Source organism: Bactrocera dorsalis, chromosome 6, assembly GCF_023373825.1.
Source record: "Bactrocera dorsalis isolate Fly_Bdor chromosome 6, ASM2337382v1, whole genome shotgun sequence".
In the NCBI taxonomy this organism is placed as follows: Eukaryota; Metazoa; Arthropoda; class Insecta; order Diptera; family Tephritidae; genus Bactrocera; species Bactrocera dorsalis.
The window spans coordinates 22,944,277-23,016,365 of record NC_064308.1 but is presented as its reverse complement, the minus strand read 5'-3'; the positions used below and the strand labels follow the sequence as shown (position 1 = coordinate 23,016,365).

The 72,089-nt window shown below is 38.2% G+C and overlaps 2 protein-coding genes across 3 annotated transcripts; both read right to left on the bottom strand.

The window, feature by feature from the left end:
• Positions 1-14,706: 14,706 nt before the first annotated feature.
• LOC125779269 (uncharacterized) lies at positions 14,707-66,566 on the bottom strand. Its single transcript, XM_049460348.1, has 2 exons — positions 63,328-66,566; positions 14,707-20,890 (listed from the first exon to the last, which is right to left on the bottom strand). The coding sequence occupies exons 1-2, from the start codon at positions 65,876-65,878 to the stop codon at positions 20,661-20,663; spliced, it is 2,781 nt and encodes a 926-aa protein (XP_049316305.1). The 5' UTR covers positions 65,879-66,566; the 3' UTR covers positions 14,707-20,660.
• Positions 55,472-61,311, bottom strand: LOC125779410 (putative nuclease HARBI1). Of its 2 annotated transcripts, none has more exons than XM_049460764.1 (3): positions 61,179-61,311; positions 58,624-58,976; positions 55,472-56,230 (listed from the first exon to the last, which is right to left on the bottom strand). In XM_049460764.1, the coding sequence occupies exons 1-3, from the start codon at positions 61,280-61,282 to the stop codon at positions 55,791-55,793; spliced, it is 897 nt and encodes a 298-aa protein (XP_049316721.1). In that variant the 5' UTR covers positions 61,283-61,311; the 3' UTR covers positions 55,472-55,790. The 2 variants fall into 2 exon arrangements, with proteins under 2 accessions (XP_049316721.1, XP_049316719.1); XM_049460762.1 differs by lacking the exon at positions 58,624-58,976 and adding an exon at positions 56,292-56,644.
• Positions 66,567-72,089: the final 5,523 nt, after the last annotated feature.

The following is a 72,089-nucleotide window of genomic DNA, read 5'->3' as shown; positions in this document are numbered from 1 at the left end:
AGGAACATTCTTCTTCTTCTTCTTAATTGGCGTAGACACCGCTTACGCGATTATAGCCGAGTTAACAATCGCGCGCCAGTCGTTTCTTCTTTTCGCTACGTGGCGCCAATTGGATATTCCAAGCGAAGCCAGGTCCTTCTCCACTTGGTCCTTCCAACGGAGTGGAGGTCTTCCTCTTCCTCTGCTTCCCGGGTACTGCGTCGAATACTTTCAGAGCTGGAGTGTTTTCATCCATCCGGACAACATGACCTAGCCAGCGTAGCCGCTGTCTTTTAATTCGCTGAACTATGTCAATGTCTCGTACAGCTCATCGTTCCATCGAATGCGATATTCGCCGTGGTCAACGCGCAAAGGACCATAAATCTTTCGCAGAATTTTTCTCTCGAAAACTCGCAACGTCGACTCATCCGCTGTTGACATCGTCCAAGCCTCTGCACCATATAGCAGGACGGGAATTATGAGAGACTTATAGAGTTTGGTTTTTGTCTGTCGAGAGAGGACTTTGCTTCTCAATTGCCTACTCAGTCCGAAGTAGCACCTGTTGGCAAGAGTTATCCTGCGTTGGATTTCTAGGCTGACATTGTTGGTGGTGTTTACGCTGGTTCCAAGATAGACGAAATTATCTACAACTTCAAAGTTATGACTGTCAACAGTGACGTGAGTACCAAGTCGCGAGTGCGACGACTGTTTGTTTGATGACAGGAGATATTTCGTCTTGCCCTCGTTCACTGCCAGACCCATTCGTTTTGCTTCCTTGTCCAGCCTGGAGAAAGCAGAACTAACGGCGCGGGTGGTTAGGCCGATGATATCAACATCATCGGCATACGCCAGCAGCTGTACACTCATATAAAAGATTGTACCTGCTCGATTAAGTTCTGCAGCTCGAACTATTTTCTCCAGCAGCAGATTGAAAAAGTCGCACGATAGGGAGTCACCTTGTCTGAAACCTCGTTTGGTATCGAACGGCTCGGAGAGGTTCTTCCCGATCCTGACGGAGCTTTTGGTGCCGCTCAACGTCAGTTTACACAGCCGTATCAGTTTTGCGGGGATACCAAATTCAGACATCGCGGCATAAAGGCAGCTCCTTTTCGTGCTGTCGAAAGCAGCTTTGAAATCGACGAAGAGGTGGTGTGTGTCGATTCTCCTTTTCGGAGGATGGAGTCATGTGTAGAAGTTCACGCAAGTGAGGAAAGTTCTCTGATCGCCATTCACTTGGGAGTGGCCAGAAACGATTCTTTTGCATATGACTCAAGCAGCTCACGACTTCCGGTCTTTGACCAAGTATCCTCTGGGTAGCCTAAGAACATCCGTTTGAAGGCGAGCTAACGTGAGAAGGCGAAACATCCCCTGCATAGGGTTGTGCGCTGGGTTTGGGACCCGTCACGTAAAAAAACACCCCCAATGAAAAGGAACAACAAGCCTCGGATGAGTGACCCCCCTTTTGATGACGACCATGGCAAACGCAGGAACATTAGCTAAACAAAATAACACCGATCCAGTTACGGAAATATTTAACGCAGCATACGAGTATAATACATAGATACACTCGGTGACAAAACAAAAACCAGTGGAAGTATTTTTCAATAGGAAGAATTATCCGGAAATAAAACAATTGATTGAAAAAAAAAAACAAAGAAAAAGTTTTAGAATATCATAATAAAAAAAGACCACAAAAATTTTATGAACCAAAACAAATAATTTACGCACTGTCAAAACGACGTACAAAAACGGAGCAACAATATTTGAAATACTTAGTTATAGAAAACCGTGAGGACACAGTTTTAGTAGAGAGAGGAGGAAGACAACATGTCTTACATAAAGATAACATTCGTAACACTCCTATTGAATTTAATAATAAACATAAAAGCATGCACAGTGAGCAATCTAAAAAATAAAAAATTTGTCTTCACCGAATCTGACGATACATACCTATATGAAGATACCGAATATTTGTACCATTTATTTAATTTAACGACAATAATGGAAAAATATAAACACATAGAATATAGATCATTTTGCAGGACACAACAGGATATCATAAACGAGAATAGAATCTCAAATTTATTTGAACAAACTATTTCATACTCAATACAAAAAAGATCAATAAACATTTTAGGACTATAATAAAATGTATAACTGGGACTCCAGATCATGAAGATCTTATTGAAATAAAAACACATTTAAATGAAATAATAGAAAATAATAATCAACAAAGAGTCATTAACTCACACTTTGAACAATTAGTCTCAAAGGTTGATCTTCAATCAATCTCAACAAGCCTGGTCATATCAGAAACTTTAAAGGAATTAGAAACCCTATTCGAAACTATAAATTCTGTAAAGACAGGAAATTACTTGTCTAAATCTTTAAACTTAAATGATATAAAACAAATAATAAAAAACGAAAAATTAGATATTCCAGTTTTAAATGTAATGGAATACTCTACAATAAATGTAATTAGAGTTAAGGATACATATGTAATCATTTATAAATATCCTTTAATAACGCAAAAATGTAAATTATTTAAAATAACATCGTTAAGCTATCTACATGGCAAATATTTATTTATTTATTTATAAAAAATTACATAACAATAAATTATTACATAAACTAAAGATAACGCAGCGCTAGCATCGGAGGCTTTCGGCTGACATGGCAAATATAAAGGGTGATTTTTTAAGAGCTTGATAACTTTTTAAAAAAAAAAAACGCATAAAATTTGCAAAATCTCATCGGTTCTTTATTTGAAACGTTAGATTGGTTCATGACATTTACTTTTTGAAGATAATTTCATTTAAATGTTGACCGCGGCTGCGTCTTAGGTGGTCCATTCGGAAAGTCCAATTTTGGGCAACTTTTTCGAGCATTTCGGCCGGAATAGCCCGAATTTCTTCGGAAATGTTGTCTTCCAAAGCTGGAATAGTTGCTGGCTTATTTCTGTAGACTTTAGACTTGACGTAGCCCCACAAAAAATAGTCTAAAGGCGTTAAATCGCATGATCTTGGTGGCCAACTTACGGGTCCATTTCTTGAGATGAATTGTTGTCCGAAGTTTTCCCTCAAAATGGCCATAGAATCGCGAGCTGTGTGGCATGTAGCGCCATCTTGTTGAAACCACATGTCAACCAAGTTCAGTTCTTCCATTTTTGGCAACAAAAAGTTTGTTAGCATCGAACGATAGCGATCGCCATTCACCGTAACGTTGCGTCCAACAGCATCTTTGAAAAAATACGGTCCAATGATTCCACCAGCGTACAAACCACACCAAACAGTGCATTTTTCGGGATGCATGGGCAGTTCTTGAACGGCTTCTGGTTGCTCTTCACCCCAAATGCGGCAATTTTGCTTATTTACGTAGCCATTCAACCAGAAATGAGCCTCATCGCTGAACAAAATTTGTCGATAAAAAAGCATTTCGAACCGAACACTGATTTTGGTAATAAAATTCAATGATTTGCAAGCGTTGCTCGTTAGTAAGTCTATTCATGATGAAATGTCAAAGCATACTGAGCATCTTTCTCTTTGACACCATGTCTGAAATCCCACGTGATCTGTCAAATACTAATGCATGAAAATCCTAACCTCAAAAAAATCACCCGTTATATTAGACAAATATATAGCTCAATGTAATATAAATAATTATTCAAGAGTAAAAGAACGTAAACAATCACTAAATAATTTTATATATAAAACCAACAAGGATAATGAATGTATTTCGAAATTAGTGCTAAAAGAAAAAGCAAATTGTAAAACTATTGAAAAAACAAATGCAAAAATCACAATATTAGATTATGGTAATATAATATTAAATGGAAAATATGAAATTAATAGCGAAACTATCTCAGGAGTAAACTTGATCCAGTTTAATGACACCATTAAAATAAATGGACGAAAGTACACAAACATACAGGATACAGTAAAGCAGATAATCCAACATGAAGGCACCATAACCATTGATGAAGTAATCAGCTCCAATGAAGAAACTAAGTTTACGAATATCTGGAAGTTACATAAACTACTCATTCCAATTGAGGATCACCCGATCCAAACTTTATGCTATACAATCACAACCTTTGGAATTATAATCCTGATAATTTGGACACTACTCAAATTAATCAAACTACGACAAGTTACTCAAGAAAGAAAGAAACTACACGAACTTCAACAACTCACACCCACCTTTACATTATAAAAATTAGGGCATTTTATTTTTTTTATAAGAGAGAGGAGAGTTAATACCAGTATCAACGAAACTTATACTATATGAGAAACGCTGATAAAGCCAGATCTGTTCTAATCAAATAAACAAGAGTATCAAACACAGGACTTTGAACTCATACCACACCATACCCGAATGCAAGACATGCATACACATGCATAGGCCGCACGATATGCACTTGTTTACAACAAATAATATGTACAATTAGACTTTAGACCTAAGCCACAAAACATGAATATGTTATCAACTTAACGAATAATATATAACCCATAGGATAATACGAAAATATGTTCATTTAAGTATGTGAATTTCTAGAATAAAGATCTTATTCTGCAAAAGTAAATACATATTTTTTAACCATTCATAAGTACAGTAGAAGCTCTTTATTCGCGGGGTATATGTTGCATAAATATGCCGCGAATGCAGAAACCGTGAATACGGGATGGTAATTTATATGGGATTATAGAGGATATGTTCCTAGGTGACAAAAAAAAATAGGTATATAAAAAATTATTTAATGGAAGTTTTTGAACATTTTAATTAATTATCTTAAGGCTTAGGCAATGGTTTGAAGAATTTTGTAATTTTTTCTTGCTTAACAGTTTTCAAAATCTCCTTCAATTTAGACTGATACACAGCAGTCGCATTAGCAATTTGTCTCTTAAAAATTAGACTTCGTTCCATAGACGGATCAATGTTCATAACAAAATCGCAGAGTTCAATTACCATTCTTAAACCTTCACTAAGATTTTTCAAATTGAATGTCACGTTTCTAGTGCTTATTGAAGCCTCTTTTTCAATAGGTTGTGAATTTAACATTTCCTCCAAGTCGGTTTCAGTCAAATCTTCATCTTGCGATTCAAGCAATTCCAGAATGTCACTTGATTCTATCTGTTCGAACCCATCTCGTCCTATTCCATTCGCGATTTTGGCTATGTTTGCCGTCAAAATTTGAGCTTGCACAGATTCTTCGTCATTTTCTGCAGTCAGAGCAGGCCACAGTTTGAGCTTGCACAGATTCTTCGTCATTTTCTGCAATCAGAGCAGGCCACAGTTTTTTCCACCATGACTTCAATGTGTGTGGCTTCAGTTCTTCCATTGATTCTTTTATGTTTACGATGCATTTTGCTATGTCAAATTTCTTCCAGCATTCCATAACATTCATATCAGGATTACATTCCATATTATCCAATATGATTTTGAAGGTTCGTCTAATGTAATATAGCTTAAAGGCCTGGATTATTCCTTGGTCCATAGGTTGAAGCAAAGCCGTCGTGTTGGGAGGTAAAAATATCACTTTTATATTTGGATGCATAGTTTCAAGTTCGCGAGGATGACCTGCTGCATTGTCCAAAACTAGGAGTGCATTAAAGTCTAAATTCTGTATTTTAAATAAGTTTCAACTTCAGAAACAAAACAGTTCCGGAACCAGTCACAAAAAATAGCGCTTGTAACCCACGCTTTCTTATTAGCACGCCAAAACACTGGCAGATTGTCTTTGTTTTGATTTTGTAAAGCCCGAGGATTATACGATCTGTAAAGCATCAGTGGCTTAATGACACAATCAGGTTTGTATCCTCCATCAGCTACAAGGTTTGCAAATTCTTCTGGATATTGTCCGGCTGCAGCAATGTCTGCAGATGCTGCTTCTCCAACGATTTTGACGTTATGCAAGATTGTCTCATCTTAAATTTATTGTACCAACCTTCTGATGCTTGAAATCCTCCATCTGTACATTCACCACTAAAACTACCATCAGGTTCTTTAAAATAAGCGTAAAGACGCTTTGCCTTCTCCCGAACCATGGGACCACTCAGGGGCACCCTTTTTTAGTTGCGGTCTTCGATCCATAATGACAGCGCCACTTCCATTTTTTCTATTGCTGGATCACGAACAATTTTAGCTGACAGTGAAGTTGAAGCTACAGACGACCTTATTTTATCTTCGGATTTTTTTATCTATCGTACAGTTGATTCGTTGACATTGAATGAGCGTGATATGGATGCTAATGGCTCTCCAAGGCGTTATCGATCAAGCATTTCTATTTTCACTTTAAGCGGTAACACAGTTTTTTTTCGTGTCGAAACTCGTTTCTCATTTTTTTTAGTTGACATTATGAACTAGGAAGAGTACAGTAGAGACGTGTTACTCGATCACAATTTTTGTAATTAATGTGAAAGACAAAACAATAAAACACGCAAAGCGGCTTTTACTATAAACGGAACAACAACATTTAAAAATATACCTACATACTTTATTTATTGAGGTACATATAAGGTTGCTTTCATTCAACCGATCGCGGTGAAGGCGGCTTGTGTCAAAGTCCTCGGCGATATCATTTAACAACATTACTTTAGGCAAACTTGTAATAAGATCTATTTTACTTTTTTATTAGTTCATTTGACAAGAATATTGGGTTGGATACCTATTGGAATAATTTTATTATTATGTATGTACTTATTAGATCCGCGAATAAAAAAATTTTTAGTCGCGAATATAGAAATTGCGTCTCATTTTTTTAATCCGCGAATAGTGAAAACGCAAATAAAGGAAGCGCGAATAAGGAGCTTTTACTGTATATGAATTAACTCGCCCATTTGCTTTTTCATGTTAAAGTGTGATATATGTTCGTGAATATGTGTAAGTATATTTTTCTATTTCACAGAACTTCACTATTTTAGATGGCGCTTTTTTTTGTTTTGGGGTCACTGCACTGCACTTATTACATACATATGTACATATATTTTATACTATTAATTTGCGCACCACGATTTCACCATGTTCTCTCACTTTATACTTCTTTTTTGCTGTTGCTATTTTAGGTCTCTCCACTATATGTTTGTATTTTTTGTATTTTCCGCAGTTTTGTCACCGTTGACTTCCCGGTTTTTTTTGTAAGTGCACTTTTGCCCACTTTTTTCTCATATGTACTTTTGTGTAACGCATTTATTTATATGTAATACTTTATTTTTTCTTCTGGATTAATGTGTCACCGTATTTTATTTTTGTTTTTTAACCAATGGTGAAATCCGTAACGAATCTAAGGACTATGTAAAATTTGTAAGTTTTCGCGGCACTTACCTTTTAATCGAAGAAATGAAAATGCAAAAAGAAAGTAGAAACTAAAAAGGCCCGGAAACGATTTCATGTGTGCGAGTTCGTATCGAAATCATAAAAGGTGAAGGTGCTCCGATAGCTGGTCCCTTTTGTAATTTCTTTAAATGGTGTTCTCATGTGTGTTGTATTCGTGATGTGGTGGTATTTGTGTGCGCGTGATGTGGTGTGTAATGAGATGTGGTGTATGTGATGTGTGAGGTGTGGTAGTATTGTAAGTGGGTCGGAGGCTCATTTAGCCAAGCATAAAGATATAAGTATCCTATGTCCTTCTACTAGCTCTAAGCTACCTCCCCACCAATTTTCAGTCAAATCGGCCCAGCAATTCTTAAATTATAAATGGTGTAACTAACACGACTTTCTTTTATATATTGGGTAGTCCAAAAAGTCTTTTCGTATTTCTAATCAAACTTCAACTTCTTTTTTTATATTTATAATGAACTTTAATGAATGAAATCTAATCAAACTTCAACTTCTTTTTTATATTTATAATGAACTTTAATGAATTAAATATGTACCATTTTGGTAAACCGCTTCTCCGCTAGAGACATTATTCTACCAGTGTAAAACTTTTCTGGTTTCTCGGCGAAAAACAGCAAGAAAAAATTTTCACAAGATTCTCCTGAAGCCAACTTTACTCCATTAAGGGAGTTCTGCATTGACCGCAATGTCTATTTGATGGATGCATCAAAATCTAGAATCAATCATGCGACCAGACTGGAGCACCTCATAGTGGATGATTCCTTTCCAATCCCACCAAACTCTCGTCATAAATTTTCGAGGCGTCAATCCTAGTTTTCCGACCACGCTTGGACCATAATATTTTTCGCACATTATTGTCGTATTTGATCCACTTTTCGTCTTCTGTTACCATTCGCTTCAGAAATGGTTCGATTTCATTTCATTTCAGCAAGGGATCGCAGACAATTCATGTGGTCATGTTCTTTTTCTATCCAGCCTTTTTTAATTGCTTCAAAACCGTTTGATAATGAATGTTAAGTTCTTTAGCGATGTCGTGTCTGCTTATGTGACGTCCCTGGTCAATCTTTTCTATAATTTCATCGACTTTACTTTATTTTCACTCATTTTTGAACAGCTGTAACTTCTACGAGAAAACTCGATTCTCGAGTAGAATAGGGATCGAGTTTATCATCCCTACTGGCAGCCATCGGGGCACATATAAAACCTCCGCACAATAACCACCACAAAAAAAATTATTTTTTTTCCTTGTAATTTATATGGAAAACAGAAAATTTGAAATAGGCACCTCTTAATATTAATATTAAGAGCTCATCTTTTGAGTGACTTTTTTTTACACATTTTCGAAAGTTTTGAGCCTGTTTTTCAGTTGAAAAAAAAGGTTGCCTCAGAATGGCACACTCTAGTGTGCATGTTTACATGTATTGCACATATTGTTTATGCTGCTTCCCAGTAGCAAAATAATTCATTACTGAAAAAAGTAAGCGAGTTGGTAATGGGTTGCGGGGCAAGAAACGAAAAAAATTTCGCTTTAAAATCGTTGTTGTTATCTTCAAGAAATGTGCGAATTTTATTCATATGAGTTGGTCATCCGCATAACTGATCGACCCAGCCCTCTGGGTATGTGAGCGCTTCAGTACTAAATTTCATAGGAAATGGGTTGTGTGACAAAACCGATGCTTTTTTGCTGTTGTTCTTTTCTGAAAATAATTGGTAACCGTTAGTCCTGCCCAGACGCCGACAATTGTTGTCTTTCAATTTTAATGATTGTCGTTTTTAGTAAATTTTAAGTATCGGTTGAAAGCGGTCGCGTGTGAAGTATTAAAAGTTATTTAAGTATGTACAGCAAACTTCATCAAAGAAGATTAATTAATGCCGAAATAAATGAAATTCTAAATATAAATAATTCAAATGACAATAATTATAATCTTAGTGAACGTGACAATGATAATGAAAATATGGTTGAAATTAACAATGAAAATTCTAGAACTGAAAATGTGAATGAAAGTAGTTTGGTAGTTGACTTAAAACAATGGGCAGTGAAAAATAACGTAACTCGTGTGGCTTTTGATAGTTTATTGAAACTTTTAAATGAATGGCATTTAAATGTCCCAACTTGCGCAGAGTCTCTGATTATTAGGCAGGATTCAATTATAAGAAGTGTTTCGCCTGGAACATATTTGAATTTAGGAGTCGAAAATAAGCTGCGTAGAATAAGTGACATTATAAAACAAATGGAAATTGTAGTGTTAGATATCAGTGTTGACGGTCTTCCACTATATAAGAGCTCACAGCAAACGTTATGGGCTATAATGGGAAAGCTTTTTCCACAATTAAATACTGATGTATTGTTATTTGGCGTTTATTTAGGCACAAAAAACCCATCCAGCGTGAATAGTTATTTAGAGGAATTTGCGTCTGAAATATCCAATTTACTTAAAAATGGTATAAACATAAGTGGAAAGGTATTTCAAATCAAAATCAGAGTGTTCATATGTGATTCATCCGCAAAGGCATTTTTATGTCAGACTATGGGACATAATGCATTAGAAGGTTGTACTAGATGTTGCCAGCAAGGAGACCGCATAAACAACAGAACAGTTTACAGCACATCAAAGGCAATGCCACGCACTGACGAAGGTTTTTCATTACGAACAAGTGAAAATTATCACAAAATTTCAACGGATGCAAGGTCTGGGAAGTGGGTACAAAAATGGTGACACAGTTCCCACTAGATGCACTGCACTTGATTGATTTGGGTGTGGTGAAAAAGATGTTACTTTGCTTTTTGAATGGTAAAATCAATTTTAAAAAATTGAACAATGAAAACAAAGAGAACTTGTCCAAAAAACTTGTATCTTTAAAAGACTTCGTTCCTAAAGAATTTGCTCGAAAACCAAGAGGCTTTGAAGAAATTAAACGGTGGAAAGGATTCTTCTAACTGAAAAAAAGTATGTATCAAATATCAAAGTTGTTCAAGATATTTTAGAATATTTTATTACACTTTTTCCCGTAATTTATAATACAGAGCAAGTGTCTTTCAATGTACACTCTCTTCTGCATTTGACAGAATGTGTTGAGGAAAAAGGATTTTTGGACTCGTTTACATCGTATAATTTTGAAAACTACATGCAAAAGATTAAAAAGTACGTCAAAAAGCCAACGAAAATTTTAGAGCAAATAAAAAACAAAGATCAAAACTGTGAACTTATTAGGAAAAATATATTTAGTGGTTCAAAAATTAATAGATTTGGTGACATTACATCTTTTGTGTCTAATTGTACCACTCTAAAAGCCAAACCACCTGACAATATTTGTTTTGCTAATGATAGTCCTTTCCAAACTTTTCGATTTTCGAATGAAGAAAATGAGGTTTTCATTATAGGCAGAAGGTTTACAAATTGTAAAGCATATTTCGAAAGACCTTTGAATTCGCTAACAGATTTAGGAATTAGGATTTAGGGCTCTTTGAAAAAGCAAAAAGATAAACAGATATAATAAATTAAAGTATGAAAACAATTAATTTAAGTAACATTGAAATTATTTTTAAATGTAAAATCTTAATTATAGTAATTTGTACTGAAATGAATTTCTTTATTATTTCTAATTGAATTAAAAAATATAAAACTATAAGATATTTATTTTGGATTCGTTTCGATTCATATATTTAGGTATGTGAGCCGGTAATTCGCACAACTGATCAATTCGTATACCCAGGTATGTGAGCCGGTAATGCGGACGATGTGACCAAAGATGCCTTTTATGAGTGCTTGGAGCGCACTTATGAGAGATGCCCCCGCCACGATGTCAAAATCGTGCTTGGCGACTTTAACGCCAGGGTGGACAAAGAAGGTATCTTTGGCACTACGGTCGGTAAATTCAGCCTCCACGACGAAACATCCCCAAATGGGTTGAGGCTGATCGACTTCGCCGGGGCCCGAACTATGGTTATATGTAGTACTAGATTCCAGCATAAGAAGATACATCAAGCTACCTGGCTGTCTCCGGATCGAAAAACCACCAACCAGATCGATCATGTTGTGATAGACGGAAGACACGTCTCCAGTGTTTTAGATGTGCGTGCGCTCCGAGGTCCTAACATCGACTCGGACCACTATATTGTTGCAGCCAAAATTCGCACTCGCCTCTGTGCAGCAAAAAACGCACGCCAACAAACACAAGGAAGGTTCGACGTCGAGAAGCTGCAATCACACTAGACAGCCGAACGTTTTTCTACTCGGCTTGCACTCCTGCTCTCTGAGAGCACTCATCAACAATTCGGTATAAGGGAACTGTGGGACGGCATTTCAAACTCCTTACGTACAGCTGCAACGGAAACCATTGGTTTTCGGAAAGTGCAAAAGAACAGCTGGTACGACGAGGAGTGCCGTGTCGCAGCGGAGAGAAAACAGGCTGCCTACCCCGCTACGTTAAGATCGACCACAACACGTGCGGGTTGGGATAGATACCGAGAGTTGAAGAGGGAAGCGAGACGCATTTGCAGACAGAAGAAGAAAGAGGCCGAAATGCGTGAGTACGAACAGCTCGATAAGCTGGCCGACAGGGGTAATGCTCGAAAATTCTACGAAAAGATGCGGCGGCTTACAGAAGGTTTCAAGACCGGAGCATACTCTTGTAGAACCCCCAAAGGTGATCTAGTCACCGATGCCCAGAGCATACTTAAATTATGGAGGGTACACTTCTCTAGCCTGCTGAATGGCAGTGAACGTACAACGCCAGGAGTAGGCGAACCCGATTCCCCAATCGATGACGATGGAGCAGACGTTCCATTACCCGACCATGAAGAAGTTCGAATAGCAATCACCCGCCTGAAGAACAACAAAGCGGCAGGGGCCGATGGATTGCCGGCCGAGCTATTCAAACACGGCGGCGAAAAACTGATAAGGAGCATGCATCATCTTCTTTGTAAAATATGGTCGGATGAAAGCATGCCCAACGATTGGAATTTAAGTGTGCTATGCCCAATCCATAAAAAAGGAGACCCCACAATCTGCGCCAACTACCGTGGGATAAGCCTCCTCAACATCGCGTACAAGGTTCTATCGAGCGTATTGTGTGAAAGATTAAAGCCCCCCGTCAACAAACTGATTGGACCTTATCAGTGTGGCTTCAGACCTGGTAAATCAACAACAGACCAGAAATTCAAAATGCGCCAAATCTTGGAAAAGACCCGTGAAAGGAGAATCGACACTCACCACCTATTCGTCGATTTCAAAGCTGCTTTCGACAGCACGAAAAGGAGCTGCCTTTATGCCGCGATGTCTGAATTTGGTATCCCCGCAAAACTGATACGGCTGTGTAAACTGACGTTGAGCGGCACCAAAAGCTCCGTCAGGATCGGGAAGAACCTCTCCGAGCCGTTCGATACCAAACGAGGTTTCAGACAAGGCGACTCCCTATCGTGCAACTTTTTCAATCTGCTGCTGGAGAAAATAGTTCGAGCTGCAGAACTTAATCGAGCAGGTACAATCTTCTATAAGAGTGTACAGCTGCTGGCGTATGCCGATGATATTGAAATCATCGGCCTCAACACCCGCGCCGTTAGTTCTGCTTTCTCCAGACTGAATAAGGAAGCAAAACAAATGGGTCTGGCAGTGAACGAGGGCAAGAAGAAATATCTCCTGTCATCAAACAAACAGTCGTCGCACTCGCGACTTGGCACTCACGTCACTGTTGACAGTCATAACTTTGAAGTTGTAGATAATTTCGTCTATCTTGGAACCAGCGTAAACACCACCAACAATGTCAGCCTAGAAATCCAACGCAGGATAACTCTTGCCAACAGGTGCTACTTCGGACTGAGTAGGCAATTGAGAAGCAAAGTCCTCTCTCGACAGACAAAAACCAAACTCTATAAGTCTCTCATAATTCCCGTCCTGCTATATGGTGCAGAGGCTTGGACGATGTCAACAGCGGATGAGTCGACGTTGCGAGTTTTCGAGAGAAAAATTCTGCGAAAGATTTATGGTCCTTTGCGCGTTGGCCTCGGCGAATATCGCATTCGATGGAACGATGAGCTGTACGAGACATTGACATAGTTCAGCGAATTAAAAGACAGCGGCTACGCTAGCTAGGTCATGTTGTCCGGATGGATGAAAACACTCCAGCTCTGAAAGTATTCGACGCAGTACCCGCCGGGGGAAGCAGAGGAAGAGGAAGACCTCCACTCCGTTGGAAGGACCAAGTGGAGAAGGACCTGGCTTCGCTTGGAATATCCAATTGGCGCCACGTTGCGAAAAAAAGAAACGACTGGCGCGCGGTTGTTAACTCGGCTATAATCACGTAAGCGGTGTCTACGCCAATTAAGAAGAAGAAGATGGGTTCGTATACCCAGGTATGTGAGCCGGTAATGCTTACAACTGACTAATTCATGTCTTCAGATATATAGCTTGGTAATACATACAGCTGATCGATTTGTATCCCTGGTATGTGAGTTGATCTGTTCTGAAATTCCAAGGACATCGCTGTGTTAAAATTCAGCAATGAATTCAGCAGTAAGACCCTCACTTTGGCTCTTACCAACTCATACACTACCTATTACCTTTTGCTAGTGGGTTGATAGGTGGTTGTTTTCAAATGTTCAATTCAATGCACGCATTTATGACTCCCCATGCATTTTTATTTTTAATGGATGCGCATTGCATATAAATGCATATGGCTGTTTGTGTACAAATGTATGTGTGTATGTTTGAAAATAGATACTATTTATTTTTAATAGTATTTCATGTGCATGTTCAATGATATTTTAACACTTGTTTTATCACCAAATGTCTTACATCAATTGATATTTCTTTTCGTGGAGCCATTCTAGCTATTCAAGTGTTTAAACCAATACTAAATTTAATAAATGCCAAACAGTAAACATAATAATAATAAAGGAAAAGCCTACTTTACCGTTATTATAACAAAGTACAAAGTATGAGCTTCGTACTGTGTGTAGATTTTGTCGCAATTATTGGGGTTTTCTTCCATAAATTTGTTGTTTCATGTTAAATAATGGATTTCTTAGTTCACTGTTGTTGGAATAAATATCAGAATAAAACTGTATAAATAAATTTTTTTAAAAACTTTTGTACTCTCATATCAAGAAAAATAGGTGGTGTCATTGTTATTAGAATAATAGCGGGATTCTGTAACCAGTCTCTAGTCTCTATTTGAAACATTTTGAGGCAAAGTCTCAATTTGAGACTAGTTACTATTCACTAAACAGTCTCTAGCGTTAGTCCCAAAATATTGAGACCTGGTAGGGGGCCATCCATAAATTACGTCACACCTTGAAAGGGGGGGAGGGTATCATTCAGAAGTGACATTGTGTGACAAGGGGCAGGGGGGGGTCAAAAGCTTTGAGACATCACATTTCAAAATTTGTGATGTACAAACGTGAACTTTATAGGTAAACAAAAAATATTAAACATTTATAAACACACTCTTTGTTTTTAATACTTAAGTTGTAACGAAGCTTTTTACTGCCCCTGCTTCTTACAAGTATAACTTGCTGAGGTATACTCGTCGTGTCCAGGGTTCGTTACAATAAATTTGTAAACATTGGGGCTCTTCTGCGAATCGTACTTTATTATAATTTAATCAAAGTTACAAAATTGTCTCCTGCGTTATAGTTTCAGCTTTACAACATGTTAAATATTTTCATTTAGATGCAATTTATATAGCTACAAATGCCCCACGCATGGTACCTCTCAGTCGCGAACTTACTGGTGTACTATTAAGTAATGATGATTTTGGGTCACATCTTGATTCAAGTATTCGAACTGCTGACTTAGATCTAGAAAAACGAAGCTTCGAAAATGCGGGCAATGTGTTGGCTGACCTTTGGGGCAAGTTAGTCATTGATAATTTTCCAGTCGTTGTTGAATGTGTTGCACCAACTGTTACTGGACTAGATATTGAACAGGCTATGATGTTGAAAAATAATGCTACTTGGTAAGCTAATGTACGTGAGTCACAACATTTTTTAGAAATAGTTAAATGTGAAACTATTGGCCGCTGCGGTGTAAGACGTCGTAGTCGTTGGAAATTATTAAAAGAAGCATTTTTACCACCACCTGTGTTAATTAAACAGACATCAGAAGGTTATGGAGTCACAGGGAGTGATGACAACGCTATGTTTGCTCCATTATTACTACAGATATTATTAAATCTCCAAGCATCATCCCATCTGAAACAAGTTATTGCCCTAGTGTCGAGTCATACTTATTTAAAAGATCGTGTAGCATATGTGGCCTATATTTTTCTTCATATTAAGCCACCAATCAACACAAACAATCACATAAAAAACAAGAGCTGTAATATATCGTGAAAATTCGTCCTCAAAGAATTGCGGCTAGACATGACCGAGAGATTCTCTGTTTAATGAATGATGGCGATGCTTTATGGATGGAAGAAGACGATGTTGATACGAAAAATGTTCCTGTCCTCCGAATTCAGAACGAAAATGAAGTGCCTGATTTACCAGCAATAAATGATATAAAGGAGTGGGTCAAAATTCCATGGACACAACATGATTAAGTTTTGTATTTTTAATTAGCATAATTAAGTATCTATTATTTCTTGACTAGTCATTCGTTGTGTCTGTACTTTAATAGTTAACGAAATGTTGATTTTATTAAAGATTATTCAATAAATATAAGAATAAATAGAATAACCTTTTTTTTTGATCCATAAAATTGGAAAATGTGTGACGTCACGAAAGGGGGGGAAGATCAAAATGTGACAACTTGTGACAAGGAGGGGGAAGGGGTTAAAAAGTCCTTAAATTCGTATGACATAATTTATGGATGGCCCCTAGTTAGCAGGTCACAAAACTAAAAAGAGCTCTTGTCTGCCATTTTGAATATACTGAATAGAGATCATCATAGATATTAATCGATTGTCGTTTCTTTATATTTTGTAAGCAACTCAAACACGAAAACATGAAAAATAAATCAATTTTACATAAATTTCGTAAATATTATGAAACAAAGTCAACATATATTTTTATTTTTATTGATAATTATGTTTTTTGACTATGTTATAGGAAATTTAATATTTCTTATCGACATATTTATTTTCATTCAAGTGTAAAAACATTTCTGAATAATGAAATGTAATAGATTTTGTGACTGTCACTTACAGAATAGCAATATCATCTCAAGTCTCAAAAATTGTCTCTAACTTGAAATCTCAAATTTAGAGACTTGAGACTGTCTCAAGTTACAGAATCGCACGTATCTCTGGATTGACAAATGAGACCAAAAGCCGTTTAATTCACTCCAACAAAATCTCTTTATTTTACAACTCGTCTACACTATATCTGTTTACTCTTAGCACTGGTTGATTACGTTGGCGCTGCCACGGCTTATACAGCCACGCACTCCTCGCTGATGCCGACGTGTCCTTCTAGAATTTTGCGTCTGGCAATTATAAGAACATTATGCTATACGGCGCCAGACGCAGCAATTGTTTAAGTAGGCAATTGAGAAGCAAAGTCCTCTCTCGACAGACAAAAACCAAACTCTATAAGTCTCTCATAATTCCCGTCCTGCTATATGGTGCAGAGGCTTGGACGATGTCAACAGCGGATGAGTCGACGTTGCGAGTTTTCGAGAGAAAAATTCTGCGAAAGATTTATGGTCCTTTGCGCGTTGGCCTCGGCGAATATCGCATTCGATGGAACGATGAGCTGTACGAGACATTGACATAGTTCAGCGAATTAAAAGACAGCGGCTACGCTAGCTAGGTCATGTTGTCCGGATGGATGAAAACACTCCAGCTCTGAAAGTATTCGACGCAGTACCCGCCGGGGGAAGCAGAGGAAGAGGAAGACCTCCACTCCGTTGGAAGGACCAAGTGGAGAAGGACCTGGCTTCGCTTGGAATATCCAATTGGCGCCACGTTGCGAAAAAAAGAAACGACTGGCGCGCGGTTGTTAACTCGGCTATAATCACGTAAGCGGTGTCTACGCCAATTAAGAAGAAGAAGATGGGTTCGTATACCCAGGTATGTGAGCCGGTAATGCTTACAACTGACTAATTCATGTCTTCAGATATATAGCTTGGTAATACATACAGCTGATCGATTTGTATCCCTGGTATGTGAGTTGATCTGTTCTGAAATTCCAAGGACATCGCTGTGTTAAAATTCAGCAATGAATTCAGCAGTAAGACCCTCACTTTGGCTCTTACCAACTCATACACTACCTATTACCTTTTGCTAGTGGGTTGATAGGTGGTTGTTTTCAAATGTTCAATTCAATGCACGCATTTATGACTCCCCATGCATTTTTATTTTTAATGGATGCGCATTGCATATAAATGCATATGGCTGTTTGTGTACAAATGTATGTGTGTATGTTTGAAAATAGATACTATTTATTTTTAATAGTATTTCATGTGCATGTTCAATGATATTTTAACACTTGTTTTATCACCAAATGTCTTACATCAATTGATATTTCTTTTCGTGGAGCCATTCTAGCTATTCAAGTGTTTAAACCAATACTAAATTTAATAAATGCCAAACAGTAAACATAATAATAATAAAGGAAAAGCCTACTTTACCGTTATTATAACAAAGTACAAAGTATGAGCTTCGTACTGTGTGTAGATTTTGTCGCAATTATTGGGGTTTTCTTCCATAAATTTGTTGTTTCATGTTAAATAATGGATTTCTTAGTTCACTGTTGTTGGAATAAATATCAGAATAAAACTGTATAAATAAATATTTTTAAAAACTTTTGTACTCTCATATCAAGAAAAATAGGTGGTGTCATTGTTATTAGAATAATAGCGGGATTCTGTAACCAGTCTCTAGTCTCTATTTGAAACATTTTGAGGCAAAGTCTCAATTTGAGACTAGTTACTATTCACTAAACAGTCTCTAGCGTTAGTCTCAAAATATTGAGACCTGGTAGGGGGCCATCCATAAATTACGTCACACCTTGAAAGGGGGGGAGGGTATCATTCAGAAGTGACATTGTGTGACAAGGGGCAGGGGGGGGTCAAAAGCTTTGTGACATCACATTTCAAAATTTGTGATGTACAAACGTGAACTTTATAGGTAAACAAAAAATATTAAACATTTATAAACACACTCTTTGTTTTTAATACTTAAGTTGTAACGAAGCTTTTTACTGCCCCTGCTTCTTACAAGTATAACTTGCTGAGGTATACTCGTCGTGTCCAGGGTTCGTTACAATAAATTTGTAAACATTGGGGCTCTTCTGCGAATCGTACTTTATTATAATTTAATCAAAGTTACAAAATTGTCTCCTGCGTTATAGTTTCAGCTTTACAACATGTTAAATATTTTCATTTAGATGCAATTTATATAGCTACAAATGCCCCACGCATGGTACCTCTCAGTCGCGAACTTACTGGTGTACTATTAAGTAATGATGATTTTGGGTCACATCTTGATTCAAGTATTCGAACTGCTGACTTAGATCTAGAAAAACGAAGCTTCGAAAATGCGGGCAATGTGTTGGCTGACCTTTGGGGCAAGTTAGTCATTGATAATTTTCCAGTCGTTGTTGAATGTGTTGCACCAACTGTTACTGGACTAGATATTGAACAGGCTATGATGTTGAAAAATAATGCTACTTGGTAAGCTAATGTACGTGAGTCACAACATTTTTTAGAAATAGTTAAATGTGAAACTATTGGCCGCTGCGGTGTAAGACGTCGTAGTCGTTGGAAATTATTAAAAGAAGCATTTTTACCACCACCTGTGTTAATTAAACAGACATCAGAAGGTTATGGAGTCACAGGGAGTGATGACAACGCTATGTTTGCTCCATTATTACTACAGATATTATTAAATCTCCAAGCATCATCCCATCTGAAACAAGTTATTGCCCTAGTGTCGAGTCATACTTATTTAAAAGATCGTGTAGCATATGTGGCCTATATTTTTCTTCATATTAAGCCACCAATCAACACAAACAATCACATAAAAAACAAGAGCTGTAATATATCGTGAAAATTCGTCCTCAAAGAATTGCGGCTAGACATGACCGAGAGATTCTCTGTTTAATGAATGATGGCGATGCTTTATGGATGGAAGAAGACGATGTTGATACGAAAAATGTTCCTGTCCTCCGAATTCAGAACGAAAATGAAGTGCCTGATTTACCAGCAATAAATGATATAAAGGAGTGGGTCAAAATTCCATGGACACAACATGATTAAGTTTTGTATTTTTAATTAGCATAATTAAGTATCTATTATTTCTTGACTAGTCATTCGTTGTGTCTGTACTTTAATAGTTAACGAAATGTTGATTTTATTAAAGATTATTCAATAAATATAAGAATAAATAGAATAACCTTTTTTTTTTGATAAATCCATAAAATTGGAAAATGTGTGACGTCACGAAAGGGGGGGAAGATCAAAATGTGACAACTTGTGACAAGGAGGGGGAAGGGGTTAAAAAGTCCTTAAATTCGTATGACATAATTTATGGATGGCCCCTAGTTAGCAGGTCACAAAACTAAAAAGAGCTCTTGTCTGCCATTTTGAATATACTGAATAGAGATCATCATAGATATTAATCGATTGTCGTTTCTTTATATTTTGTAAGCAACTCAAACACGAAAACATGAAAAATAAATCAATTTTACATAAATTTCGTAAATATTATGAAACAAAGTCAACATATATTTTTATTTTTATTGATAATTATGTTTTTTGACTATGTTATAGGAAATTTAATATTTCTTATCGACATATTTATTTTCATTCAAGTGTAAAAACATTTCTGAATAATGAAATGTAATAGATTTTGTGACTGTCACTTACAGAATAGCAATATCATCTCAAGTCTCAAAAATTGTCTCTAACTTGAAATCTCAAATTTAGAGACTTGAGACTGTCTCAAGTTACAGAATCGCACGTATCTCTGGATTGACAAATGAGACCAAAAGCCGTTTAATTCACTCCAACAAAATCTCTTTATTTTACAACTCGTCTACACTATATCTGTTTACTCTTAGCACTGGTTGATTACGTTGGCGCTGCCACGGCTTATACAGCCACGCACTCCTCGCTGATGCCGACGTGTCCTTCTAGAATTTTGCGTCTGGCAATTATAAGAACATTATGCTATACGGCGCCAGACGCAGCAATTGTTTAAGTAGACAAGCAGACAGCCGCAGCGCCAGATGCAGCTATTGTTTAAGTCGACAAGCAGACAGCCGCGGCGCCAGATGTCTACAACAAGACAAACACACGTAATGCTATTCCATATACATACAGCTATTGTTCATAATAAGGGATGCATGTAGCAATATAAATACAACTTAATACTACTTTTGTAACACTGCCCTCCACTTAAGCCTAATCGTCCCGATTAGGCATAAATCCTCTTGAACCAAATGAGGCGAGCCTCTCCAAATGTACTACTTTCATTTTACATCGTGCTTTTCCATTTCTTTGTATGCGGTATACCACGTCATTAAGTCGTTTCATCACCATATAGGGCCCTTCCCAGGCTGTCTGCAATTTCGGGGACAAGCCTTTCTTTCGAAGGGTATTGTACAACAGGACCAGATCACCTTCTTCAAAACCTTTTGAATTTGCAAACTGATCGAACCTTCATCTTCTTCTTATTGCTCATCAGATGCGTGTGCTGCCTTACCATTATATGCAATTCATTCATTTTTTCCTTTAAGGCAGAGCAATAATCTCCATCATTTCTTACAGCTATAGGATTCGTTCCAAACTTAAGATCAGCAGGGAGTCGCAGATCAGATCCGAAAATAATCTTTGCTGGCGTGTAACCAGTTGTCTCGTGCTTCGCTGAACGATACGCCAGCAGGAACATCTGGATGCACTTGTCCTAATTCCGTTGATCTTTATCAACGATTTTCCGCAGATGTTCTTCGAGCGTTCGGTTGAATCTCTCTACCATCCCATCTGATTGTGGGTGTAACGCTGTTGTCCGTGTCTTGTGGATGCCCAATAATGTACAGACTTCTTGGAAAATGGAAGATTCGAAATTCCTGCCTGTCTGAGTGTAATTCGACGGGCACTCCGAACCTTGTTATCCAATTTTCTACAAACGCTTCGGCTACTGTCTTCGCTTCTTGGTTTGGTAAGGCATATACTTCTGGCCATTTGCTAAAATAGTCCATGACAACCAGTAGATACTTGTTTCCGGCCGTAATGGTTGGGAACGGACCTGCAACATCCATTGCGACTCGTTCAAATGGTGATCCCACGTTGTACTGTTGTAGCCTACCGCGACTTTTGGCTTTAGGACCTTTAGCTGCCATGCACTCTACGCAATTACTTATCCATTCTGCTATGGAATCTCGACAACCGATCCAGTAGAACCGTTGTTTAATTTTCTCTATAGTTTTTGTAATCCCAAGGTGCCCTCCACTAGGTCCATTGTGATATTCTTTCAATACTTTCGGGATCATGGACTTCGGTACTATGATCAGCAGACGAGACTGTTTGCCATCTTCGCTTTCCCAGGTACGATGAAGGTATCCATTACCGAGGTTTATGCTGTTCCATTGGGCCCAATATGCTTTTGCAGTTGGACTCTCGCTACTTATTTGTTTCTTTGGTGGTCGTACCCCATTTTCTTTGGCCATTACCAGCTTTGCAAGATCAGGGTCCTCCAGCTGATTGATTCTGATGGAGGAGTCCAATCATCTTCCGGTTCTATAATCAGTAATCGCACGTCGATTATACCTTCTTTTCCTTCTGATTTGGAGCAATGTTTACATTCCAGTGGACAAGGGCGACGTGATTATGCATCAACATTTTTGTGGTGATTCCCCTTTCGATGTTCCGTTTCGAAGTCGTAATTCTGTAATCTTTCGATCCATCGTGCAATTTGGCCTTCCGGATTCTTAAACTGTAATAACCATTTTAATGCTGCATGATCAGTCCTCAGCAAGAATCGTTGTCCATACAAATACTTGTGGAAATGTTTTACACATTCCACCACAGCTAGTAGTTCTTTTCGCGTCACACAGTAGTTTTTCTCTGGTTTCCCGAGCACTCTGCTGTAATACCCAATTACTCTTTCTTGTTCGTCGATGAGCTGAGACAGGACACCTCCAATTCCATAAGCGCTCGCATCTGTATCCAGGATGAATTTCTTTCCAGGTATTGGATAAGCTAACATCGGCGCCGTACAAAGTAGTTCTTTAAGCTGCTCAAACGCTTTTTCTTGCTCCAACTGCCATACAAACGGGCGATTCTTCTTTGTTAAATCATGTAAACTTCTAGCCACATTCGCAAATCCAGGTACAAAACGCGGTAATACGGGCATAAGCCAAGGAAGCTGTGGAGTTCATGTATGTTGGTGGGTCGAGGTCAATCTTTGACTGCTTTTATTTTTCCTTCCTCGGTGTGAATCCCCTCAGTTAACACTTTATGTCCGAGATATGTGACCTGCTTCTTCCATAATGAACACTTTTTGGGATTCAAGCGTAATCCGGCTGATGCTATTCGCTGAAAGACTTCCTCTAGATTTTTCAGATGATCATCGAAACTTTTTCCCATGATGATAATGTCATCAAGATACACCAAACATGTCTTCCAGTTGAATCCTTTTAACACATGTTCCATCAGTTGCCCGAACGTTGCAGGCGCATTACATAACCCAAATGGCATCACAGAGAATTCCCATAGCCCGTCGCCCATACTGAAAGCGGTCTTTTCACGGTCACGTTGATCAATCTCGACTTGCCAATATCCACTTTGTAGATCTAATATAGAAAACCATTTCGCTGCAGACAAGGTGTCTAATGTATCGTCGATTCTCGGTAGAGGATAACTGTCTTTCTTTGTGACATCATTCAACTTCCTATAATCTACGCAGAAACGGGTGCTACCATCTTTCTTTTTAACTAAGACGATAGGTGAGCTCCATGGACTTATTGAAGGTTCGATTACACCGTTTTTGTGCATGTCTTCAATAATTTTGTTAGCATCCTCACGTTTTGCTAGTGGAACCCTACACGGAGCTTGTCGGATTGGTTTAGCGTCTCCAGTATTTATGCGATGTTTGACAATGCCGGTTCTTCCTGTGTTGTTTCCTTCGTTGGCAAATATGGATGCGTATTTTTCTAATAGTTTTTCTGCTTTTAATTTTTCATTTCCATGCACCTCGTTCAGCAAATTGTTTAGGAGTGTAGGACTTATCTGCTGTGGCTCAATAGTAGGCTTCTGTTGTGACCGTTCGCATCGTGCTATTGCACTTATATTCTGGCACTGTCCAATTACTGCTCCTTTCTTCAGCCTTATAGGCGTGTTGAATTCATTCACTACTCTGACCGGAATGGTAGCGTCTTCTCTAGTTTTCACAAGCGTTCTTCCTACCAATATTGGTGTATCTATTTTTGTTGGTTCCACAATCCACAACTCTTCAGTCCCACCTCCTCCATTCACTTTAGCCCATACAATCGCCTCAGATTTTGGTGGAATACTCTGATTATCATCAACAATCGCCCTCTTACTTTCAACGTTGGTCACATATCCGGTGTTTATAGGCATCTCCATGTTCTGGCAAAACAGCATTTGCTTGTTTAAATCCAAAGTAATCCCGTGATCAATCATGAAATCTACTCCCATTATAATTTCATCCGTGATTTCTGCTACGATGAAGGTGTGATTAACTTCCAGGGTACCAATCATGACTTCGCAAAACACTTTTCCCGCAACAGCTGCTTCCTCTCCGGTGGCCGTTCGAAGCTTGCAACCGACTAATGGTTTAACCGTTCCTCTTACCACATCCGGTCGGATAATTGAATGTGTGGCACCAGTATCCAAAGTAAGCGTTGACAGTCGTCCATTTACGATACCGTTGATAGTAAGATTGTTGTCATGGCGGCCTATTTGTGATATCGAGATGGCGGGGCAAATAGTTGTGGGAACCAGCTCACGCCCCTTTGAACTGTTCCGTTTTAGTTTAACGACTTGTGAGATGTGGATGCTCCGTCCTCGTTATCTGTTGGTTGTTTCCGTTTTGATGGGTTTACTTTTATATTGCAATTCCGGGCAAAGTGACCCGCTTTTCCACAGTTGAAACATCTGCCTGTTGTATTTACTCGCGGTGCAGCAATTGCCTTCAGAGTCTTCAACATTTCTTCCATCAACGCCGGTTGTTCCATTTCAACCCTTTGTACTTTGTGTGCTGGTTTACTTAGTAGGGAAGCTGTTTCCTGTGTGAGGGCGTGCGAAACCGTTTCAGCAAACGTTTTTTTTGGCAATGCATATGTGGCGCGTTTGGTGTCCACATCACGAATTCCATTTATGAAACTTTGAATTTTCACCCTCTCAATGTAATCCACAGGTGCATCTGCATTTGTCAAATGAGCCAGTCGTTCTATTTCAGTTGCGAACTCTTACAATGACTCGTTCATTTTCTGACCCCTATTTTGCAGTTCGATCTGGTATATTTGTTTCCGGTGCTCACTACCATATCGTCTTTCTATCGCACTCATCAATGCCTCATAGTTGTCACGTTCACAGTCTGGAATAGTCTGAAGGATTTCTGCCGCAGGTCCTTTCAATGATACAAGCAAGGACGCCACTTTGTCTGCTGCATTCCAGTTATTGGCCATTGCTGTCTTTTCAAACTGAAGTTTGAAAATTTGAAATGGAATACTTCCATCGAATGTGGGTGCCTTCAATCTTGGATTATTTGTTGATGGTGCAGGGCCATGCAGTTGCAGTTCTCGCATACGATTACTCAGTTGAAGAAATTCTGATCTTAAATTTTCTTTTTCATTTTTTATTGTGCTTAATTCGTCTTCAAATTTTGAAAATTTCTCTTGCACTTGTGTATTATTTTCTGTAATCTGTTGTACCAAACGCTTTTCTAACTGCATATTATTTTCAGTCATTTGTTGTGTAAGGCAAGACTTTAACTGCGATGTATTTTCAGCTATTTGCTGTGCCAGACGATTTTCTGTTTGCACTGCATTTTCTGCTATTTGCTTAATAGCCACTAACAGCATGTTCATGTCTACACTTGATGTTCGTTGTTCTTCTACTTTTTCTTCTACCTTTGTAGAAGTTTCTGGGCCATCAAACTCGAATTCATCCACATTAATTCCATCCGCTTCCATTGCTTCACGTAATCGTGCCTGCAGATCCGCCTTTTGTCCGCTTATCGGCAAATTACGCTCCCCCAGTTCCTTTTTTAATTGCTGAATTCTCAATTCCCCGAATTTAACCATCTTGAATTTGGATTATTTGACAATCCCAATTCTGACACCAATTGTTACGAATTTACTCCTTGCTAGTTTTACTTTACTAGGTTCGTATCTCTGGATTGACATATGAAACCAAAAGCCGTTTAATTCACTTCAACAAAATCTCTTTATTTTACAACTCGTCTACACTATATCAGTTAGTTTAGCACTGGTTGATTACGTTGGCGCTGCCACGGCTTATATAGCCACGCACTCCTCGCTGATGCCGACGTGTCCTTCTAGAATATTGCGTCTGGCAATTATAAGAACATTATATACGGCGCCAGACGCAGCAATTGTTTAAGTAGACAAGCAGACAGCCGCGGCGCCAGATGCAACTATTGTTTAAGTCGACAAGCAGACAGCCGCGGCGCCAGATGTCTACAACAAGACAAACACACGTAATGCTATTCCATATACATACAGCTATTGTTCATAATAAGGGATGCATGTAGCAATACAAATACAACTTAATACTACTTTTGTAACAATACGTATAAAAGAAAGTCGTGCTAGTTACACCATTTATAACTTAAGAACGGCTGAACGGATTTGGCTGAGAATTGGTGGGGAGGTAGTTTAGAACCAGGGTAAGGACATAGGATACTTTTCATTTCTTTATATTATAATCCAATACAACTCATAAAAATAAAAATTATATTTCAAATTATAAGTATTTGTTAAAAAGTCATGTTTATACATAGATGTCGGGGTATGTCGACGTAAGGGGTCGATTGCGTTTAATTAAAAGGTAGTTAGTTTTTTTGGTCTACAACTTTGCTTCCGCCGTTTTTTTTGTAAATTTAAGGCTTTATAGTATAAAAACGGTCCAAAAGTGTTTTCCCTTATTCCCTCAAAAAGCAGTGCTTAATTAACACACGAAATGCTTTAGGGACCATTTTTTTAACTAACACAAGTTGCTTTACAAATGTTCTATATTTTTTTAATACCTAATAGAAATCATATAGATGGTAGTAGTAGAGTGATAGTATTATCTATGTATGCGTCAGCCTCAGTAAAGCGTGGACGGGTCCTCAGCCACACTTTTCTTGGAATTAAAAAAGAAAAGCAAAAATTCCCGCAAATGTCGAAAATTCGGCTCATGAAATGACATTCATCAATTGAGAATAAGTTTGGGATGCAAACAGACCTCTACAAATATTTTGTTGGGTTAATGTTGACACAAATGTCCAAGCTCGATATACAATAAAACGATTTAATCGACCAGTGTTTGACCCTATAGACATCTATTGGAAAACAGCGGAAGCAAATTTGTAAACCTAATAGTTCAAACGTTATAAAACTTTAATTCAATATATACTTGGGTATATACAAGTATACGAGAGTTTGTTATTGATTTCGTATTAGCTAGTGTTAGAGTTGAGTGTTAATATAAATACGTATTGTTGTAATTTTATATGATTTATAACTCCTTTTCGTCTGTTGAGTTTATTCCCTCGTTGTGGGTGATTGATGAATAATTTTGGTGGATTCCCGGGTTGTATCCATATTGTGTTGTGTATTAATTAGAGATTGTACTTATACTATGTTCGGACCGACATTGAAAACATGTTTTCGTGGAAAAAACACAAGTTTTCGTTGATGTAAAATCTGTCAAACGAAAACACAGTTTTCGCTGAAAACTACTTGAAAACTTACATTCCACTCATTATAATCGGTGCCTGCTCTAGTTTAATCGATTTTTTTGGAAGACATATTTTGCCGGCCCTAAATTGTCACTTGATATTTGTTTACATTCCATATACAAATACAGATGCTCACTATTAGGGAGATTCTCTTGTTCTTGCAAAACCCTTGCACAGTGCACCAATTGCAGAATTTTCTTCTTGGTGCAACCGCACAACAAAAACACACAAAAATTTATTTGCAATGGCTGTAAAATATGTCAGACCAAAACCCATGTTATTTTTCGTGCCGTCATACTCGTATATCACTAGATTCTGCAATGGGTGCTCTCTTGGCCTTGCATATTTCGATATAGGATTTTTGCATTTTGTGTCATCTTGCAAGAGCAAGAGAATCCCCGCATAGATAGTTGTCAGTGAAAACTCATCGAAAACACACGTTGTCGGTCCGAACGACTTACATTCCACAATATGCAAATGATTTTTCAAAATGCTTTCAATGTCGGTCCGAACATAGTATTAACGTGTACTTTGTATAATAGTTGTTCTCTTTGTTGTTAAACCGTTTTGTTCTCCGTGTTCACTTGTTATAGTTGAAAAAAAGGTATAAAAATGTTTTATTGTATCGTGGGATGGCGCACTTTCGTTTTACGTATTCAATGTCTTTCACTTGTAGTGTTGGCGGGATAATAAGCCTTTGCTACAAAAACCACGGAAAAATTGTCATCTTTTGTTTCTCCTTCCTTTGCGTGTTAAGTGAAGTTGGGGCGGTTGATATTCCTCTGCATTACGCCTCTATTACTTTATGTAATTGTATTTGTTTGGATTAAACAGTAGAAATCATTTGAGAATTTAATTTCTTCAAAAAAAAAAAATAAATAAATAAATTAAAAACAAAAACAAAAAAAAAACCTCACATCTACATAAATAAAAAAAAAATTGTGTTAGTTACACCATTTAAAACTCAGGAACGGCTGAACCGATTTGATTGAAAATTGGTGGGGAGGTAGCTTAGAATCAGGGTAAGGACATATGATACCTTTTATCTCTTTATGTTAAAATTTATTACAATTTATAATTACAAAAATTATATTTCAAATAATAAGCATTTGTTCAAAATTCATGTTTGTAGGAATCACTTGCATATATGCGTACAATTTTTAACAGATTTTTCCTCAAAAATAATACAATTCTTAAGTATTTGGAATAGTAAAAAAGCCCTGCAACCAAATACGCAGTGAAATAGATTATAACTGACTCAGTAATCAGTCGTTGACGTGCATCGCAGAAGACTGATGTCATAACCTTTCCAGCCGACTTTTTCGTCTTTCCACGCTTGAGAACCGGTTCATCATGTGCAGTCCACTAAAATTACTGTCGATTGGACTCCAGTGGGAAATGATGGATTGTCACACACCCATGCAAGAATTCTGTTTTATTACGATTAAAGAGCACTCAAACACTTCTCAGAATCAGTTATTCGATGTTTTTGTTGGATTATGAACTTGCGAGCGCCCACTTTGCACAGAGATTTCATCTCTTTAGAGCATCATTGTCCTCGGTGCTCATTTCGCCTGTTTCCAGATTAGCAAATATCTTTTCAACGGTAGATTTCCCTGAGCCCAAATTCAACAGTATTTTCCCCAAAACGCCAAATGCTTTATTAACACACGAAATGCTTTATGATCCATTTATTTGTAACCTAACACAAGTTGCTTCACAAAAATGGTATATCTCATTAACTAATAGCTATAATCCAATCAACAGAAATCATATAGAGGGGTAGTAGTAGTGTTATCTATGTATCAGCCACAGTGAAGCGTGGACGGGTCCTCTAGTATTAGAATAATACTCTATAAATACAGTTTTCTAAAGACTTTTTATACTCTCATATCAATAAAAACATCCCCCTAGTATGCAGATTTTTGTCCATGCTTTTTCAATAGCATGGTTAAAATAAGAAAAACCCTTCTACTTAACTAACTTTATATAAAAGCTTTATAAAATCAATTGAGGTTATGATGTTCATAGCTTGTTAAGAGTGATGCGGGTACAACACAGCTGGGGCGAGTTAGACTACGAATAAGGCAATCATCAATCCCGTGAACATTATATACTCGTACATACATACATATTGTTACAAAAGTAGTATTAAGTTGTATTTGTATTGCTATATGCATCCCTTATTATGAACAATAGCTGTAGGTATATGGAATAGCATTTGTCTTGTTGTAGACATCTGGCGCCACGGCTGTCTGCTTGTCGAAACAATAGACATCTGGCGCCGCACTGTCTGCTTGTCTAGTTAAACAATTGCTGAGTCTGGCGCCGTATAGCATTATGTTCTGGTAATTTCCAGACGCAATATTCTAGAAGGACACGTCGGCATCAGCGAGAAGTGCGTGGCTATATAAGCCGTGGCAGCGCCAACGTAATCAACTAGTGCTAAGAGTAAACTGCTATAGTGTAGACGAGTTGTAAAATAAAGAGATTTTGTTGAAGTGAATTAAACGGTTTTACAGGGTAGGCCATTTAAAGTTGACCCATCTGGCAACGCTGTAACTTTTAACAGCGCTGACAAATCGGCTAATGTCATACCGCGTTAGAAGCGTCATTCGAAGACAATTTATACCATGGAACAGTACACTCCAAAAGAACGCGCTGAAATTGTTCAGCTTTATATTCAAAATAACTTTTCAATTGTGTTAACTCAACGTGCGTTTCGCAAAAAAAATAAAGTGAAAAGTGCTCCAGTTAAGAACACAATTAAGTCTTTATACGCAAAATTTGTGAACACCGGTAATCTCAGTAATGCCAGTCATGCATCCAGACAACGCACAAGACGTTCTGATGAAAATATCGAAGCTGTACGAGCCAGTATTGAGGAGACTCCATCGACATCGAGTTATCGCCGCTCTCAGGAATTAGACATCTCTCGCACCACTCTCCGACGCATAATTCATAAAGATTTGAAGATGTTTCCATTTAAAATTCAAATGGCACAAAAACTAAACCCAGCTGATTATCCGCGACGCCTTAATTTTGGCAAATGGGCCATCGAAATGGCTGAAAACGAAAAATGGTGATGTTGACTGGCCACCGAGATCACCAGATTTGACGCCACCAGACTTTTATTTGTGGGGTTATTTGAAATCCAAGGTATACGCTAATAAGCCAAAGACCTTAGCTCAACTGAAAGCCAACATTCGACGTGAAACAGCCGCCATATCATCCGAAACATTGGCCAAAGTCATGGAAAATGTCGAAAAAAGAGTGCATTTAGCTGTCAAAGCTAAAGGTGCCCATTTACGCGATCTAATTTTTAAATATTAGCTGAAACAAATCCCCTTGGACCAAAATAAATTATTTTTGAAATGAACAAAAAACATTGTTTTCTTTTGTTCTTTTTTTTAGAAACAAATGGGTCAACTTTAAATGGCCTACCCTGTATTTGTCAATCCAGAGATACGAACCTAGTAAAGTAAACTAGTAAGGAGTAAATTCGTAACAATTGGTGTCAGAAGTGGGATTGTCAAATAATCCAAATTCAAGATAGTTAAATTCGGAGAATTGAGAATTCAGCAATTAAAAAAGGAACTGGAGGAACGTAATTTGCCGATAAGTGGGCAAAAGGCGGATCTGCAGGCACGATTACGTAAAGCAATGGAAGCGGATGGAATTAATGTGGACGAGTTCGAATTTGATGGGCCAGAAACTTCTACAAAGGTAGAAGAAAAAGTAGAAGAACAACGAACATCATCAAGTGCAGACATGAACATGCTGTTAGTGGCTATACAGAAAATAGCTGAAAATACAGAAAATGCAGTGCAAACAGGAAATCGTCTGGCACAGCAAATAGCTGAAAATGCAGAAAAAGCAGTGCAAACAGAAAATCGTCTGGCACAGCAAATAGCCGAGAATGTAGTGCAAACAGAAAATCGTCTGGCACAGCAAATAACGCAAATAGCTGAAAATACATCACAGTTAGAGTCTCGCCTTACACAACAAATGACTGAAAATAATATGCAGTTAGAAAAGCGTTTGGTACAACAGATTACAGAAAATAATACACAAGTGCAAGAGAAATTTTCAAAATTTGAAGACGAATTAAGCACAATAAAAAATTACGAAGAAAATTTAAGATCAGAATTTCTTCAACTGAGTAATCGTATGCGAGAACTGTAACTGCATGGCCCTGCACCATCAACAAATAATCCAAGATTGAAGGCACCCACATTCGATGGAAGTATTCCATTTCAAATTTTTAAACTTCAGTTTGAAAAGACAGCAATGGCCAATAACTGGAATGCAGTGGACAAAGTGGCGTCCTTGTTTGCATCATTGAAAGGACCTGCGGCAGAAATCCTTCAGACTATTCCAGACTGTGAACGGGACAACTATGAGGCATTGATGAGTGCGATAGAAAGACGATATGGTAGTGAGCACCGGAAACAAATATACCAGATCGAACTGCAAAATAGGGGTCAGAAGATGAACGAGTCATTGCAAGAGTTCGCAACTGAAATAGAACGACTGGCTCATTTGGCAAATGCAGATGCACCTGTGGATTACATTCAGCGGGTAAAAATTCAATGTTTCATAAATGGAATTCGTGATGTGGACACCAAACGCGCCACATATGCCTTGCCAAAAAGAACGTTTGCTGAAACGGTTTCGCACGCCCTCACACAGGAAACAGCTTCCCTACTAAGTAAACCAGCACACAAAGTACAACCGGCGCTGATGGAAGAAATGTTGAAGACTCTGAAGGCAATTGCTGCACCGCGAGTAAATACAACAGGCAGATGTTTCAATGGATGGAGTCATGTGTAGAAGTTCACGCAAGTGAGGAAAGTTCTCTGATTGCCATTCACTTGGGAGTGGCCAGAAACGATTCTTTTACATGTGACTCAAGCAGCTCACGACTTCCGGTCTTTGACCAAGTATCCTCTGGGTAGCCTAAGAACATCCGTTTGAAGGCGAGCTAACGTGAGAAGGCGAAGCATCCCCTGCATAGGGTTGTGCGCTGGGTTTGGGACCCGCCACGTAAAAAAACACCCCCAGTGAATAGTCATAACCAGCCTCGGATGAGAGACCCCCCTTTTGATGACGACCATGGCAAACGAAATAAGGACTACGAATTGAGGGCATGCACCTGGAATGTCCGGTCCCTTAATTGGGAAGGTGCCGCTGCCCAGCTGGTTGATGTCCTCGTGAAAACAAAGGCTGACATCACCGCCGTCCAAGAAATGCGATGGACGGGACAAGGACAGAGACGAGTAGGTCCTTGTGACATTTACTACAGTGGCCATATAAAGGAGCGCAGGTTTGGTGTGGGATTCGTGGTGGGAGAGAGACTCCGTCGCCGAGTACTATCATTCACTGCGGTGAATGAACGTCTAGCCACAATCCGCATCAAAGCGAGGGTCTTCAACATATCGCTGATTTGCGCCCACGCCCCGACGGAAGAGAAGGACGATGTGACCAAAGATGCCTTTTATGAGTGCTTGGAGCGCATTTATGTGAGATGCCCCCGTCACGATGTAAAAATCGTGCTTGGCGACTTCAACGCCAGGGTGGGCAAAGAAGGTATCTTTGGTACTACGGTCAGTAAATTCAGCCTCCACGACGAAACTTCCCCAAATGGGTTGAGGCTGATCGACTTCGCCGGGGCCCGAAATATGGTTATCTGTAGTACTAGATTCCAGCATAAGAAAATCCATCAAGCTACCTGGCTGTCTCCGGATCGAAAAACTACCAACCAGATCGATCATGTTGTGATAGACGGAAGACACGTCTCCAGTGTTTTAGATGTGCGTGCGCTCCGAGGTCCTAACATCGACTCGGACCACTATCTTGTTGCAGCTAAGATTCGCACCCGCCTCTGTGCAGCAAAAAACGCACGCCAACAAACACAAGGAAGGTTCGACGTCGAGAAGCTGCAATCACAACATACAGCCGAACGATTCGCTACTCGGCTTGCCCTCCTGCTCTCTGAGAGCACTCGTCAACAACTCGGTATAAGGGAACTGTGGGACGGCATTTCAAACTCTTTACGTACAGCTGCAACCGAAACCATTGGTTTTCGGAAAGTGCAAAAGAACAGCTGGTACGACGAGGAGTGCCGTGTCGCAGCGGAGAGAAAACAGGCTGCCTACCTCGCAACGTTACGATCGACCACAACACGTGCGGGATGGGATAGATACCGAGAGTTGAAGAGGGAAGCGAGACGCATTTGCAGACAGAAGAAGAAAGAGGCCGAAATGCGTGAGTACGAACAGCTCGATAAGCTGGCCGACAGGGGTAATGCTCGAAAATTCTACGAAAAGATGCGGCGACTTACAGAAGGTTTCAAGACCGGAGCATACTCCTGTAGAACCCCCCAAGGTGATCTAGTTACCGATGCCCAGAGCATACTTAAATTATGGAGGGAACACTTCTCCAACCTGCTGAATGGCAGTGATAGCACAACACCGGGAGAAGGCGAACCCGATTCCCCAATCGATGACGATGGAGCAGACGTTCCATTTCCCGATCATGAAGAAGTTCGAATAGCAATTGCCCGCCTGAAAAACAACAAAGCGGCAGGGGCCGATGGATTGCCGGCCGAGCTATTCAAACACGGCGGCGAAGAACTGATAAGGAGCATGCATCAACTTCTTTGTACAATATGGTCGGACGAAAGCATGCCCAACGATTGGAATCTAAGTGTGCTCTGCCCAATCCATAAAAAAGGAGACCCCACAATCTGCGCCAACTACCGTGGGATAAGCCTCCTCAACATCGCATATAAGGTTCTGTCGAGCGTATTGTGTGAAAGATTAAAGCCCACCGTCAACAAACTGATTGGACCTTATCAGTGTGGCTTCAGACCTGGTAAATCAACAACCGACCAGATATTCACCATGCGCCAAATCTTGGAAAAGACCCGTGAAAGGAGAATCGACACTCACCACCTATTCGTCGATTTCAAAGCTGCTTTCGACAGCACGAAAAGGAGCTGCCTGTATGCCGCGATGTCTGAATTTGGTATCCCCGCAAAACTAATACGGCTGTGTAAACTGACGTTGAGCAACACGAAAAGCTCCGTCAGGATCGGGAAGGACCTCTCCGAGCCGTTCGATACCAAACGAGGTTTCAGACAAGGTGATTCCCTATCGTGCGACTTTTTCAACCTGCTTCTGGAGAAAATAGTTCGAGCTGCAGAACTCAACAGAGAAGGTACCATCTTCTATAAGAGTGTACAACTGCTGGCGTATGCCGATGATATTGATATCATAGGCCTCAACACCCGCGCCGTTAGTTCTGCTTTCTCCAGACTGGACAAGGAAGCAAAAGAAATGGGTCTGGCAGTGAACGAGGGCAAGACGAAATATCTCCTGTCATCAAACAAACAGTCGTCCCACTCGCGACTTGGCACTCACGTCACTGTTGACAGTCATAACTTTGAAGTTGTAGATAATTTCGTCTATCTTGGAACCAGCGTAAACACCACCAACAACGTCAGCCTAGAAATCCAACGCAGGATAACTCTTGCCAACAGGTGCTACTTCGGACTAAGTAGGCAATTGAGAAGCAAAGTCCTCTCTCGACAGACAAAAACCAAACTCTATAAGTCACTCATAATTCCCGTCCTGCTATATGGTGCAGAGGCCTGGACGATGTCAACAACAGATGAGTCGACGTTGCGAGTTTTCGAGAGAAAAGTTCTGCGAAAGATTTATGGTCCTTTGCGCGTTGGCCACGGCGAATATCGCATTCGATGGAACGATGAGCTGTACGAGATATACGACGACATCGACATAGTTCAGCGAATTAAAAGACAGCGGCTACGCTGGCTAGGTCATGTTGTCCGGATGGACGAAAACACTCCAGCTCTGAAAGTATTCGACGCCGTACCCGCCGCGGGAAGCAGAGGAAGAGGAAGACCTCCACTCCGGTGGAAGGACCAAGTGGAGAAGGACCTGGCCTCGCTTGGAATATCCAATTGGCGCCACGTAGCGAAAAGAAGAAACGACTGGCGCGCTGTTGTTGACTCGGCTATAATCGCATAAGCGGTGTCTACGCCAATTAAGAAGAAGAAGATGTTTCAACTGTGGAAAAGCGGGTCACTTTGCCCGGAATTGCAATATAAAAGTAAACCCATCAAAACGGAAACAACCAACAGATAACGAGGACGGAGCATCCACATCTCACAAGTCGTTAAACTAAAACGGAACAGTTCAAAGGGGCGTGAGCTGGTTCCCACAACTATTTGCCCCGCCATCTCGATATCACAAATAGGCCGCCATGACAACAATCTTACTATCAACGGTATCGTAAATGGACGACTGTCAACGCTTACTTTGGATACTGGTGCCACACATTCAATTATCCGACCGGATGTGGTAAGAGGAACGGTTAAACCATTAGTCGGTTGCAAGCTTCGAACGGCCACCGGAGAGGAAGCAGCTGTTGCGGGAAAAGTGTTTTGCGAAGTCATGATTGGTACCCTGGAAGTTAATCACACCTTCATCGTAGCAGAAATCACGGATGAAATTATAATGGGAGTAGATTTCATGATTGATCACGGGATTACTTTGGATTTAAACAAGCAAATGCTGTTTTGCCTGAACATGGAGATGCCTATAAACACCGGATATGTGACCAACGTTGAAAGTAAGAGGGCGATTGTTGATGATAATCAGAGTATTCCACCAAAATCTGAGGCGATTGTATGGGCTAAAGTGAATGGAGGAGGTGGGACTGAAGAGTTGTGGATTGTGGAACCAACAAAAATAGATACACCAATATTGGTAGGAAGAACGCTTGTGAAAACTAGAGAAGACGCTACCATTCCGGTCAGAGTAGTGAATGAATTCAACACGCCTATAAGGCTGAAGAAAGGAGCAGTAATTGGACAGTGCCAGAATATAAGTGCAATAGCACGATGCGAACGGTCACAACAGAAGCCTACTATTGAGCCACAGCAGATAAGTCCTACACTCCTAAACAATTTGCTGAACGAGGTGCATGGAAATGAAAAATTAAAAGCAGAAAAACTATTAGAAAAATACGCATCCATATTTGCCAACGAAGGAAACAACACAGGAAGAACCGGCATTGTCAAACATCGCATAAATACTGGAGACGCTAAACCAATCCGACAAGCTCCGCGTAGGGTTCCACTAGCAAAACGTGAGGATGCTAACAAAATTATTGAAGACATGCACAAAAACGGTGTAATCGAACCTTCAATAAGTCCATGGAGCTCACCTATCGTCTTAGTTAAAAAGAAAGATGGTAGCACCCGTTTCTGCGTAGATTATAGGAAGTTGAATGATGTCACAAAGAAAGACAGTTATCCTCTACCGAGAATCGACGATACATTAGACACCTTGTCTGCAGCGAAATGGTTTTCTATATTAGATCTACAAAGTGGATATTGGCAAGTCGAGATTGATCAACGTGACCGTGAAAAGACCGCTTTCAGTATGGGCGACGGGCTATGGGAATTCTCTGTGATGCCATTTGGGTTATGTAATGCGCCTGCAACGTTCGGGCAACTGATGGAACATGTGTTAAAAGGATTCAACTGGAAGACATGTTTGGTGTATCTTGATGACATTATCATCATGGGAAAAAGTTTCGATGATCATCTGAAAAATCTAGAGGACGTCTTTCAGCGAATAGCATCAGCCGGATTACGCTTGAATCCCAAAAAGTGTTCATTATGGAAGAAGCAGGTCACATATCTCGGACATAAAGTGTTAACTGAGGGGATTCACACCGAGGAAGGAAAAATAAAAGCAGTCAAAGATTGACCTCGACCCACCAACATACATGAACTCCGCAGCTTCCTTGGCTTATGCACGTATTACCGCCGTTTTGCACCTGGATTTGCGAACGTGGCTAGAAGTTTACATGATTTAACAAAGAAGAATCGCCCGTTTGTATGGCAGTTGGAACAAGAAAAAGCGTTTGAGCAGCTTAGAGAACTACTTTGTACGGCGCCGATGTTAGCTTATCCAATACCTGGAAAGAAATTCATCCTGGATACAGATGCGAGCGCTTATGGAATTGGAGGTGTCCTGTCTCAGCTCATCGACGAACAAGAAAGAGTAATTGGGTATTACAGCAGAGTGCTCGGGAAACCAGAGAAAAACTACTGTGTGACGCGAAAAGAACTACTAGCTGTGGTGGAATGTGTAAAACATTTCCACAAGTATTTGTATGGACAACGATTCTTGCTGAGGACTGATCATGCAGCATTAAAATGGTTATTACAGTTTAAGAATCCGGAAGGCCAAATTGCACGATGGATCGAAAGATTACAGAATTACGACTTCGAAACGGAACATCGAAAGGGGATTCACCACAAAAATGTTGATGCATTATCACGTCGCCCTTGTCCACTGGAATGTAAACATTGCTCCAAATCAGAAGGAAAAGAAGGTATAATCGACGTGCGATTACTGATTATAGAACCGGAAGATGATTGGACTCCTCCATCAGAATCAATCAGCTGGAGGACCCTGATCTTGCAAAGCTGGTAATGGCCAAAGAAAATGGGGTACGACCACCAAAGAAACAAATAAGTAGCGAGAGTCCAACTGCAAAAGCATATTGGGCCCAATGGAACAGCATAAACCTCGTTAATGGATACCTTCATCGTACCTGGGAAAGCGAAGATGGCAAACAGTCTCGTCTGCTGATCATAGTACCGAAGTCCATGATCCCGAAAGTATTGAAAGAATATCACAATGGACCTAGTGGAGGGCACCTTGGGATTACAAAAACTATAGAGAAAATTAAACAACGGTTCTACTGGATCGGTTGTCGAGATTCCATAGCAGAATGGATAAGTAATTGCGTAGAGTGCATGGCAGCTAAAGGTCCTAAAGCCAAAAGTCGCGGTAGGCTACAACAGTACAACGTGGGATCACCATTTGAACGAGTCGCAATGGATGTTGCAGGTCCGTTCCCAACCAGTACAGCCGGAAACAAATATCTACTGGTTGTCATGGACTATTTCAGTAAATGGCCAGAAGTATATGCCTTACCAAACCAAGAAGCGAAGACAGTAGCCGAAGCGTTTGTAGAAAATTGGATAACAAGGTTCGGAGTGCCCGTCGAATTACACTCAGATCAAGGCAGGAATTTCGAATCTTCCATTTTCCAAGAAGTACATTATTGGGCATCCACAAGACACGGACAACAGCGTTACACCTACAATCAGATGGGATGGTAGAGAGATTCAACTGAACGCTCGAAGAACATCTGCGGAAAATCGTTGATAAAGATCAACGGAATTGGGACAAGTGCATCCAGATGTTCCTGCTGGCGTATCGTTCAGCGAAGCACGAGACAACTGGTTACACGCCAGCAAAGATTATTTTTGGATCTGATCTGCGACTCCCTGCCGATCTTAAGTTTGCAACGAATCCTACAGCTGTAAGAAATGATGGAGATTATTGTTCTGCCTTAAAGGAAGAAATGAATGAATTGCATCTAATGGTAAGACAGCATAGGCATCTGAAGAGCAATAAGATGAAGGACCGGTTCGATCAAGCGGCAAATTCAAAAGGTTTTGAAGAAGGTGATCTGGTCCGGTTGTACAATCCACTTCGAAAGAAAGGCTTGTCCCCGAAACTGCAGACAGCCTGGGAAGGACTCTATATGGTGATGAAACGACTTAATGACGTGGTATACCGCATGCAAAGAAATGGAAAAGCACGATGTAAAATGAAAGTAGTACATTTGGAGAGGCTCGCCCCATTTGGTTCAAGAGGATTTGTGCCTAATCGGGACGATTAGGCTTTAGTGGAGGGCAGTGTTACAAAAGTAGTATTAAGTTGTATTTGTATTGCTATATGCATCCCTTATTATGAACAATAGCTGTAGGTATATGGAATAGCATTTGTCTTGTTGTAGACATCTGGCGCCACGGCTGTCTGCTTGTCGAAACAATAGACATCTGGCGCCGCACTGTCTGCTTGTCTAGTTAAACAATTGCTGAGTCTGGCGCCGCGACTGTCTGCTTGCGTCTGGCGCCGTATAGCATTATGTTCTGGTAATTTCCAGACGCAATATTCTAGAAGGACACGTCGGCATCAGCGAGAAGTGCGTGGCTATATAAGCCGCGGCAGCGCCAACGTAATCAACTAGTGCTAAGAGTAAACTGCTATAGTGTAAACGAGTTGTAAAATAAAGAGATTTTGTTGAAGTGAATTAAACGGTTTTATTTGTCAATCCAGAGATACGAACCTAGTAAAGTAAACTAGTAAGGAGTAAATTCGTAACAATATGTAACTATGTATGTGCATGCATGGCAAATATCGCACTGGCACATCAACATAAAAATCCAACATACAAATGACACGTTCGCGTATTTTTTGGATTTATCATAAGTGAATATTGGGAGATGTTGGATTAATTCGATCCGTTTTACAATTTTCACTTGTTCTTCCTCAGTTAACAGTTCCTGGATTTTTTTATACTCTCGCAACATTTTGCTAGAGGGTTACAACTAAGAAGCAAATAAAGATATAAAATTGTAATTTAGTATAACGAATCGCTCCATCGGCTGAAAATTTTTATGAAGTGAGAATGACTCTGCCACTAAAAGACTTAATGCACATACATCATACAAATCTTGCTACGCCACATGCATGACATTTGGGTTATCTTACAGTTGGTTATTGATTTCCATCTGCACTGTGCTTTTTGTTCATACTTGTAATAAGTATAACGCTCTCTTTTGATTGTACATTGTATTAACTCCGCTTCGGATTCTTCTTAAAAGGCTCCTAGCTTGACTAACTCGACTGCGTTTTCATTACCGAAAAGGTGGGGTTGCCTTGCCAGTGAGCTTAAAGACTTTCTGCAATATCTAACTAAGCTGAACGTCGACAACACCAGCATCGCTACTTGGCTGTCCGTGTTTATGCTTATTTTCTGTATCCTCCCGCAACGAATCAAGTAGTACTTCTACTTGGAAGGTGCCACAAAGTATTTAAAATTAAATATATTTCTAGGCACAATTTAGTGAAGAGTAAGACGATAAAGTAAATAATATAATTGTAAAATTATTATAAATAAAAATTTCATATTTTAATTTTTATTTCATAAAAAAAATTTAGATTGTCATATTAATCACTATTTGTGCACAATTGAAAAAGAATTAAGTTCTTCTTAATTGGCGTAGACACCGCTTACGCGATTATAGCCGAGTTAACAACCGCGAGCCAGTCGTTTCTTCTTTTCGCTACGTGGCGACAATTGGATATTCCAAGCGAAGCCAGGTCCTTCTCCACTTGGTCCTTACAACGGCGGGTACTTCGTCGAATACTTTCAGAGCTGGAGTGTTTTCATCCATCCGGACAATATGACATGACAACATGACCAAGGACCATAAATCTTTCGCAGAACTTTTCTCTCGAAAACTCGCAACGTCGTCATATCAGTTGTTGTCGTCGTCCAACCCTCAGCACCATATAGCAGGACGCGACTTATAGAATTTGGTTTTTGTTTGCCGAGGGAAGAGTTTGTTTCTCAAATGCCTACTCAGTCCGAAGTAGTACCTGTTGACAAGAGTTATCCTGCGTTGGATTTCCAGGTTGACATTGCTGGTGGTGTTTAGGCTGGTTCAAAGACGAAATTATCTACGACTTCAAAGTTATGACTGTCAACAGTGACGTGGGAGCCAAGTCGCGAGCGCGATGACTGTTGGTTTGATGACAGGAAATATTTCGTCTTGCCCTCGTTCACTGCCAGACCCATTTGCTTTGCTTCCTTGTCCAGTCTGGAGAAAGCAGAACTAACGGCGTGGGTGTTGAGGCCGATGATATCAATATCATCGGCAAACGCCAGCAGCTGTACACTCTTATAAAAGATTGTACCCGCTCGATTAAGTTCTGCAGCTCGAACTATTTTCTCCAGCAGCAGATTGAAGAAGTCGCACGATAGGGAGTCACCTTGTCTGAAACCTCGTTTGGTATCGAACGGCTCGGAGAGGTCCTTCCCAATCCTGACGTAGTTTTTGGTGTTCCAGGTCTAAAGTCGCACTGGTAAGGTCCAATCAGTTTGTTGACGGTGGGCTTTAATCTTTCACACAATACGCTCGATAGAACCTTATACGCGATGTTAAGGAGACTTATCCCACGGTAGTTGTCTCAGATTGTGGGGTCTCCCTTTTTATGGATTGGGCATAGCACACTTAAATTCCAATCGTTGAGCATGCTTTCGTCCGACCATATTTTACAAAGAAGCTGATGCATGCTCATCAGTTCTTCACCGCCGTGTTTGAATAGCTCGGCCGGCAATCCATCGGCCCCTGCCGCTTTGTTGTTCTTCAGAGGGGTCATTGCTATTCGAACTTCTTCATGGTCGGGTAATGGAACGTCTGCTCCATCGTCATCGATTGGGGAATCGGGTTTGACTTCTTCTGGCGTTGTGCGTTCACTGCCATTCAGTAGGCTGTAGAAGTGTTCCCTCCATAATTTAAGTATGCTCTGGGCATCGGTGACTAGTTCACCTTTGGGGGTTCTACAAAAACCTTCTGTAAGCCGCCGCATTTCTGGCCACTCTGAAGTGAATAGCGATCAGAGAACTTTTTTCAGTCGCGAGAACTTCTACACATTACTCCATCCTCCGATAAGCCCGCTTTAGTTATCACTAAAATGCCAAGAAATCCAGTGGATACAAAAAACTAATTAACAGTAATTCGCTGATTATTTATTATCAAAATGAATGCCTTATCATTATGTTAAGGCATAGGCATCCAACTAATAAAGTCGCTGACGTTGCGGCACGTGTAACTCCAGACTATGGGAACGGACGGCCAGCAACACAAATCTAGCAAAACGGTGGGAACCACAGAATCATCACTTTTGGTCACGTAGCAGTAGCGACAGATTTAGGGCTAACATTAAGAATGATAAAATGTAAAGTTTAGTTTTTAGTTGGAGTTGAAGGAATAAAGGAGTATAGCTCCCGAAAATATATTTTTTAAATCAACCGTTTGTGTTTGATTAACTGGCGCCCGAGCAGGGACCAGCGTGTCGTAAAGTAAATAACCTGAAAACCAAGAAGTAAGGTTTCGCGAATGCCGTAATAAATAATACAACAGCCCGAAAATCGAAAAGTACGGCTCCGCGAGTTTGTGAAAAGTGAAAAAGGTCTGAACAGTAAAAGTAAGACCCTAAGCGGGATAACTGACCGATAATAACGCCTAAGGACCCCAGTATAGCAGGAAAAGGATCATCTGGAAACGTTTAACAACTCAGAGCCCCAGCGCTGGACATGATTAGTGTTTGAAATTATAATCAAACTGTTTGATTTGTAAGATCAAACTTTTTAAACTCAACAAAGATTCATCATTGCTTACCTCTGGTGGGGGGGAAATGAGAAGACCTTTATCGAGTGAGAATATATTCATTCTGATTTTATTTATAAATTTGGAAACCTTATATACTATTTTTCAAAATATCCTAAATAACTAAATATATGTGTATGTGTGTATGTTCATATGTATGTAGCATATTGTTTATTGTATCGTAAAACCGAAATCTCATCATGCGACAGACTTAACTTGTCACGCAACACGCGTTCCCTGTTCTCATTGGAAGCTCTAAGCTCATTGAGTTCTTTTGTCAGCGTTTGCACTCGTTCATTCAAGTTATGTTCGCGTTCTGTGTCCGCCTGGAAGCGAGCGGCGTAGGCAATTTTAGTGCTAGTAAATTTTTCACGCAACTCCGAAATCGCCAATAAATTGAAACGCTCTTTTAATTTGAGTTCGCGTTGTTCGGCTTCATCGAGTTGTTGTTGCTTTTGTGAAAGTTTGTTATCAATTTCTAAGCGATACGAATCGAGTGTACGCTTATGTACCACAGCTTGTGGTTTTCTATTTTGCATTCTCTGCACTAGAGATTCAGTCTTTTGGTCTTTTACTTTAGACATGTCCGCAGTGTTCGACATTTCAACTATTTTTTTAATGAACTGTTCTTATTCTTTAAAAAAATCGTTGGAGGTATTTGTTTTGGTCGCCTGGTTGACCTTGCTGTGCCTCGATTCACAGCCGCTGAATATTTTTTTAAATAACAGTTTTACACAGCGTTTAGTTTCGTACTAAAGCGGCTTACGTGATCATATAAATATGCTGGAATATGGACCCGTCTTACAATTTATTTATTAATTTGCCTGTGTAAATAACAGGGCTTTTATATTTCCTATATACATATATGCGTATATAATAGGACTTTTACATATATTGCCTGTATTTTCTTTCATACAGGTCTTACTTGCCTGTATTTTCCTTATACAGGTCTTTTCTTTGGCTGAGCCAACAATCCGGCTCGAAGGACCAAATGTTTGAAATCATAATCAAACTGTTTGATTTGTAAGATCAAACTTTTTAAACTCAACAAAGATTTATCATTCCTTACCTCTGGTGGGGGGAAATGAGAAGACGTTAACAGGTATTTTATTCCCCGGGAGAGTCCTCACTTCGGAGGAAGTAGGGAAGAGGGTTATCTTTTTACAGATGCAACAATGGACCGCCTGATAAAGAGCCAAATGAGGACAGGATAATTAAAGACGCTGACGATGGGGGTATGACAATGGAAGACGCAATACTGAATCCAAAGGCCAAGAAGAAGAAACGGATGGCATGTCTACCAATCAAACATATACAACAATTACCGAAAGGCGAATGCAGTGAAGAGGAGAATATTAAGGTACGAAAAAAGAAGCGTCACATCAAAGGTACACCGTCGTCCAATGTGAAAGATGAAAAGTCAGCAGGATACCGTTGTAACGAATTTGCAGAAATAGTGATGAACAAACTAATTCAACATAGAAAGGGTCGGGAGAATGTTCAAAATTGAACATGTGCGTTGCTGCCAAAGCACGGACAACAATATTATATTTAAACCTTTTATATATTATGTTAAATAAGATAAGAAATAATCTTACTATTGATACAGTCCACTAATATTAGATATTTATGTATACATACATATACATAAACATACTTAAAATGCATTGTCATGCAAAACAATAGCATTCAATAGACAATAACACAAACATTACTAAGGATAAGATGTTTACATATGATAACCCATGGGTTCTTAGAATGCATTTTAGCAACTGCCTGTAAATGTACTCACATTAAAACAAATCCAAGGTCACACAACATGTGCACAATACCATACCATGTAGCATAAACAATATGCTACATACATATGAAGATACACACATACACATTTATTTAGTTATTTAGGATATTTTGAAAAATAGTATATAAGGTTTCCAAATTTATAAATAAAATCAGAATGAATATATTCTCACTCCATGAAGGTCTTCTCATTTCCTCCCACCAGAGGTAAGGAATGATAAATCTTTGTTGAGTTTAAAAAGTTTGATCTTACAAATCAAACAGTTTGATTATAATTTCAAACAATTAGTTTATTGTAAGTTTATCCTTAATATCTCTTTGTAATTGTGAATGATTGTGAAAAGAATAACGTAAAAAAATTATTTAATCATTGTGAAATCAAAATATACTGTAACAACATAAAAATATAGTAAAATATTGATTAATGGAATAATTCCAAATTTTAAAACACCAATTATTTAGAAATTTATATTGTGCGAAGTTATTAAAACTAAAGAAAGCGGAAATCTTCCCACAGTGAGAATGTTGATTGTAAAATTCTATTGAAAAGAAAATCATTTTTTTTTTAGAAATCGAAAAGAAAATATTGTTTATAAATTTTATTGAAAACAAAGTTATTGATATTAAAGAAATCGGCTACCTAGACAATAATATTTATCGGTAAAAATTCTAGTGAAGAAGAAAAAACGTAATCAAAACGTAAATCGAACGCCTTAATAAATAAAAATATTAGTTATAAGTTTTATCGAAAAGAAAATTCATTAATATTAAGGAAATTGTAAAACCCAATTTTTACTTAACTGTGAAGTTTAAAAAAAAAATTTAAATATAATATAAAAAAATGGAGGAAGAATTAGTTAAACAGTTAAACTAGATTAGACTAAATGAAAACCCAAATACCGAAGCTTTTACCTCCCAATCCGTACCTATGAATAACGCATTTGTACGAGAGATAGCACAACAAGTCGCGAACCACATGACCAACAATCCAAACTCAGAGTATAGGGACTATCGCATGACAGTGAATACCACTAACGTGAATGAAATTGACAGAATACCGGACATGGTCAAATGCCTAAGAGAATTTTCCGGACGTCCTGGAGAATTCAATTCTTGGCGCAAATTCGTAGACAGAATTCTAGAAGTTTACAAAAAATTCCAGGGCACCCCAAGATACTTCGGAATCCTACATACCATACGGCATAAGATTGTCGGCGATGCCGATACGGCCCTGGAGTCTTATCGAACTCCACTGGACTGGACACAAATTAAAAAATGTCTGATGCTTCATTACTCAGACAAACGAGACATCGGTACCCTCGAGTACCAACTGACAACACTGGCTCAGCGCCACGATGATATTCCCACTTTTTACCAAAAGGTTTATCAGCATCTCTCCCTGATACTAGATAAAATCGCTTGTCACGATATGAACGAAGAATCTATCAAAACTATCACACATACTTATCGAGAAAAAGCCCTGGATACATTTATTCGCGGACTTAATGGAGACCTTCCCCGCCTCCTTAGCATACGCGAACTAACATCCTTGCCGCAGGCATTGCATTTATGCCAAAAATTATAACGTCCAAAAACCCAGCCATCCACCACCGCGACCTCCTCGACAGAACATGACATTTAACCACAAGAGGCTCTTTTATCCCGAGCTTACATATTTCTCTGGATCTAGGCAGAATCCCGGACTAAGGACAAACTCCTTCAATCGACCATTGAATCACTACCCACAAATCGCACCTCAAAATTACCGCCCTCAACAACAGGCTGCTTTACCTAACAATTATAACTATATTAGATATAATCATCCTCAAAATAACCAAGGGTTCCGGCCGAATGCTCTAGGATTTGGTAACCAACCAAACTGTTATAATAATAATAGACCCAATCTACCTCAAAAACCGCCCATACCAATGGATGTAGATAGATCTATACAGTCCAGAAATGTCAATTACCAAAACCACCCCAATACCAACCAAAAAAATTACAATGCACAAAAGTGACCACTTTCTACACAACAAGTCCACTCACCGAATAAAATACAAAGAAATTTTTATGCGGATACCGAACCAGCAGTTAGCAACTACCAAATACCAGCAGATCCCAACCAAATTTTTGAAAGCAGTATCTACCCTAACGAATACATAGAAGGAAACGAACCAAATCAACTAACGGAAGGAAATATTAATTTCATTAATAATAACGAACAGCAACAGGACGATCTAGACTATTACGAACCTGATACGACCCATTTTTTAGACTAACGCCGTCCTCACTACCTTATTACGAATTCGTGACAAGGAGTGGAGACGCTCTAGATTTTCTCATAGATACAGGATCTAACAAAAATTATATACAATCTACTAGAATCAGGAATCGTTTAAAGTCAATTCAGTAGCTGGATCCATAGAAATTACGCACCACACCTTTATAGACATATTTGGGCCCCACGTAGGGAAGATAAAATTCTTCATCTTGCCTACATTAAAATCATTCCACGGGATAGTTGGCAATGATACTTTAAGGCAATTACAAGCCACAATCCACACCGATAAAAACATTATGGCAATTTTTCCCAATCTAGCAATTCGTCTAAAACAACGAGTGTCCCAGGAAGTCAATAATGCTGAAATGCAGTTGCCCCATCTCTCTGAACAACAGCGACGAAAAATAAATAACATAATTAAGAAATGCCCTAACCTTTTCGCAAACCCGGACGAAAAACTCACATACACGACAACGGTGAAGGGAGAGATTAGGACAGTTAGTGAAACCCCAGTATACTCGAAACCATATCCTTACCCAATGGCTTTAAAGGAAGAAATCGAATGTCAAATCGAAGAATGCCAATGGAATTATAAGGCAATCAAAATCCCCATACAACTCCCCCCTTTGGATAGTCCATAAAAAAATGGATGCTTCCGGCGAAAAGAAGTATCGCATGGTCATCGACTACAGGAAACTGAACTCAATTATCATTCCAGACAGATATCCTATTCCTGAGATCAGTGAAGTCCTTTCAAACCTTGGAAATAACAAAATATTTACAGTTATAGACTTCGGATTTCATCAAATATCCCTCCGTGAAACAGACATAGACAAAACGGCATTTTTTGTAAATAACGGAAAATACGAATTTCTCTGACTGCCCTTTGGGCTTAAAAATGCACCGTCCACATTCCAAAGGGCACTAGACGATATCCTCCGTGAACATATTGAAACTCGCTGTTACGTATACATTGACGACGTTATTATATTCAGAAGAGACGAAGAGGATCACTTAAGAAATTTAGAAAGGGTTTTCGAAACGTTGGAAAGAGCCAACATGAAAATCCAACTAGATAAATGTAAATTTGCAAAGAAGGAAGTAGAATTCTTGGGATATGTAGTCAGCCCTGAAGGAATAAAAACAAACCCCAAAAAGGTAGAAGCAATAGCTCAATTCCCAGTTCCGCGCAACCGAAAAGAGTTAAGGTCATTTTTAGGAATGTCGGGATATTATAGACGATTTATTAAGGACTACTCTAAGTTAGCCAAGCCCCTTATAGCACTTCTCCCAGGAGAAGCCGGTAACGTCTCTAAAAACAAATCTAGAAAAATGGAAGTAAGACTAGATGACGAAGCGTTAAGAGCATTCAATAAAATTAAAAGCACATTAATATCAAAAGACATCGTTCTTGCGCACCCAAACTTTGAAAAAGACTTCGAACTGACTACCGACGCCTCTGACTATGCCATAGGCGGTGTGTTATCACAGGATAACAGACCGATAGCTTTCATATCAAGAACCCTTAGTAAAACGGAGGAACACTACGCTACTAACGAAAAAGAAATGCTGTCCATAATATGGACAATCAACACATTACGAAGTTACCTCCATGGTTCGAAAAGAATTAAAATAATAACTGATCACCAACCGTTTACATATGCCCTTAGCCATAAAAATTCTAACAGTAAGATGAAACGTTGGAAATCAATATTAAAGGAATATAATCATGAATTAGTTTACCAACCCGGAAAATCAAACGTAGTGGCAGACGCACTATCAAGGATATCGAACCAAGTAAACTCACTTACACCCACTATCCATAGCGACGATAGTTCAAGTCACAATTTAATACCTTGTGCAGAGGTACCCATAAACGTTTTCAAAAATCAAATATTCCTTAAACTAGACGAAACACCCTCATACCAATTCAAAATAACTTTTCCGACCATGCACCGACATATAATTAAAGAACCCAATTTTAATGAACAGAACCTTACTGCGTTGTTTAGAAGATATTTAAATCCGTCCGTTATTAACGGAATACACACAGACGAAAGAACGATGGGCTTGATTCAAAATATTTACCCTCAAAACTTCAGCAATTATAAATGCAGATACACTCAGAAATTAGTAGACGACATATGCAGCGACCAGGAACAGGAAAATATTATACTAGAAGAACATTCAAGAGCCCATAGGAATGCAACCGAAAACAAAAAACAAATTCTAGAGAAAGGCTACTTCCCTGCGAATAATAGCCAATTGCACAACATGTAAGGAGAATAAATACGAAAGACATCCTAATCAGCCAATATTAGCACCAACACCGCTACCCACATTTCCAGGACACACCGTACACGTTGATATTTATTTGACCGAAGGTAAGGTAGGCCCTATGTTCCACCTAGGAACTACGGGAAAATATATAAGGTAGTTATGAACGCATTGGACAAATTTAATAAATAAGCTATAACAAAAATATTGAGTAGCAGAGCGATAGAGGATGTCAGAAGACCCTTAAGAGACGTAATATTTTTTCGGTGTACCAAAGCTAATGGTAATGGATAACGAACCAGCGTTTAATTCCACCTCAATTAAATTTATGATAAAAGACGAACTAGGAATAGATGTTTGCACTCCTCCCCCATACAAAAGTCAAGCGAACGGCCAAGTGGAGAGGTTTCACTCCACCCTAACCGAAATAATGCGATGTATCAAGAATAATGGAGGCCACAGAAATTTCGAAGAGCTATTAGAAAGAGCAGTTCCAGAATATAACCATACCATCCAATCGGGGACGAGGAAAAGGCCAGTAGATATATTTTTTGGTAGGAATGTGACACATACTCCCGGGGATATTGAAAAAACAAGACAAGATAACTTACAAAAATTAGCGGAAAAGCAGAGAAAGGATATCGAGTATCACAACAAAAAAAGACACACAAAAAAACATATTTGCCAGGATAGGTAATTTACGTTAAGAAAAATAGAAGATTAGAAACTAAGTTAAGCAAGCCATACTGTAAGGAAATAGTTAAGGAGGATAGAAATAGTACAGTCCTTACCGGAAAAGGACAAATTATACATAAAAGCAGGATACGTAACTGATGAAAACCGGAATTTTTTTTGAGGTTTCTCTTACCACTATGCCTCGCGGAGGTACAAATCATAGGCTATTCGAATTCCTAATTAGAAAAAGGATCGGCCAGATTGCAGACAGGAACGTTTAGAATAATACATGAAATCGACATTGACAAATATACGGAAGTCCTCGAACATATCGAAATGACAACGAAACCGGACGCATTTCATAGAAATCCCAACTATCCTTTCATTACTCTACTAATATCCCAAATTAAGGCTCATATCAATAATATAAAAATTGTAATAAAACCAAAAATATCATTAAATTTTTTAGGTAGTGCGTGGAAATGGATTGCAGGAAGTCCAGACCATGAAGACCACGAAATAGTGTTAAACAAATTAAATAACGTTCTAGAAAATAATAATAATCAAGTTCTAATTAACAAGCTAACGATAGAAAAAGTAAACGAGACTACAAACATAACAAATCATATTATCAAAGAGTTGGAAAATGATAAAAGCAAAGAAATAGAATCATTTTTAAAGTTAAAATATAAATTTGAAATTATAAAAGAAGAGGTCGTAAATATTGCGTACGCAATACATTGGGTAAAGGCAAAATAATCAGCTCCTACATCCTGTGAAGCGAAGAACCGGACATTGCCAAGAAAATTTTTGAAAAAGATGATGTTCCATTCATAAATTTAGACGAAGCTTTGGAATTTTCTGAAATAAAAATAGCAACCGATGAAAAAATAATAATTTACATTATAAGTTTACCTACAGTAGGAAAAGAAATTTTGCAAAACAATAGATATTAGAGCAGTGAAGAGGAATGACAAGATCAATAAAATAAATTTTAACTCAATTCTTAGCTGTGAAAAGAATATTTTCGGAATAAAAACCAATTGTAAACAATATAATTCCTTGCAAATATGTTTAAGAAGTAATTTATTAAATTTAAGTAATGACTATTGCATAGGTAATGTCCTAAGGAGTCGTTTGTCAAACTGTACAGTGACCTACAGCCAACACATTTAAGACTACGAAGAATTGTCACCAGGAATACTATTTCTAAACAATTTTAAAGGAGAAATCATAATAAACGAGGACCTTACGATCCTGAATGGTACTTTTATAATTCACTACCATAACGCTACAATCAAGATCAATGAGAAGATATTTTTCAATGCACAAAGATCGACAAATAAGCCCCTACCTGCCCTACTCCAACCACCCTCAACATCAAACAGAAGCGAGGAAATACTTTCCTTAGAGATGCTGAAGCAACTAAATATCGATAATACAAAAGAAATAAGTCTCACACAATCAGCAAACCAACTTAAATATACCGCAAATATTATTTTAACCGTCATATTGTTAATCATTATCATATACTTAACAAAATCCGTTCTATCACCCACGGAGGACAAACAAAAACGGTCCATCGATCTAACAGAAACCGCAGTCGAAGGACTTAACCAGATGTTCAAGCCTAAGGTCCAAACGAGGACGTTTGAATCTCAGTGGGGGCCTGTTAGCACGACACATATTAACAAATGTTAAGACACGCATACTATTACACCAACATTCTTTAGCGCAACATAACACCTTATTATGTTAAGGCATAGGCATCCAACATACATCCAACTAATAAAGTCGCTGACGTTGCGGCACGGGTAACTCCAGACTATGGGAACGGACGGCCAGCAACACAAATCTAGCAAAATGATGGGAACCACAGAATCAGCACTTTTGGTCACGTAGCAGTAGCGACAGATTTAGGGCTAGCATTAAGAATGATAAAATGTAAAGTTTAGTTTTTAGTTGGAGTTGAAGGAATAAAGGAGTATAGCTCCCGAAAATATATTTTTTTTATATCAACAGTTTGTGTTTCATTAACTTATATGCAGCATGCTTCATTAATAAATAATGTTTTCTCATTGGCTAATAATACTGATTTCATGGCTGTTTTGTGAGATTTCAATTTACCGTGCGTATCATGGAAATCTATTGATGATTACACCATTCCTATTAGTATTCGCTTATTTTTTAACGAGTTCTTAGATGAAATGTCGGAGTTGTTTAATTTAATTTTAAACGAGTTTGGTAAGTTCTTAGATCTAGTTTATGTTGATAACGCTTCAATGTTCTCTGTTGTCCTATGTGATCCCTTTTGATCATAGCCTGATCCACGGTAAATATCTCGGTGCGACTCTGATTTTGCGCCATCTATTTGTCAGCATTGGAAATCTATTACATTATGACAGCTGATTTAGACACTACAAAGAGAAAAAAATGTAAATAATCAAATTTTTTGTTAAAGCAATGAATCTAATTTCACCTGAAAATCGACTTAACAAATGAAAAAATGCGTCAACTATTTCCGTTATACGAAAATATTTAAAAGAATACGGCTTTTATTTCAAAATACTATATGACAATCTTTTCTTTTGTTAAATATTAAGCGATGTGAATTCTTGAATGGCAAAAACAGCTGTTTTTTCATCTTTCCAACGGCAGTGGGAACGGGCTGATTAGGGAAGGGCTTAAATGTAATAAAGGGTGATTTTTTAAGAGCTTGATAACTTTTAAAAAAAAAAAAACGCATAAAATTTGCAAAATCTCATCGGTTCTTTATTTGAAACGTTAGATTGGTTCATGACATTTACTTTTTGAAGATAATTTCATTTAAATGTTGACCGCGGCTGCGTCTTAGGTGGTCCATTCGGAAAGTCCAATTTTGGGCAACTTTTTCGAGCATTTCGGCCGGAATAGCCCGAATTTCTTCGGAAATGTTGTCTTCCAAAGCTGGAATAGTTGCTGGCTTATTTCTGTAGACTTTAGACTTGACGTAGCCCCACAAAAAATAGTCTAAAGGCGTTAAATTGCATGATCTTGGTGGCCAACTTACGGGTCCATTTCTTGAGATGAATTGTTGTCCGAAGTTTTTCCTCAAAATGGCCATAGAATCGCGAGCTGTGTGGCATGTAGCGCCATCTTGTTGAAACCACATGTCAACCAAGTTCAGTTCTTCCATTTTTGGCAACAAAAAGTTTGTTAGCATCGAACGATAGCGATCGCCATTCACCGTAACGTTGCGTCCAACAGCATCTTTGAAAAAATACGGTCCAATGATTCCACCAGCGTACAAACCACACCAAACAGTGCATTTTTCGGGATGCATGGGCAGTTCTTGAACGGCTTCTGGTTGCTCTTCACCCCAAATGCGGCAATTTTGCTTATTTACGTAGCCATTCAACCAGAAATGAGCCTCATCGCTGAACAAAATTAAAGCGCGAAACACATTTCGAACCGAACACTGATTTTGGTAATAAAATTCAATGATTTGCAAGCGTTGCTCGTTAGTAAGTCTATTCATGATGAAATGTCAAAGCATACTGAGCATCTTTCTCTTTGACACCATGTCTGAAATCCCACGTGATCTGTCAAATACTAATGCATGAAAATCCTAACCTCAAAAAAATCACCCGTTATAATCCCTTCAAATTTTCGGTCTAGACTACCCATAAGGCAATCATCAATACAGTGAACATGATATACATATATATGCATGTATGTGCATTAGGGTGTGTCATTCTGAGACAACAGAGAGCTGCAACGAGTATGATAAAATCAGAACAAACAGTCGTGCCAAAAACACAATCAAACCAATTCAGTTCAGTATAGACAACATTGTTAATCAATTCGTGTATCTGCCAGCGTCAAGTGATCTGATGCAACACGAACAATTTGTTCTTCGGCAATCACGATTGTGTAAACGTATGGCTGGCTTCGGTTGCAATCGTATCATGTCAGTTCATAGCGTTGCGACGATTGCTTGAATTGAAGTGAAACTTTAGGTAAACTATAAGTAAATCTTCGAGTAAATCTATGGGTAAATCTAAAAGTACAGCAAACAACAACAATTTACTGCTGGACTGATTTGAATCATGTGTGGAAAAAAATGTATCAGCTTTGACAATGTGCGCATGTTACAAATTTTCGATGCGTAAGCAATGGAAATTCCATCGAGTACGTACATACATATATACATACATACATTTATTGTATGTATTACTTGATGGATTTTCCATTATATATATAACATACTTGTACATACAAACATATGTATTTGTAATAGAAAAGAAGTACCCGACTAAATCAGAGTTTAGGGGATGATATACAAACCGAGCGCTGTCGATCATTTCAATCATTGAAGCATAAGTATGCATCACTTCGGGTATTTTCTGCTGATACGAACGTTCATAAACAAATCAGGTATAATAGGCTGGTTAGTGAACAACGCAGAATCGTGGGTCGTGTCAGCTGGGACGACCTATCTTATGGGCGCGCAATGTAACTGAACAGTGAAAAACGCTACTCCCTTCTCTCTGACGTGACGTTGACGTGAGAATCCGTGACATTTGGATTTTTGCCGTCGCAAACGCCTCAGCTGATTGCTCTCTCACAACGCAGGGTTGCCAATATCGATATACTGCAGTAATTATCAACTTTTATAATTCAATTTGTTCAATATGTTTGAAATTTTCTTAAAATAACTCAAAATCAGAGTCGAATGCTATTATTTATAAATATATAAACTATTTTCAATAGTTTGTTTTCAGTTTTGATATTTTATATTGTAAAAAATTGTAATTGAAAACAAAGATGTGCTCAAAACTATATATGCGCATTGAGCAATGGCAACAATGTTCAAATGTAAACAAGCGCCATTAAAACAAACGTCAAATGAAACATTTATTGGATTGATTGAAAAACTATAATACGTGTGTGCGAATCAATAAAAACTATTGAAGACGAGAAGTTAATAGCTCTAGTTGAGGCTAGAAGTGACTTATTTAATAAGAGCAGTCCATTTTACAAGCTGCATTCTCGGAAAGATGCTTTGTGGGCTGAAATAGGAAGGGAGTTAAACGCAAGTGGTAGGTTGCTATGTTATTTACAACTGTTTATGTTTTTAATAATAAGTAATTATTTTTATAAAGGAGAAATGTGTCGCCGAAGATGGCTGACACTTCGCGACCGGTATGGGAGGGAAGCACGGAAGGCTAACGCCCCCAGCGGCAGCGGGATGGAGGTCCAAAGACAGTGGCATTTGCTGGGCGCGAGGAGAGTATTCAGCCACACATTGTACCACGGCCGTAAGTTTTAGTATATTAATTGAATATACATACTTATATTTGAAAAAGTATTAATAAAAACTTAAATTTACAGGATTAGATTCTCACAAAATATTTGTGAAATCGAACAGAGACAGTTGCCGATTGCAACTGAAGACAGTGGATTGCAGCCACATGTCCATGTGCAGGAGGTGGAAGTGCCATCACCGCTATGGCCCAATCCACTAATAGTATCGCTGCCGTCGCCATCTCCACCTGTCGCCGTGCCGCCATCCCCGACTGCTTCCTCATCCACCTCGTTTCCCTCACCATCCTGCTCTACGCAGGTGGCTACCCAAAAGGACAGAAAGCGAGGTCAATCTGGGCCAACTAACAGCGAGGTCGACGAGAAGATGATGGAAGCCATTGACATTTTTAAAAAGAGATGGTCAACGCAAGCCATCATGCAGGTCCAACAACAACAACAATCAACAAGTCCGGCTGTGCAATCGTTCAGCACTTTAGCCGTGTCCATTTTAAACAAAATGGATGAGGCAAAGCAAGTTAGGGCTATTGAAAAAATGTTGGAGGCTGCGTTTGCAGTGCAGAGAGGAGAATGATTTTCAATAAAACATTAAGTTAATTTAATAGTATACATATATAAATGATTTTTTTATTTTTAAATTATTATTTTACTTTTTTTACATACATATATTTTGTTCATTAATTCTTATGGAAATAATAATTCTTATGTAAATAAAAAATGAAATGATCTCATGAACGAAAAAAAAAAGATGGTATTTATTTTTAATAAGGTCCTCCAGGAGCATAAATTGTTCTAGAATGGTACAGATCCTTCATTTATAAAATAGTTAGCAAGTCTCTCCCGTAGGTTAAACGCAGTTGAAGGACCTCTACGCACCGAAGTTCGCATTGGTCGTAAAGAGTTGTTTTCAGTTTACCGGCGCCACTCACCGGCATGAACAATGTTATGTCCTTCCACTCGATCTACATAGTTCTCCGGACAATACCAGCGATTGTGATCATTCAACATTATAAAATTGTGTAAGGCTATGCAAGCCAATACAATTTTTTCACAATTTTCTGGATTACATTCAATCGTTGTTTTCAAAATTCTCCACTGAGCAGTCAATATACCAAAGGAATTTCCTATGACTCTACGAACGCGTGACAATCGATAATTGAAAATACGTTTCGTGTGTGTTAGATTAGCTCCAGGAAATGGGCGCATTAAATTATTTCGTAATGGGAATGCGGCATCTCCAACGAAAAAGTAAGGAAAAGGTTCCGGTGACACGTCAGACAGTGGCACAGGTGGTGGCAAAGGCAGAGTGTTTTGTGTTAATGCATGGCCAAATGGAGTAAGTCGAAAGATTCCTGCATAAATAATAACAGAAATACATTATACTATAATGTTAATCAATTTAATATACGGTACCTCCGTCACTTTGACTTCCATAGCTGCCAATACTAACTGCTGTGAACGTATATTTCGCATCACATACTGCCATCAAAACGATGCTAAAGAATTTTTTATAACTGTAAAACATCGAATTGGAATTGGCCGGGCACTTAATTGCAACGTGCTTACCATCAATTGCACCGACACAATTCGGAATGTTCCACATATTATAAAAATCTTTTGCAATGTCCTTGTATTGAGACTCTGTTGGCTCGCTTACATAAATTGGGGAAAGTAGCTGCCAGATTACTTCACACGTCTCTAATATGATTTCGCGTACTGTTGACTTTCCCAACTCCATGCAATGCTCTGCACCGACACGCCTATAGCTAACAATTGTAAGAGAAGTGCATATGTATATACATTAGGGTTGCCAGATAGAAAATCGTTATTAACTGGACAGAATAAAAAAAAAATGGACTTGTCTGGACACCGCGAACAAATTAAATAAATCAATTATTTAAAAAACAAAATTTATTATATTAAAAATTATTATTATAAATTCATATTAATAAGTACGTATAGGTATAATACATATTTCAAAATGTATATTTGTTATTACTTTTTAACGCCTTAGCCAATTTTATGCCTTTTTCTGTATTTAAAAATTTTATAAATTCATTACAATTTTCAGATAAATTTTGTCTTATTAAAAGCTCTGATTTTATTAGATCTATAAGCATTTTGTTCCTTTCTTTCGAAAATAAATTATTAAATAAACTAAATATTTTTTCACAAAAAGCGTTGCTAATTTGTATGGAAAATATGAATGAAATAATTTTTTTCATATATTTCATTTCATTTTCATTGTATTTTGAAAAAAAATTAAACCATATTTTATCATTTGGAATGTCTTTTGGCAAACTGTCGCAAATATTACGTAAGGAGCAATATTCAGTATATAACACATCACAATTAATATCGTTACATATATTTAAGTTTGATATCACATCATTTAATTCAGTCCATGTGCATAATTTTGTTTTGATACAAAACAAAGATAACTGTTTCATAATTGAATTCTCGCCGTAATCGTACTTACCTTCTAAGTAGTTTAATGTTTTTGTTAGGAATAATTCCGCTTGTTGTTTAAATTCATCTTTGTCATCTGGGTTCATTTTGCGCATCAATGTATTTGCCTTATTCCCAAAAAAATTATCATTCAGTCTATTTTTGAGGCCTATTCTTAATTTTTCCATTACAGTCGACTTCAACAATTGTGCATGAATCAGATTCCAATACTTTGATTGCCACATGAAAATCGTGCAAAACATTTTGCGCAAAATATAAATATGCTTCCGAAATACCTTCTTCAGAGCATTCTTCGTTTTCATTCATTACATCAATATTCGAAACCCCTCTGGTAACAAAATCCCATAGCTCCCTGCGACAGTTTTCTTTTTTTTTTTAAAGAAAATATCTTTTGATAGCAGGCCAATCCAGCAGTAATCTATCTATTGCTGGTAGGAGCTCAAGGCATGCGCTACATCAGCTCGAACCTACCTATCCTACGCCTTTGCGCAAATGATTCTATCATGCTAGCAAATGCCCACGTACAGATTTGGCAATGGCAATAGCAATTCGTTTGACAGCTAGTATTCTATAAATCCTATCGTGTCGAGATGCCCCGTAAGAACGTGTGTATTTCCAGTTTGAGAGATGCTGCTTGTCGCTCGCTGTTGTCTAATGCTCTGAACACATAAGGACGACAGACGACAAACGACATCTGTCAAATATTACACACGTTCTTATGGACACTTATTTTGACGACGACACGAAAACACGACTGTAGGCCAACAGTTGTCATTCTCGCTAATTCCTATTTGCCAACGACAGTAGAATGAAGAAGAGAGATGAGGAAGAGTGGTGATGCCACTAATATGTAAAATGTAAAATTATTCACAGCTCTTACAAACTTGACGTTATTTTACAAATAAAAGCATAAAATAGCTCTATTTTATCATTTGTAATAACAATTGATAATTTAAAACAAAAATATATACCTATTTACTTATTTTTTGCATAAAAAATTTAACTTTGAACAAAATATTAAAATTTCATTGAAGTGCAAGGTATTAGTATGGCCACAGCGAAATTCTGTACATGCAAAATGGACAGCTGCGTTGTTTTGTGTACATGCGTTGTAAGGAAAAGGTTCCGGTGACACGTCAGACAGTGGCACAGGTGGTGGCAAAGGCAGAGTGTTTTGTGTTAATGCATGGCCAAATGGAGTAAGTCGAAAGATTCCTGCATAAATAATAACAGAAATACATTATACTATAATGTTAATCAATTTAATATACGGTACCTCCGTCACTTTGACTTCCATAGCTGCCAATACTAACTGCTGTGAACGTATATTTCGCATCACATACTGCCATCAAAACGATGCTAAAGAATTTTTTATAACTGTAAAACATCGAATTGGAATTGGCCGGGCACTTAATTGCAACGTGCTTACCATCAATTGCACCGACACAATTCGGAATGTTCCACATATTATAAAAATCTTTTGCAATGTCCTTGTATTGAGACTCTGTTGGCTCGCTTACATAAATTGGGGAAAGTAGCTGCCAGATTACTTCACACGTCTCTAATATGATTTCGCGTACTGTTGACTTTCCCAACTCCATGCAATGCTCTGCACCGACACGCCTATAGCTAACAATTGTAAGAGAAGTGCATATGTATATACATTAGGGTTGTCAGATAGAAAATCGTTATTAACTGGACAGAATAAAAAAAAAAATGGACTTGTCTGGACACCGCGAACAAATTAAATAAATCAATTATTTAAAAAACAAAATTTATTATATTAAAAATTATTATTATAAATTCATATTAATAAGTACGTATAGGTATAATACATATTTCAAAATGTATATTTGTTATTACTTTTTAACGCCTTAGCCAATTTTATGTCTTTTTCTGTATTTAAAAATTTTATAAATTCATTACAATTTTCAGATAAATTTTGTCTTATTAAAAGCTCTGATTTTATTAGATCTATAAGCATTTTGTTCCTTTCTTTCGAAAATAAATTATTAAATAAACTAAATATTTTTTCACAAAAAGCGTTGCTAATTTGTATGGAAAATATGAATGAAATAATTTTTTTCATATATTTCATTTCATTTTCATTGTATTTTGAAAAAAAAATTAAACCATATTTTATCATTTGGAATGTCTTTTGGCAAACTGTCGCAAATATTACGTAAGGAGCAATATTCAGTATATAACACATCACAATTAATATCGTTACATATATTTAAGTTTGATATCACATCATTTAATTCAGTCCATGTGCATAATTTTGTTTTGATACAAAACAAAGATAACTGTTTCATAATTGAATTCTCGCCGTAATCGTACTTACCTTCTAAGTAGTTTAATGTTTTTGTTAGGAATAATTCCGCTTGTTGTTTAAATTCATCTTTGTCATCTGGGTTCATTTTGCGCATCAATGTATTTGCCTTATTCCCAAAAAAATTATCATTCAGTCTATTTTTGAGGCCTATTCTTAATTTTTCCATTACAGTCGACTTCAACAATTGTGCATGAATCAGATTCCAATACTTTGATTGCCACATGAAAATCGTGCAAAACATTTTGCGCAAAATATAAATATGCTTCCGAAATACCTTCTTCAGAGCATTCTTCGTTTTCATTCATTACATCAATATTCGAAACCCCTCTGGTAACAAAATCCCATAGCTCCCTGCGACAGTTTTCTTTTTTTTTTTTAAAGAAAATATCTTTTGATAGCAGGCCAATCCAGCAGTAATCTATCTATTGCTGGTAGGAGCTCAAGGCATGCGCTACATCAGCTCGAACCTACCTATCCTACGCCTTTGCGCAAATGATTCTATCATGCTAGCAAATGCCCACGTACAGATTTGGCAATGGCAATAGCAATTCGTTTGACAGCTAGTATTCTATAAATCCTATCGTGTCGAGATGCCCCGTAAGAACGTGTGTATTTCCAGTTTGAGAGATGCTGCTTGTCGCTCGCTGTTGTCTAATGCTCTGAACACATAAGGACGACAGACGACAAACGACATCTGTCAAATATTACACACGTTCTTATGGACACTTATTTTGACGACGACACGAAAACACGACTGTAGGCCAACAGTTGTCATTCTCGCTAATTCCTATTTGCCAACGACAGTAGAATGAAGAAGAGAGATGAGGAAGAGTGGTGATGCCACTAATATGTAAAATGTAAAATTATTCACAGCTCTTACAAACTTGACGTTATTTTACAAATAAAAGCATAAAATAGCTCTATTTTATCATTTGTAATAACAATTGATAATTTAAAACAAAAATATATACCTATTTACTTATTTTTTGCATAAAAAATTTAACTTTGAACAAAATATTAAAATTTCATTGAAGTGCAAGGTATTAGTATGGCCACAGCGAAATTCTGTACATGCAAAATGGACAGCTGCGTTGTTTTGTGTACATGCGTTGTTTTGTTTTCATTTCACTTTCGTACTCTCGTTTGTCGTTTGTCGTCTGTCGTCGTTATGTGATCAGTACATAAGTGTTCAATGCATTATGTATTCTCAATGCGTTCGATAATTATCGATATTCTAACTCCAAATATACATTTTACAACACGTTGAGACACATAATAATGGAAATAACTAAAAAATAACTTTTAAAAACAAGTCAATATAAAAATAATGAAAAAAGAGAAAAAAAGAAACAAATAAATCTGGACAAAGACTTCTTTGTCTGGACTCTGGACAGCAACACAAATATCTGGACAATCCAGACGAATCCAGACCACCTGGCAACCCTAATATACATGCATACGTATATTAATTCGCAAAACACAACAAATCAACTTACAGTAATACCAACGAGAGCCTTTCTTCGGGTCCAATCCGCTGCCTTGGCTTCTTCAAGGATTTCGATATCAAATTCAGAAGCAAATTATAAACGTCCGGCGGCATCCTTGTATGCAAAAAAAGTTGTTCTGGTTCCCTGTTTTTCATTACCAGAAAAGTTTTTATCTGGTAACCGCAAACGCCCCAGTTTTGATTGATTGGGCGAATTTTGTACCTTCTCGTTCGTTTTTTGTTTTTATACTGTTTATATAAACTATATAAAGAGTATAATTCGCACAATTCTAAAAACATTTGATCACTATTGTCCACTTCCATGTTGCTGCTGACACAATTTTAGAATTGTATGAAATGTCAAACAAATGAAATGTAAACAAAAGAGAACAGCTGATTTCTGCGTTTTTACCACGTTTTTGACTGTGCACACATTTTGCCGATAAGGAAGGAAAAGGAAGGAAGGGAGTAGCGTTTTTGACTGGCTAGCTTCTAAGCCGATCGCTAGTGATACAAAGTTGTTCTCTATCGCTGATTTGAAGAAAACAATTCGCTTCGTGTACATGAACTGAACTGGCAGAATCAGACAGAGTACCGGATCAGTACTTAAGTATACACAAAAATTTATTACTCGTTGCAGTTCTCTGTGAGACAACCTTTTTTTTCAACTGAAAAACAGGCTCAAAACTTTCGAAAATGTGTAAAAAAAAGTCACTCAAGAGATGAACTCTTAATATTAATATTAACAGGTGCATATTTCAAATTTTCTGTTTTCCATATAAATTACATAGAAAAAAAAATCATTTTTTTTTGTGGTGGTTATTGTGCGGAGGTTTTATATGTGCCCTGATAGCTGCTAGTAGGGATGGTAAACTCGATTCCGATTCTACTCGAAAATCGAGTTTTCTCGTAAAATAATCGATCGATGCTTATTCCGTTCTGCTAAAATGTTTATATTATCTAATTTTAACAGTTTATTAGTTGCTTCAATATATTCTAAAATTTCAGAATTATTGATATGGTTATTTTTAAGATAATTCCAGATTTTTGTTTCTATATTTTCATAAGTTTGATTATTAATTACTGTATTATTTTCAAATGTTATTAAATATGTTCCAGTTAATGTTTGATTGTCTACAATATTTTTTTCTGAAATTAATATTGCTCCTGGTTTTATTTCTTCTATTTTCAAAATTTTCTCTTTTAATTTTTTACATTTTCCTTGTTTTTTATTTAATATTTCTGACAAACATGTACTTTCTTTTTAATTTGCAATATGTTTTTGTAATTTCAGTTTTACAATTTTGTATATTAAAAAAATTATTACTATAATATGTTATGTTCTGATCAATTATAAGCTTACCATCTAATTGAGCTATGGCTCTCACATCATAGTATTTACATGTTGATTCTATTTTAGGGTATTTGATATAAAGTATTGTTACGAATTTACTCTTGCTAGTTTACTTTGTTAGGTTCGTATCTCTGGATTGACAAATAAAATCAACACTGTTTAATTTAATTCAACAACTCTTTATTTCACAACTCGTCTACACTATAGCAGTTTACTCTTAGCACTGATTGATTACGTTGGCGCTGCCACGGCTTATATAGCCACGCACTTCTCGCTGATGCCGACGTGTCCTTCTAGAATATCGCGTCTGGAAATTACCAGAACATACGGCTATACGGCGCCAGACGCAAGCAGACAGTCGCGGCGCCAGACTCAGCAATTGTTTAACTAGACAAGCAGACAGTGCGGCGCCAGATGTCTATTGTTTCGACAAGCAGACAGCCGTGGCGCCAGATGTCTACAACAAGACAAATGCTATTCCATATACCTACAGCTATTGTTCATAATCAGGGATGCATATAGCAATACAAATAAAACTTAATACTACTTTTTGTAACACTGCCCTCCACTAAAGCCTAATCGTCCCGATTAGGCACAAATCCTCTTGAACCAAATGGGGCGAGCCTCTCCAAATGTACTACTTTCATTTTACATCGTGCTTTTCCATTTCTTTGTATGCGGTATACCACGTCATTAAGTCGTTTCATCACCATATAGGGTCCTTCCCAGGCTGTCTGTAGTTTCGGGGACAAGCCTTTCTTTCGAAGTGGATTGTACAACAGGACCAGATCACCTTCTTCGAAACCTTTTGAATTTGCCGCTTGATCGAACCGGTCCTTCATCTTATTGCTCATCAGATGCGTATGCTGTCTTACCATTAGATGCAATTCATTCATTTCTTCCTTTAAGGCAGAACAATAATCTCCATCATTTCTTACAGCTGTAGGATTCGTTCCAAACTTAAGATCAGCAGGGAGTCGCAGATCAGATCCGAAAATAATCTTTGCTGGCGTGTAACCAGTTGTCTCGTGCTTCGCTGAACGATACGCCAGCAGGAACATCTGGATGCACTTGTCCCAATTCCGTTGATCTTTATCAACGATTTTCCGCAGATGTTCTTCGAGCGTTCGGTTGAATCTCTCCACCATTCCATCTGATTGTGGATGTAACGCTGTTGTCCGTGTCTTGTGGATGCCCAATAATGTACAGACTTCTTGGAAAATGGAAGATTCGAAATTCCTGCCTTGATCTGAGTGTAATTCGACGGGCACTCCGAACCTTGTTATCCAATTTTCTACAAACGCTTCGGCTACTGTCTTCGCTTCTTGGTTTGGTAAGGCATATACTTCTGGCCATTTACTGAAATAGTCCATGACAACCAGTAGATATTTGTTTCCGGCCGTACTGGTTGGAAACGGACCTGCAACATCCATTGCGACTCTTTCAAATGGTGATCCCACGTTGTACTGTTGTAGCCTACCGCGACTTTTGGCTTTAGGACCTTTAGCTGCCATGCACTCTACGCAATTACTTATCCATTCTGCTATGGAATCTCGACAGCCGATCCAGTAGAACCGTTGTTTAATCTTCTCTATAGTTTTTGTAATTCCAAGGTGCCCTCCACTAGGTTCATTGTGATATTCTTTCAATACTTTCGGGATCATGGACTTCGGTACTATGATCAGCAGACGAGACTGTTTGCCATCTTCGCTTTCCCAGGTACGATGAAGGTATCCATTAACGAGGTTTATGCTGTTCCATTGGGCCCAATATGCTTTTGCAGTTGGACTCTCGCTACTTATTTGTTCCTTTGGTGGTCGTACCCCATTTTCTTTGGCCATTACCAGCTTTGCAAGATCAGGGTCCTCCAGCTGATTGATTCTGATGCGGTGAGGAGTCCAATCGTCTTCAGGTTCTATATTCAGTAATCGCACGTCGATTATACCTTCTCTTCTCTCTGATTTGGAGCAATGTTTACGTTCCGGTGGACAAGGGCGACGCGATAATGCATCCGCATTTTTGTGGTGAATCCTCTTTCGGTGTTCTGTTGGTTGGTTCCGTTTTGATGGGTTTACCTTTATATTGCAATTTCGGGCAAAGTGACCCGCTTTTCCACAGTTGAAACATCTGCCTGTTGTATTTACTCGCTGTGCAGCAATTGTCTTCAGAGTCTTCAATATTTCTTCCATCAGCGCCGGTTGTTCCATTTCAACCCTTTGTACTTTGTGTGCTGGTTTACTTAGTAGGGAAGCTGTTTCCTGTGTGAGGGCGTGCGAAACCGTTTCAGCAAACGTTCTTTTTGGCAATGCATATGTGGCGCGTTTGGTGTCCACATCACGAATTCCATTTATGAAACATTGAATTTTTACCCTCTCAATGTAATCCACAGGTGCATCTGCATTTGCCAAATGAGCCAGTCGTTCGATTTCAGTTGCGAACTCTTGCAATGACTCGTTCATCTTCTGACCCCTATTTTGCAGTTCGATCTGGTATATTTGTTTCCGGTGCTCACTACCATATCGTCTTTCTATCGCACTCATCAATGCCTCATAGTTGTCCCGTTCACAGTCTGGAATAGTCTGAAGGATTTCTGCCACAGGTCCTTTCAATGATACAAACAAGGACGCCACTTTGTCCGCTGCATTCCAGTTATTGGCCAATGCTGTCTTTTCAAACTGAAGTTTGAAAATTTGAAATGGAATACTTCCATCGAACGTGGGTGCCTTCAATCTTGGATTATTTGTTGATGGTGCAGGGCCATGCAGTTGCAGTTCTCGCATCCGATTACTCAAATGAAGAACTTCTGATTTAAAATTTTCTTCGTCATTTTTTAACGTGCTTAATTCGTCTTCCAATTTTGAAACTTTCTGTTGCACTTGTGTATTACTTTCTGTAATCTGTTGTACCAAACGCTTTTCTAACTGCGTATTATTTTCAGTCATTTGTTGTGTAAGGCGAGACTCTAACTGTGATGTATTTTCAGCTATTTGCGTCATTTGCTGTGCCAGACGATTTCCTGTTTGCACTGCATTTTCTGCATTTTCAGCTATTTGCGTCATTTGCTGTGCCAGACGATTTTCTGTTTGCATTGCATTTTCTGCTATTTGCTTAATAGCCACTAATAGCATGTTAGTGTCTACACTTGATGATGTTCGTTGTTCTTCTAATTTTCTTCTATTTACCTTTGTAGAAGTTCCTGGCCCATCAAATTCGAACTCGTCCACATTAATTCCATCCGCTTCCATTGCTTCACGTAGTCGTGCCTGCAGATCCGCCTTTTGCCCGCTTATCGGCAAATTACGCTCCTCCAGTTCCCTTTTTAATTGCTGAATTCTCAATTCTCCGAATTTAACCATCTTGAATTTGGATTATTTGACAATCCCACTTCTGACACCAATTGTTACGAATTTACTCTTGCTAGTTTACTTTGTTAGGTTCGTATCTCTGGATTGACAAATAAAATCAACACTGTTTAATTTAATTCAACAACTCTTTATTTCACAACTCGTCTACACTATAGCAGTTTACTCTTAGCACTGATTGATTACGTTGGCGCTGCCACGGCTTATATAGCCACGCACTTCTCGCTGATGCCGACGTGTCCTTCTAGAATATCGTGCCTGGAAATTACCAGAACATACGGCTATACGGCGCCAGACGCAAGCAGACAGTCGCGGCGCCAGACTCAGCAATTGTTTAACTAGGCAAGCAGACAGTGCGGCGCCAGATGTCTATTGTTTCGACAAGCAGACAGCCGTGGCGCCAGATGTCTACAACAAGACAAATGCTATTCCATATACCTACAGCTATTGTTCATAATCAGGGATGCATATAGCAATACAAATAAAACTTAATACTACTTTTTGTAACAGTATAATTATATCTCTTTTTTGTGCTATTTTAAATTTTGAAATGTCCATTAAGTCTGTAATGGCCATTGTACCATGTTGGTAATAATCTATGATATCAGCTGTCGTTAAGCCAATTAGTAATGCGAAAATTGAAAGGATCATTTTGAAAATCTATAATTAATTATGATTTTATGTTATCTTTATGTATAATTCTATTTTTATTATTTATTATTATGTTATTCCCCAAGTTTTCTTTAACTTGTTGTTTCTTATACCTAGGTTGTAATTTATTTCTCGCTCCTATTATTTTTTCATAAGTAATTTGTCCAGGATGATATTGCTTATCTGTTCTATGTTTATTAGGAAACATTAGCATTTTCTCCTGTGCTTGCTTTAAAGTGGTTGGTAAGTTTTCATGGTTTACTTTATTGTAAAGTACTTAATTTGGTTTAAAATTCGTTACTGAATGAATTGTTGTATTGTATTGTTGCGCTGCTCTAAGTACTGTTTCTAAAATACTGACAATATTGTATTCTTCTTTTATACATCTGGCTATTTCGATTATCGTTGAATGAACTCTTTCAACTTGTCCATTAGTTGTGCTATGATGTGGATCACAAAAGTAAATTTCAATATTTAACCTTTGCATTAAGGATTTAAATGTTGGTGTGGTAAAGCTTGGTTCATTATCTAAAGTAATTTGTTTTACATCTGTGAAGGTTTGAAGTAATTCTAAAGCCTTTTCTTCAATATTTGACTGGTCTTCTATATGTTTTAATATTAAAAATTTTGAATAAACGTCTACACATGTGATAAATTTTAGTTTCTGTGCGTAAAAAATGTCTAAATGGAGCTGTTCTCCTTCTTTCTCTGGAATTGGGGCTTTACCTATAGGTATTTTTTATTTTTATTACATATTATACAATTTCGAATGTATTCTTTCTTTCTTTTCCTCATTTCGAGCCAATAATACAATGTTTCTATTTGTTTAAGATTTTCATTATAGCTTCGATGAGTTCTATTATGGAATTGTTCTATTAATCCGGACTGATCTTCTCTATTAATAATATCCATTGGAAAAAGTTTGGTAAATACAAATTTGGTTTGAAAAGTTTGTTTCAGATCTTCTTGGATTTCGTGCAAGTCTTCAACAGTGCAGTGAATCGCTATCACTAACTTTGGTTGAATATATTCTTTCAAAATAGTCATTAAATTTTCTACTGTGTCATACTCCATTAAATGCCTTTTATTCCCAAAGGTTTCGATTAACTCATGAATCGTGAACCTATTTTTACTTATAATTTGCTGTTTAAACTGATTTAATGATTTTTGTGTTTCCGGTATTTGATTGTTTTCGCTACTCTGTGCCGAGTGCTCTGAATCTTCCGATTCGTTTGATAAATGGTTTAACTGAAGACGGGAAAGTGCGTCTGCTACTACATGGGTTTTACCGGGTTGGTACACAAATTTAAGAGAGAATTCTTCTATAATTGCGTGCCATCTTTTCATTGTTGGATCCGGGTTGGTACACAAATTTAAGATAGAATTCTTCTATAATTGCGTGCCATCTTTTCATTGTTAGATTCAGGTTACGGGGTGATAAAACAAATGTTAATGGTTGATGATCAGTATGTATTTCCAAATTGGTTACACCGTAGAGATAATTTCGTAGATTTTTTAGTGCCCAAACAATGGCATAAAGCTCCTTCTCATTAGTTGCGTAATTTCTTTCAGTTTTATTAAGAGTTTTTGAAATGAAGGTAATTGGTTTACCTCCTTGTGATAGTACCGCACCCATTGCAAAGTTAGATGCATCGTAGTTAATACAAATATTTTTGAGTTATCGGGTTGTGTTAATTCCATTTCTGAAGCCAAATGATTCTTTAATTTATTTAATGCAGATATTCCTTCCTCACTGAGAGTTATTTCAAATTTTTTTGATTTATTTTTAGAAATCCTACCATTTTCTCCTGATAGGTATTTGCTAAAGGTTTAGCTATCGCTGCATAGTCTTTAACAAATTTACGATAATATCCTGCAAGCCCTAAGAAACCTCTTAATTCGCGCAAACTTCTTGGTATTGGATAATTTAATATTAATGGCTAAATGAGCACCTGACCCCCCTCCTAATATAATAACACTACACCCCACACATACACACCACACTCAACACGACTACACCATCTACATCATCCACACATCACATTCCACATCTGCATCATATTCACATCCACACCTCACACTCAACACACCTGCACCGTATACACCACACATGAGGACACCGCACATAATGAACAAAAGGGACTGACGGACGGCGGCCGAACACCTTTCTGTTACGATCCGCGCGCATATACGCATCATTTTGGTTTGCACCTTTTTTCATCGCTAGTCAACGGGTGAGTACATTAGTACATTGGTACACGGTAGTATCGAAATATCTATGGTCCTTCGAGCCTTAACGAAAGGCACCTTTGGTTTTTAACAGACAAATTAAAAACAATAACAAACAATTTTGGTGGGAAAACTCAAACGAAGTGCAAAAACAAAACAGTGCTGTGAAAAAACAGAAATAAAACAAAGCAAAAACACAAATCGGGCGCGAAAAACTAAAGCACCTTAAAATAAAACAAGTTTTCGGGCGCGAATAATACACAAAAATACAAAACAACAAAACTACAAGGAACGGGCGCAGGCAGCAGTAAGCTACAGGACTAGAAGAAGAGGAATTAACATCAAAGGCCCGAATACCCGCAGACACACACGGGCATATGTATATATCCCCTCAAAAACTCTAGATGAAGCACAAAGTGAGCGTATTCAATTCAATTTACCATAATTTGTAATATGCATATATGTATTAAAAAAAAAAAACAAAACTGATTTACATACATACTATTATAAAATCGGTAATCAAAATCCGTTTTAACAACACTATAAAACGGTTGCCAAATTTATAAGGTTTAATTTAAGGGAAACCCCGATAAAAGTTTGGTATAATATACTTATACATTTATCTACATATTTAAAACCTTAAATAAACAAATTTTCAAATGCCTAAATTTTAAGCTTACCTTGGTGTATTCAAACACAACAGCTTAACATGCGAAAAATTTCCGGCAGTCCCTTATGTTTAATAAAGCAATAAGCAGGACTGCATACAGTAAAAAAGCAAAGGCAGAAATACTTGAAAACTTAAAATAGAAGGCAAAAACACAAAAAAAAAAAATAACTATATTTACATACATACATATATGCATATATAACTATTTAGTGGAAACAGATATTCATTATATATACATATGTCACACATATGTTTGTATAATTGCCAAGCGCAAAACCTATATATATGTATATACATATATATTTACATATATCTAGACGACGATTCTAATAGACACTACGTAAAAGTGCATATTCACTTGCATATGAACATCTATGTAAGTACATAAGAGAAAATTACTTTTTCAATACCGTGTTCAATTTCTCTCTCTCAAAAAAAATACTATAACATTTACACACAAATATACGGCAAAGAATCTACCGGTTATACAAAACACAAAATCTCACAAAAAAAAGTTCAACAAAACATATACAACTTGTGAGAACTATATAAATACACATATTATTACAAACTCATATTCAAAGTCCATATTGACATCTATTCTGCAATACCACTTGTTCTTTAGCAAACAAGAACAAGCAGGATTGCTTACAAAAGCATTGATCTCTTCAACGAGCTCTCAATTGCACAAAACATAAGCACATATAAGTCCAAGTATTAGGGTGTACCTAAATACAAATCAATCGGACATCAAATATTTTAATTAATAAAAAGCGCGGTTTTGAATACCAATTAACAATTCAAATATATTTTCGAACTAAAATATAACTAAATAATATTATTTTGCAAAAATGGTTCATAACGACACAAATCAAAATACACCTGTAGGAGCTACACGCTCAAAACAGGTTGTTAAATTCATTTCACAAAGTGACTGTTTATTAAGATACTGCACTAGATTTGCCTCTTTGCCGATTAATGAAAACTCTGAATCGTTATTAGAAATCAAAATTCAAAATCTTGAAAACTTTTGGACTCGGCTCCAAATGGCTCATGACGCCATTCTAGATTCTAACGATTCAGATACACATAATTTTAAATCATCGGCTTACGATATTTACGAAAACTGCTTGGACCAATAAGAAGAAACGAAAGCTATGATCTCCGATCAATTAAAGCTCATAAAAGCAATCGCACCTACTCCCCACAGTAGAGTAGAGCTGCCACAAGAATACAGTCAGAAGGCAAGTTCAGGCATCCAACTCGAGTTGCCCGCTTGTGACACAGAAACTTTTTACGGAGGTTGTGAAGAATGGCCGTCCTTCCGGGACATGTTCACGGCCGTGTACATAAACCATCCTCAATTATCACAAGCGCAAAAATTGTATCACCTCAGATACAAAACTAAAGGTCAAGCAGGCATAATAGTAAAACAGTTCGCTCTTAATGACGAAAATTTCAATTTTGCTTGGGAAGCTATTAAAGCACGTTATGACAACGAAAGAATATTGGTCGATAAGCAAGTAACGACACTACTAAACTTGCCTAAAATCAAGAAAGGAACAAGTGAATAATTTGTAACAGTACAATCCACTGCCTTTCACCACAACAGGTGTTGATTTTGCTGGGCCTTTTCAGGTAAAGGCGTCCATGTTAAGGTCTCCCACTCTCATGAAAGGCTATGTGGCTGTCTTTGTATGTTTCACGACAAAGGCAGTACACCTTGAGGCTTTTCTCGCGGCATTTGCTCGCTTCGTCGCTCGACGTGGCTACCCATCAAAGATCATGAGCGATAATGGCAAAACCTTTATCGGAGCTCAACGAGCCACAGCAATTTGTGGATTTTTTAAAACAAGTGTCACCCGACATCGTAGAAAGGTACGCCCCTCAAGGTATCAATTGGCAATTTATACCCCCAAGCGCTCCTCATATGGGCGGTTTATGGGAATCAGCTGTAAAAAGCTTCAAAACCCATTTCAAACGGGTGGCTGGAAATTATAAATTCAATTACGAAGAGTTCACGACGCTATTAAATCGAATTGAAGCCGTTCTCAATTCACGGCCACTCACAGTACTATCGCAAGACCCCTCAGATTTCACCGCCTTAACTCCGGGGCATTTTCTAAAAGGAGCACCCATCCTGGCCATTCCTGAGCCAGGCGTGGAGTCGCTATTTCTATTAAATCGATGGGAACGAATTAAAATTCTCAATTATGATTTCAGCCGCCGATGGAAGGACGAATATATAAAGGATCTCCACAAAAGATACCGCTGGAAGACTCCTGAACAGGCGCCTAAACTTGGAGACTGTGTCCTTATCCACGATGATTGTCTACCCCCAACCGAGTGGCGGCTTGGCCGCATAGAAAAGCTACATTACGGCTCCGACGGTCACATACGAGTCGTGGATCTCCGTACCCAAAACGGAACACTAACCAGACCGCCCTCCGCACCTCGTGGTGGCACGCGACCACCACCAAACCCATCACAGACTTCGGAGACCCGTCGGTTAAGGTGTCCCATCTGTCGACGCCCTCATCGCCTCCACCATTGTGGAATATTTAGGGGTATGCGGCCTTTGCAACGGCAGCAAGTTGCTCAGGCCCACGGGCATTGCATCACACTCATGCAACTACCGAGTGTGAGTCACGTGGG

What these genes read in the sequence shown, in the direction of transcription:
- LOC125779410 (XM_049460764.1), bottom strand. Translation starts at nt 61,282, where the DNA reads ATGCCGCCGGACGTTTATAATTTGCTTCTGAATTTGATATCGAAATCC. An exon ending in AGGCTCTCGTTGGTATTACT is followed by an intron (nt 58,977 to 61,178) that starts GTAAGTTGATTT and finishes TACAATTGTTAG; the next exon opens with CTATAGGCGTGTCGGTGCAG. An exon ending in TGGAAGTCAAAGTGACGGAG is followed by an intron (nt 56,231 to 58,623) that starts GTACCGTATATT and finishes TTATTTATGCAG; the next exon opens with GAATCTTTCGACTTACTCCA.
- LOC125779269 (XM_049460348.1), bottom strand. Translation starts at nt 65,878, where the DNA reads ATGGTTAAATTCGGAGAATTGAGAATTCAGCAATTAAAAAGGGAACTG. An exon ending in TCAAGCGGCAAATTCAAAAG is followed by an intron (nt 20,891 to 63,327) that starts GTTTCGAAGAAG and finishes CAAATTCAAAAG; the next exon opens with GTTTTGAAGAAGGTGATCTG.